We start from the raw sequence: 64940 nt of genomic DNA on the forward strand, positions 1-64940 counted from the left end.
ATCACAACTCTTTGAAAGTTCGAATAGGTTGTTAGAACTAATACAATTATCCCAAGGCTAACCAAGAGAGGGTGAATTAGTAATTTAAAAAACTCTTGGTAATTAGAAAATTGATTTAGATATTTTGCAAAAGAATTAATTTTCTAAAAATATTTTTCCAACCACTAGAATTTAAAAATGCAGAAAAATAAACATGCAATAAAAAGTAAAGACATAAGAAAATAGAATTTTACAGTGGTTCTATCCAATTAGACCTACGTCCATTCCCTAAAGGCTCCTTCAGGTATTGCACTATACCAAAGTGACCATCCTTTTAATCCCACAGTAAGACGAAGAAGCCCTTATAATAACCTCTCTTTTAATAACCCTAGTGTGGCAAAGTACTGTCATCCTTTCTCACCCTCCTAGTGATGGCAGAGTATCAGCATCCTTTCTCACCCTCTTGGTGATGGCAGAGTAATGGTGTAAAACCCTTAAAAAGCTGAGTTTTTTTTAGTGCAGTTAGTCTGTACGAATTGGATTTAGTACGGGACGAACTGAAGAAATTTGGGAAGAAATCTGTCATTTTCGTCTGTACGAAACTGGAGCGTCGGGATGATCCGTCTGGATGAAATTTGTCCAGAGAGCAAGTCGCCCGGGACGAATTTTAATTTCGTCTGTACGAAATTCTGCCCGAGGCAAATCGTCCCAGGACGAATTTTATCCTTTCACTCCCTCCTGGTGACAGCAGAGTACCAACATCTTTTTCTCACCCTACTGGTGATGGTAGAGTACCGATGTCATTTCTCACCCTCCTAGTGACGGCAGAGTACCAACATTCTTTCTTACCCTCATAGTGATGACAGAGTACCAGCATCCTTTCTCACCATCCTGGTGATGGCAATGTATCAGATTTTTTCACACCCTTCTGGTGACACCAAAGTACCAATATCCTTTCTCACCCTCTTGGTGATGGCAGAGTACTGACGTTCTTTCTCACCCTATGGTGATGGCAGGGTACCAACATTCTTTCTAACCCTATTGGTGATGGAAGAGTACTAGCATCCTTTATCACCCTTCTACTAATGGCAGAGTATTAGATCTTCTCCAAGATATTCCCTCAAGAGTTTTCAAAGAAGTAGGGAAGAGATTTGAAGAACTTACAAAGAGATCATCACTTTTTGGCAACCTTGTGAACCCTTCATAAATTCTACTTACAATATCTCTCAACCCTCACACTCAAATACTCTCCCAAAATATTCTCACTCTCAAGAGAAAATTAGTAGAAGAAGCAAATATAATCAGTTTATAGGACTCTTTTATATGAAAGGACCAAAAAACTATGCAGAAAATTAAAAATTTCATGTTGGACATACTTGGATCGTATAGTACGATCGTACTTCATACGTACAAATAGTTTAAAAAATCCTTGTATGATTCTGGATGAACTGATTTTGTACTCAGTCAGTAGTATGCACAAACTGACATCGTACAATACGAACAGTTCAAAATTGAACAGGTTCGTCTGGTATGATTTCATACAAACCCATTTCATACTCTGGTTGTCATCTGTATGAACCCAACTTCGTTAGTAAAAACTTGTTAAATCAAATCATGCTTCATATGGTATAAACATGGACAAGCCCATTTCATACTCTGGATGTCATCTATACGAAACTAATTTTATACAATATAAATAGTTCAAAAAATTTACCTATTCGTATGGGACGACCTGGTATATACTGATTTCATACTCTGGACATCATCTATAGTAAACTAAATTCGTACAGTATGTTAAGTTTAGAAAATGGTGAGTTCGTTTGGGATGAACTGGTATATATTCATTTCATACTCTAGATGTAGTCTGTAAAACCAATGATTATACAATACGAATAGTTCAAAAGAAATTTCCAATGCATGATTCGATTAACTTCTTTCTGAAGGAACACTCAAGTTAAATCATCTAGTATGATTCCATAATTGAATAATATGATTAGTTTTAAAAATAACATTTTTGACTCACTCCACTATTGTGTGTGCATAGTTACCCAATTATAATCATACTCTCTCAGACTCAAGAAAAATAGAAATAGTATAAACTTCAATTACAAAAAACTTAATCTAATATGTATTGAAGTATTTGACAGTCTAAAGTATGATTTTCCTAAAATGTTAGTACACACAAACATTACAAACAAGATTTTTCCAATACATGTTAGAAGAAACAATAATCAACACAATAATATTTTGGTATCATAAAAAAAACTCACATGATATAAAAACATAGTTGAGAACTAAGATGCAACAATATCCCCCTTGTTAAAGATAACAAAATAATTATCGTTTGAGTTAACACTTAAGACAATTTTTCTCATAAGCTCCCCATGAATGAATGACAAATTTAAAATAAGAGATTTGAATAAAAAAAAAACATAACTTTAAAAAAACTAAAACAAAAATAACACGAACATATACACAAAATACACAACAAAAATAACATGAAAACACGAATGAACAAAATGTACACACATACATACATCAAACAACATACATCAAATAACCAATGCATCAAACAATCAAAATATCAAACAATAACTAATGAATCCCCTTTTTGACAATAATAAAAAGGGAAGTACATCTTGAAATGAAAAGTTTCTATGGATAAATCAAAGTTATTGATGAAGAAGAAAATTTTAAACTAATTACAAATACACCATTAACTTCCTAATGCTAAAAAGAAAATTTTAAATTTTAAATCAAAGAACAAGTAAGATAAGAAAAGTCAACCAAGTTCACTGTTCATTCTAGACAAATTAAATAAAAATTAATTATTACAAAAATGATGAAATAAAGATTAATTAATTTCTAATTCAATAGTGAAGAATACTGTCGATTATATGAATTTGTATAAGATATAGAATGATAACAGAAAGAATAATATGAATTTTTCAATTCGCAACATTGCACATCTTTTTTATTTTTGTGGCATACTTTGTGCATCTTTTTAGTTTGGACTAATTTTTTTACCTTTTTTCACTTTGGTGAACATTGTGCATCTTTTTAAACTACTGACACAATTTGTGTATCTTTTTAAGTTTGGTATGTTTTGTGTATCTTTTTATACTTTCAATCTTTCCAATGTTAATAAATCTTAACATAAATTCTAATAATTAATAAAAATAAACACATTGAAAAAGAAATAAAATAAAAGTAAGATATCTATCTTGCAATAATTATAGTAAGTAATACTTGCCTATAAAAATATGAAATTAATCTTCTAATCTACATCCAGTCATAATGTAATTTAAAATTTTGAGAGATTAAATTTTGCAAGAAAATTAATTTGTAGAGCAAATTAATTCAAAATTTCATTCTAGAGATCAACTACAATTAATTTGTCTCCAAGAAACATAAATAATTCAAGAAGAGAAATTTTAATACACACCAAAACATCATTTCATCATTTCATTTAATAGAAGAACCACATACAAATATATCTTTCCGTTTAAAACATTATCCACATAGAAATGGAAAAATAATAGCATAAAGAAAACTAACTCATGAAATCACTGAAATCACTTGAAAACATCTCAACAATAAATACAAAAACTCATTAGCAAGTAAAACACAAAAGTACAACTAAAATCTAGATGGGCATTTGTCTGGAGGTGGTTGAGGGTTGAACATTAAAAAGTAGGTATTGATCATAGCTACATTAGTGTTGACTGAGTCAAATTGCCCTCAGATCCACCCCATATCCTCATTGTACCTAGCATCCTGCTGGTTCAGGTGATTCTCAATTTGATCAAAATGTTATTTAAAATGAGTTTCCAATCTGTCAAAACTTTGATCCCAACTAAAAAGTGTCTGAAAAGAGGCATCAGTAAAGTAAATGGGAAGTTCAGGGGGTGGATCATGATGGATTAGGTTGTACTTTTTATTTAAAACATAGGCAACTAAGTATCCTAGGGCCACATTTTTTTTCCTCCTATTGTAATGAAGTCCACTATAAAAAAGCTTGTAAATATAGTCCATGATAAGTTGGACTTCATCAAAAGGAGTTTCAATCATTATCAAGTATATGATAGTGGGCAAAAGAGGAGTCAAACTTATATGATCACTAGCTTTGGAAATGACAGAGGTTCTCAAGACATGCTAGATGATCCTGACATTTTGGTTAATAGTGTACACACGAGACAAATGGTTTACTTGTTCAACACCTCTAAGAGTCTAGTTTATTTCTGACTAATCAAAATCTACTCTGGAGGTCAAGGTGTGTGCTCTAACTCCTTAGGTTCTAAGGTGAAGAAAGTTGCCTAGATCTTCCTTGGTTATTTTAACATGTTGTTTAAAGACATAAGAGGTAATCCTAGTGTGATCTTGGTTTACCTTCATGTTTGCAAAAAAAGTTTGAAAAGTTTCTCTATGGTAGGCATAATTAAGGTGAGGTTAAAACAAAATTGGGTTGAAACAAAAAGTGGCATAACAGAGAAGTTGATTTCATTTTGAATGAGGAGTCAATAGGGGGTTATTTTGGCTGCAACATACCAATATAAAGCTTCCTCATTTTCCTTAGAAATGAAGTTCTCATCTCTACCAGAGCGAGAAGATGAGCCCTTAGAAGTGCGAAGATGTTTACTACTACTAGCCATTCCTAAAGTTTGGACTTGAGATGGTTTGGAATCGAATGAGAATGTGAAGAGAAAACTCGTCCACAACCTTTCTATTTAAAGAAAAATGACCTATCATACTATGCGAAATTGTGATAGTATGATTTCATCCACATGATAAACTAATAACAGGATCGTACAGACAAAATACGATTTCATATGTACGATCTGTGATCAATAATTGATTTTTTGGAAAATCATCCCCAATTGTACAGATAAAAGAACAAATATCATACAAATGATGATGACATCGTACATTATGAAATGCAATAAAAAACTTCGTTTTGTGTGCTCATCTCAGAAAAATATCATTTACATGTTATAGAATTTGTACAGTATAAAAAAAGTTTGTATAATATGAAGAAAATAGTTGAAATAAGACATGATAAACAAAAACCTTTTCAAAAATCAATCACTTGAGATCTGATGACATATAAAAAAGAAAAACAAGACCAATAATACAATACTAATGAAAGAGAAATAATCATAACAAATGAAAGAAATGAAAATGAACAAATAAACATTTATAAAGAAATAAAGAAAACAAATAACCTAAGAAAATAAATAAATAAACAATACATTACAAATCTAATTTGTAGAAATTCAATTTTAAGCAATTAGATCAATCACACCTAATCTGGTTTTTAAGGTGCTAAACGTTTCAAAAGCCAGTGATTTTGTGAAAATACCTACAAGTTGATTCTTTATAGCAACATGATGTAATTTAATTTCTCCTTTAGTCACATGATCTCTAATGAAGTGATGTCTAATATCAATATGTTTGATTCTAGAATATTGAATATGATTCTTTGAAATGCACATGGCACTTGTATTATCACAAAAAATTGGAAGTCTCAACAAAAAATCTTAAGTCAATTAATTATTATCTTAACCAAAGAACCTATGCCACATAACTACCCAAGGCAATATATTATGTTTCAATAGTAGAAATGGCTACTGAATTATATTTTCTACTATACCAAGAAAGTAAAGAGTTTTCTATGAATTGATAAGTTCCAGAAGTACTTTTCTGATTAACCTTACATCCAACCAATTTTGAATTAGAATATATAATAATTTTAAAAGAAGAGTTATGTTTAGGACACCAAATTCCAAAGTTTTGAGTTCCTAAAAAATATCTTAGAATTCTTTTAACTGCAGTCAAATGTGATTCCTACGGATCATATTGAAATCTTGCACATAAATAAATACTAAACATGATATTTGATCTGCTATCAGTCAAGTAAAGTAATGATCTAATTATTCTTAATGGTTTGGCATTGTCTATTTCATATTTCTTGAGGATATCCTTAATATACTTTGACTGACTAACAAAAATTCTTTCCTCATGTTATTTTATGCTAAAACTAAGAAAATAACTCAAGTCTTCCATAAAACTCATTTCAAATTCACTAATTATTTTTGAAAAAAAACATCACAAAGATTTTTATTGGTAGATCCAAATAAAATATCAATAACATATATTTATACAATGAGTATGTTAACTCCTACACTTTTCAAGAAGAGAGTGATGTCTACACTTCCTTTCACAAATGACCTTTTTAATAGGAAAGTCTTTAACCTCTCATAACAAGCCCTAGAAGCCTATTTTAGTCCACACAATGCATTTTTCAATTTAAACACATGATTTGGGAATTTTGAATTTTCAAAACCTAGAGGTTGCTCAATATAATCATCCTTTTATATCACCCCATTAAGAAAAAAATACTCTTAATATCTATTTGATATAATTTAAAACTTTTAAAATAGGCAAATGTTAGAAAAAATCTTATAGCTTCAAGTCTGGCAACAGGGGCAAAAGTTTCTGCAAAATTAATTCATTCAATTTAATTATACCCATTGACCACTAATCTTACCTTATTTCTATTCACAACACCTAAATCATTTATTTTATTTTTAAACACCCACTTAGTTCCAACAACACTTTGATCCTTATGCCTTTCAATTTATTCCTAAACATTATTTCTAACAAATTGAATTAATTCTTCTTACATGACTAAAATCCAAAATTCATCCAAAAATGCTTGATTTATATTATTGGGTTCAATCATCAATATAAAGGTAGAATGATTCACTTCTTTGCTAAGTTCATGCCTAGTTCTAAAACCCTTACTAGGTTCACCTAAAATTAATTCCTTAGGGTGACTCCTAAAAATTTTCATTCTCTAGGCAAATGGTTTTTAGTTCCAATATTCTCTTCTAAATTTATCTTTTTAATTCCTTAGGAGATATTTTCAATATGATTTTCTTCCAACCTTGACTCTTCTGAAATGCCAAATTCATCAAAAATTACATGTGTGGTCTCCTCAACTATCAAAGTTTTCTAGTTAAAAATCTTATAGGATTTGCCAACACTTGAATATCCTAAAAAAATTTCTTCATCAGATTTATGATCAAATTTTTCTAAAGGAATTTTGTCATTATTATGAATGAACACCATACATCCATAAATATGCAAATGTGAAAGATTAGGTGTTCTTCCCTTAAGAAGTTTATAGGATTTCTTGTTTAATTTGAATCTAATGTTCACCCTATTCAGAATATAACAAGCCATACTAACTACTTCAACCCAAAAATATTTCATAAGTTAATATTCAACTAATATGGCTTTAGCAGCTTCTATTAATATTTTGTTCTTTCTTTTGACAACCTCATTCTGCTGAGGAATTTTAGGTGCTGAAAAATTATAATCAATTCCTTTTTCTCTATAAAAATTTTCAAATTTCACATTTTCAAACTCTCCTCCATGATCATTTTGAATTGATAAAATTTCATATCCTTGTTTTCTCTAAATCTAAATAGAAAAATTTATAGATTCTTTAAATGATTCACTCTTATGAAATAAGAATTTGACCCAAATGAATCTTAAAAAATCATCAACTATTATAAATCCAAAAACTTTACCTCCTAGACTTATAGTACTAACCGGTCCAAAAAGATCCGTGTGAAGGACTTCCAACGATTTACTAGTTCTAAGATCCTTAATTAAATGAAAGGAGGACTTCACCTATTTTTTTAATTGACATACATCACACATGTGATCCTTAATGAAGTCTAGTTTCGGTATTCCTCTAACCAAATCTTTCTAAGTAATCTTCCTAAGAATTTTTATGCTTGCATGACAAAGTCTTCTATGTCATAACTATGATTCATCAATAATTATTTTAAGATAAAATTATTAAAATATTTAAAAAAATTTAAATCAAGTATGTATACATTATTTATCCTATTTTCATGTAGCTTATCAATTCTATTTTGGCTTATAATAAAGCTTATGAAAAAAAATTTAACACTATAATCTTTATCACACAGCTGACTAATACTCAATAACTTATACTTTAAGCCTTCTACCAACAATACATTTTTAATAAAAAATTATTATTGTTGCTAATCATATATGCACCTACCACTTTCCTAGTGATACTATCTCCCAATGTAATCTTCCCTCCATTCCTGACTTCCAACAATATGAATTGTGTTGTGTATCCAATCATATGCTTCAAACATCCACTATCTAGGTACCAAATGCTCTCACAAGAACTTGTATGAGAGCATTTCTACAAAATGATCAAATGTTAGACTTAGAAATCCAAACAAGTTTGGATTCTCCTCTTAAAAATTATAATCTAGATGCAAGTTTGATATGCTGGGCTTTATGCATCTTAGGTCTCCACACTAGATGTGTTTTACTATAAATTATACAAATGTTTGAGATATGACCAATCATTTTATAAGAAAAATATTTAACTCCTTAAAAAGGATTTATCAATCAATGTGAGTTATATTATCTTTTCCTAGGTTTTAAAATTTTAAGCTTTTTATCAGGATTAAAAAATTGTTCAAGTGTAGGGGGTATTCTATTTTCCTCAAGAGCTTTAGTTTTTTTTTTTAAATATAAGTTTGTACTTTCTAAAATAGCATTATTAACTCTCAACTCATGTTCTCTTTGATTTATTTCATATATATACACCTTACATTCATTTTCAAGATCAGTATAAGATATTTTTAATAATTTATATTTTTTGTTCAAATCATCAAATTCATCCAATAATTTCATGTTGTTACGATCAATTGATGCATGATTGTTCCTAAGGATTTCATACTAATTTTGTAAATTTGAATATTTTATGTTCAACTTAGCATGCATCTTTTTAAGTTTCCTATAAATAGTATGAATTTTCTAAAAAATTTCAAATAACTCATTATAGGATAAATCATATACCTCCTCTTGATCTGAGTGATCAAGATTGTCTACCATTAACCACAAATTCATGATTTTCTCATCTTCTTCTATTTCTAAAGAATCAGATGTTGAGTCTTGTTGGGATTCATGACCCCTAATTTGAGCTTTTGATGATGACAAATAATATCATCTAAATATCTATTCATTAAATATCATTTGATTTCTGCTATTGCCTGTGAGTTCTAACATTTCAAGAAGATCATAAATTACTCGGGATAATAGGAAGACTCAAGACTGGGTAGAGTAGGAGTGTGAGTCTGAAACAATATAATTTTCTATTTATTTTATTTTTCTTTTCTTGAGTCTGGCCATAAACTGCAGGTAAGTCTGAGCAACCATGCATACACACAGGGGGAGAGGGTTTTAAAAGTAAAAATATAAATTTTCTTTCTCTGTTGATCGTACTATACGATTTTATCTCGTACTGTACGATCCTATATTATAAAATGATTCTTGTGAGCAGATCATACTGTACGAACCTTATCGTACTGGACGATGTGTTACTAATCCAAAATCCTAGCCGTCAAAATAAACTAAATAAGTTTCCTCAGCCGTTCGTACTGTACTATTTATTTTAAATACTTACTTAAAATTAACCCGTGATTACTAGAATAAATCAAGGCTTAATCGCTGATTGGTAATCGTACGGTACGAACACGTTCGTAATAGACGATGAACAGAGACGATTTTTTATCGTCCCGAACATCGTCCTGGACGATCTCTTATTTTTTACTCATCGTATTGTACGATGTATATCGTACCATATGATGAATATAGGATGATTTTGGATCGTCCCGAATATCATCCTGACTGATCCCTTGATTTGTTCTAATCGTACGGTACGACATTGATCGTACTATACGATATACAAAGATGATTTAGTATCATCCTGATTGTTGTCCTGTACGAATAGAAGTGTTTGGACTCATACCGTACGATGTGGTATCGTACTGTATGATTATATTTGAACTGTTCGTAAACCTTCGTACCAGGACGAAGCCTGTTTATATATATCGTACTGTACGATGTGAAATCGTATTATACGATTGTAACAGCTACTTTGAATAATTCAGGGATTTTGGAGCCTTTTTTATGTAACAAATTAGTAATCTTTTTGAGAGAGACAAAGAGGGGAACGTGATTAGAGAGGGAATCCTTGGGAGAGAGATCTTGAGAGGTTTTTAGGGTTTGAGAGAGGAAGGAGAAGGTGATCTTGATGAGGGAGAAGAGGTGTGAGGGAGATCACACGGTTGCTCCGTTCTTGCTGTATCTTGCTCCTCCCGTGGCCCAGGAAGAACTTATGGGAGGCTCTATGAGGTGGAGACTCTTCTATATCCGTGACATCGATGGTACTCTGCCTTCTCCAGGAGTGAGAAAAACGAGAAGGTACTCTGCCTTCACCAGGAGGATGAAAACAGTGCTTGGCACTCCACCACGCCGGGTTGGTGAAAGTGAGTCTTGTAAGGGCTTCTCCGCCTTGCCGAGGGGGGCAAAAGGAGAGCTATAGTTTGTAGTGAAATTCCCGGAGCGGAGGACTTCGGGGAGTGGACGTAGGTCATGGTTTGACCAAACAACTATAAAATTCCGGTGTGCTTTTTTCTTATCGCTTTTTATTTTTTTTTCTTGCACTTTATTTTCATAATATTTGCTTGATGAAAATTGTGAAAGAAACAAGAAAGGGATTTCATTATTGCACGTTTGTGTTCAATTATTTGCATTCGTAGTAGTTAAAGTTTTCATGTTAAAAATTGAAAAACACAAAAAAAAAAACTAGAACTCTTGCTTAGATTTTTAATTATTGCTACAAAGTTTTCATAATTCACCCCCCTCTTGTCAATCTAGTAATTTCAAGTCTGTCCAAAATGCTCTCTATAGTTTTTTCTTGCCCTTCATAACATTGGTTTTCTCCTCAACTTTCTCATTTCTAGGATTAGCTTTGAGATTTGGGCAATCATATTTGATGTGTTCAGTCTTCCTATATTCATAACAAATTACTTCATTAGACATTTTTACATTTCTGTGGAGCTTACCTTTATTCCACTACTAATGTCACCTTTTCTTTCTTCTCAGTAAATTTTTGAATTGCCTCATGATGAGTGCAATATCATCTTCATCCTCAAGCTATAACTGATCACTTTTTGAGTCATACACTTTTAATGCAATATTTTCTCCTTCCACTTATCACCTTCATCAATCCGTCTTTGAGTCATTTCTTGCTCGTAAGAAATCAATGATCCAAGAAGATTTTCAATAGAATAATAATTAGGTTTTTAGATTCAGTTATGGTTGTACGTAATCTTTACATCATAAACTATAGGTAAACAACAAAGTATTTTATTGAATTTCTTAGAATTTGTTAGTTTCCTTCCTAAAATATGCAATGAAGTGATTATTTATATAAAATGAGTATACATGTTTGTGATTAATTCATTCAGTTTCATGCAAAAAAGTTCATAGTCGTGTAATAGAATGTTTAATATAGATTGTTTCACTTTATTAGTTCATTCATAAGTTATACAAAGTCTATCCCAAATTTATTTTCCAATTCTACAGGTTGAAACACACATAGTTCTCAGATTTAAGTGCATAGAAAAAGTTATTTAAGCATTTAACATTTAATTAAGCATTTAACATTTAATTAAGCTAATTCTTTTTCCTCTAATATACAATTAGTAAATGATATTTCAGTCCTAATTTCATCAACAAGTCTAGTGGGTCTAGTGTAACCTTCATGTACTAAAATCTACATGCGATATTCAAGCGATTGAAAAAAAGCAGACATGAGTTTTCTAAAAGTCAAATGGGAAGTTATCAAATAATAGTTTTCTAGTGATCTAATATTCTTCAAGAGTGTTATAGTTTTTAAAAGTAGTCATGATATATCATTTTTAAAAAGTTTTCTAAACCTTAATTTTTGAATATAGGCTCTGATACCACTTAAAAGTTCGAATAGGTTATTAGACCTAATACAATTGTGCTAATGTTAACTAAGAAGGGGATGAATTAGTAATTTAGAAAATTGATTTAGATATTTTACACAATAATTAATTTTCTCAAAATATTTTTCCAACCACTAAAATTTAAACGTGCAAAAAAATAAAAATGTAATAAAAAGTAAAGACAGAAAAACATAGAATTTTATAGTGGTTCAATCCAACTAGACCTACGTCCACTCCCTGAAGACTCCTTCAGGTATTGCACTATACCAAAGTGACTCTCCTTTTGCTCCCACAGTAAGGCGGAGAAGCCCTTATAATAACGTCTCTTCCATCAACTCCGGTGCAGCAGAGTACTGTCATCCTTTCTCACCCTCCTAGTGATGGCAGAGTATCAACGTACGTCCTTTCTCACCCTCCCAGTGATGGAAGAGTACCAATATCCTTCCACACCCTTCTAGTGATGGCATAGTACCAACATTTTTTCTTACCCTCTTAGTGATGGTAAAGCACTGATGTCCTTTCTCACCCTCCTAGTGACGGTAGAGTACCAATGTCCTTTCACATCCTCATAGTGATGGCAGACTACTGACATCCTTTCTCACCCTCCTAGTGACGATAAATCACCGGATCCTTTCACACTCTCCTGGTGATGACAAAGTATCAATGTCTTTTCTCACTCTCTTAATAATAACAGAGTACTAGTGTCCTTTCTTACCCTCCTATTGATGGTATATTATCAACATTATTTCTCACACTCCTAATAATGGCAGAGTATCAACATCCTTTAATTCTCATCCTCCTAGTTATGGCAAAATACCAAATTTTCTCCAAAGATCTTCTCTTAAAAGTCTTAAAAAAAGTAGGGAAGAGATTTGAAGAACTTACAAAGATATCTTCACTTTTGGGCAACCTTATGAATCCTTCATAAATTTCACTAGCAAAATCTCAAAATCATTACTCCCAAACACTCTCCCAAAACACTTTCACTCTCACTCTCAAGAGAAAATTCATAGAAGAAGCATAAACAGTCAATTTATAGGACTCGTTTATATGAAAGACCAGAAAAATCATCCAGAAAACTAAAAATTTCAAGTTGGACGTACCTGGATCATATAGTATGATTATACTTTGTACGTGTGAACAGTTCAAAAATATCCTTATACGATCCTAAATGAACTTATTTTGTACTCAGTCAGTCGTATGTATGAACTAACATCATAAAGTACGAATAATTCAAAATTGAACAGGTTTGTCCGGTATAATTTCATACGAACCCATTTTGTACATTGGTCATCATTTATATGAACCCAACTTCATAAAGTACCAACTTGTTAAATCAAATTATGCTTTGCATGGTATGAACATGGATGAGCCCATTTCATACTCTAGACGTCATTAGTATGAAACTAATTTTATATAGTATGAACAGTTGTAAAAATTTACATGTTCGTATGGGACAAACTGGTACGTACCCATTGTATACTCTGGACATCGTCTGTATGAAACTAATTTTGTACAGTACGATGAGTTCATAAAATGGTGAGTTCGTTCGGGATGAACTAGTACATATCTATTTCGTACTATAGACATCATTTGTACGAACCAATGTTCATACATTACGAACAGTTCAAAAGAAATTTCCAATGCATGATTCGATTAGCTTCTTTCTAGAGAAACTCTTAGGTCAAATCGTCCACTATGATTCCACAATCGTACAATACAATTAGTTTTAAAAATAATAGTTTTGACTCACTACCCCAATGTGTGTGTGCACGATTATCCAATTACAATCACATTCTCTCATACTCAAGAAAAATAAAAAAAGTACAGACTTCAATTACAAGAAATCGTAATCTAATTTGTCATGAAGTCTTCGACAGTCTAGAGCATGATTTCTCTGAAATGTTAGTACACACAAATAATAGAAACAAGATTTTTCAATATGTGTTAGGAGAAACAGTAATCAACACAATAATATTTTTGTATCATAAAAAAAACTCACATGATATAAAAATATAGTTTTGAAAACTAAGTTGCAACACTCTTTAAATGATTCTCAAGAGGCAATATCATTTAAAACCTATGTTGTACTCAAAAGAGAAAGTTTACATACAAGTAATTGCCAATAGTAAGAGAAGAAAAAGAAAATAAAGTGCTAATATTTTATTGTGTGAATAGAATCAATAATAATGGTACAACAATAAGCAGAAAAATTAGAAACAAATGGAAAAGAAGCTAGAAGCATCACTTGCATAAGCAAAACTATTCAAATTCAATATAAATACAAATAAAATTGATCTGTTAAAAAAACCTAAAATTATCGAATGAAATTTTATTAAAGTATAAATGACAAGGTATTAGGGTTTGTAGCATCAACAAAAAAATGGCTTGAATCACAATATAGCAACAAGAAATAAATATCATCATATAACCAGGTTTAAAATAGTATTGCATGAGTGAAAGAGTGCCATATTTTTTAGGTAATCTATATTGTTATTATGCCCATGTTAATTTATATAATAAACTATAATCGATTCAATTCAATTCTATGATATTTATATGCGATAAGATCAGGTATAATCATGCATACATACATACATGCAAATATATATATACCATAAAATCAAAAAGATAAAAGAATTATGGAATCCCACAAAATTCCAATAAATTCATCACTTTTTGATCCCATCAATTTGGCTAGCCAATATCCAAAAAATTTTCAATAAGTATTATATAGTCAATATGATAATTGTTATTTTATTAATAAAATATAATTTATAGATATAAAATTCATCACATTGAATAGAAATAACCTATATAAAAATAGATCTTCTATTATTGGAATCCATTTAATATACATGAATTTATATAGCAATAGATTAAGGTAAACTTATCCATGCAACTTATTATTTCATTACAAGCACAAAATGATATGTACAAGTATATGTATAATAACTAACTAACTAACTAACAAGAATGGCTTTTAACTTGAAAATATTTATGAATCAATTACAAATATCTCTTAATTAATAATAATTAATGACCTCAAAGTGAGTGGTGTGAAACTTCAAGCTTATTTAAGATTTTACTAACAATGCTGAATAGCATTTAATTCAAAGATCCTATAAAATACCATGCTCAAGTAATTGATGGTTTGCAATTAAAGGCTTCAAAAATTTTCTTGTTACTAAAGTAGGTGCAATCTAGTCAATCTAGTTTACCCCACAACTTGGTCAGATTAACTAATATTAATATGAAATAAAACATGCTAATAACCTAATCAAATATATAGTTTGTCCTAAAATTAATTAAATGTGAACTCAATTTTAAGAATGAAAGGAAAGAGGAGAAGAAGAAGAGGTTACATATAAGCTCTCCGACATTCAATAACAATGAACCTAATGAGCTCTTATTGACGGGGGAGGCACTTGCTTCAATAAGGATGCAATTAAAAATAAAGTTATAGAAGTAGTGGATATGGGATAGGAAGAGACAAATAAATGAGCGAAGGTAGGCTTGCGGTGTTTTATAGTAGATTGAAGATAAAGAAGACGAAAAAAGGCTTGACAAGCAAGGAAGGAAGCCATAGTCTTAACATTGGTTAAAGGAGGATGAGTAATTAAGTGACGAGGGAGGGATGATTGGTTGACTTGAAGAAGCTTGTTCACTGTAGAGATAGGGTAAGGTGATGAGAAGTGTGATGCTTTAAAATCACCTTAAATGATAAATAAATGTAGTCATAAGCATGGAGCATAGTGTATTTGTGTGCTGCTTAGAGAGTGGGGGTTCCCAAGAGGCATGAAAGGTGAGGGATCACGGTTGAGGGTTTGTGAGATGGTGGTTTCAAGCCAATTCGATTCAGCTAATCTCATTTTGTTTGATAATCATTTTGCTCTCATCTTAAAACATGCAAAAGATCAACATTTAGCATTGTTCTTTACCTTTTTTTTTCCCCAAGTTTTGTATGTTATATTCTTTAGGCTTTTTGGAGAAGACTTAGAGGTGGTGTTATTCTTCATTATGAAGAAAAGGATATGATTCCCCTTCAATAAAGTGTTTTAAGGATTTCTTCAACTAGTAGAGCAAATTATTAGAGGAATCTTAGATTGCCTTGGGCACTTAAACATGAATGTAGACTCCATAAAGTCAAACCAGATAAAAAAATTAAGTATTTCCTAGAATTAGTTTTCTAAGAATTATTTTTTGCTTATTGCTCTTACATGACTTTTTTATATCATGATTTCAAAATTATTATTACATAAATTATTTATATTATAAAAATACTATTTATGTAAAATAAAATTTGAAAATTATCCAATTCATTCTCCTACTAGGCCACATGCATGAAAGCTATTACAATGTCCATATTTTGCCTGGTTAATGAAAAAAGTTCTCTTCGTTGGTGCTTTTTCTATTTGGAAGCCTCACTTGCATTGGTCATTCATTATAGTTTACCATTACACTCTATCAATGATCAATAAGATTTAACAACCTATTTTGAGTGTTATTATCTTTAATATCTTAATGGAGTGTGTAACCACTCTTTACTCGACCTTAACACTCATCATTGTATATAAACTCTAAAGTTATATATTAGTTTTTTTATATTAAATATGAATTATATTATTTGCAAAGTATGATTTTAAACTTATTTTTTATTTGAATATTTGATATATATGATAGGATGAATTTATGTTTAAGCTTAAAATTAGACCGTCTTATTATTATATTAATTTTTAATAATATTTTTATTCGGTACAGTTCGATTTTCAAATTATTTCGAAAAAAAAAAACTAAAGTCGGCTCTTTTTTTGTCCAAAACGACAAATCATGTCCCGTCGTTAGGACAAATTGGTAATTTCACCCAATTCTAAAGCCCACCCGGCAGCGACTCGGCAATGCAGGACCGACAGGTTATGGAGGGCCATTAACACTCACCCCCAGGGGTATAATGTCCCACGCGTCGGCTTTAGATCTCGCAACAAATCTTGCACCCTCTACAGCCGAACCGAGCAGCGGTTCGATTCGTGCTACTATTATTCCGTTCAGCGCTTCCCCGCAGGTGAGCATACCGCATTGCATTTATGCCCATAACTTCCCTTCTCTGAAATCCGACACCACGCTCCCTCACTCCTCTGTGCTCTTCATTTCTCAGTGGCTGAAGTGTAAATATCGATTCCGGAGATCCTGCACTTCCACTAGCGCTCGAGCCGAGCTTGTCTCGTCCTCTCTACTTGTAAGCATTAATGTAGTAAGGGAGAGCGACCTTCAATCCCCTGTCGCACCTGCATCCATTCATTTATCTAAGCGTTCGATCTGGCTCGATTTGCATTAAAGGCATCGGCGATCTTACCCTGTGCTTTTGAAGGTGAGAGTGCGAACTTAGTGCTTTCGGTTACTCGAGATCTGGGTAGATTCTTATTTTTGAAGGGAATAGCCTAGATCGCGTGCTTTTTTGTGATTATTTTCTTGCTTGTGTTCTTCTGATTGGAGTAGTGAGAGGTTGTTTTGATGATTGATGGATGTAGGACTTACCATTCGTAGGGAAATTTCTTTCTTTTTTTTTTTGTTTGTTTTTGTGATGGCTATTTGGATGAATAGTTCGGAGTTAACTCTTGCGATCACTGTGGCGTTCTACTTCTTCTTTTATTATTAAAATATTTATTGAAGCTTCTTTATTCTGTTAGTGATGGGATGCTCCTTTTGCTTTTGAGTTTTTTTTTCCTGGAATCATGAATGGAAAGCAGCGATTCAATTGAAATTTTGATCATGTCTCGTGTGGAGGAAGGGTTTGCAATTTGGCTCCACTTTCACTTTTTTCTTCATTTCGTACATTCTTCATAGGGTATAGTTTAAAAAAAAATTAATGAAGTACAAATCGACTAATAAGCAATTACGGAACTTTCCGTAGAGCTGTTTTATTTATTTTTTACATTTTAAACCAAGTTCGTGACATTTGTTTTTTGGATAAAATATTATTTAACTGACTTTTTGAATCCCAGCCTGTGGCTCAGTGGTTGGGGAGCTTTGACTCCCATACCACGACCTGGGTCCATGTGTCGGCAGTGAGTTGTGCTTGAGTATTGCTTTAAAGTTTGCTCAAAATTCCAAAATAGGTTTTATAAAGTTTCATTTTTTATTGCTAGGAATATGTATCTGATTAGCCAACTTGAATGAAAATTTAAATTCAGTTTTTTCTTGAATTATATGGTTTTTAGATTTTTTTTATTAACTTAATTTATTTTTGTTGAACCTTCATTGGATCTTTTTCCAAATATTGCTAACTTAGGCGTTCTAAATTCAATAGGAATTTTCATGTGATCATCCAGCTTGAATGAAAAATTAAATTCAATAGTTGCTTGAATTTTATAAATTTAGATTTTTTTTGTTCTTTATTTTTGCTGATCCTACAATAGGTCTTTCCAAATATTTTGGCCTTCTAAACAGGTTTCTTTATGTAGTAAGGCCTTGTATTTTAATTTCTTTATGGCACCTAAGATAAAATTGACTTCTTGTAGCTAGTTCTGGTATTTCAAGTTCTATGCGACAAAGTAAATCTCATCATAAGAAGATTTAAACTTGCACATTAATTTTTTTAAACCTACTATTAGAACAATGATCAAGAACAATTTATTGCATCAAGAACCTAATACAATTATATATCTAAATATAAGTCCAAAATATATAACCTCCAATAATGAATAATCAAGAATTAAAGCAATCATGCAGTTAAGATTATACACTTTTTGATTTGACTCTTAACAAGACACAATGGAGAAAAATGATTTATGAAGCCGACCCCATGTAGTGGGATAAAAGCATGATGATATTGTTGTTGTTGTACCTTTTGAGGTACTTAATTATACTATTATCAGTCAACACATTTAGCTTTGCAAGTACTCTATTCACAAATTGTTTCACCTGTTAAACATAATCACCAATTTGAAACAATAATCAGTAAATGAAAAGGCCACGGGGTTTAAAACCAAAAAATGAAATAAGAAAACGTGATCACTAAGGATTTATGGGGTTTTTCTAGGGGTGCCTTCATTCATGGGATAGAGTGGGACAATAGTCTTTATTAATATGTGAATACTCGGCCTTTAGATCAAAGATTCATGCATATTTTCCATAAATCTTTCTGACCAAAAATAGATTTGATTTAATCCACTAATTAATAAAAATTAGCTTGTAATCACTTATATACTTTTTGACAATGATGTGGCAGCTACTACTGACAAAAGAAAGAAGGGAATAAGAAAAATCACATAAAAGAGAAAAAATATTAGGGAAGATGGTCTAGGATATTTCACTAATTAACAAAAGTTAACTTATGACTACTTATATACTTTTTCCAAAGGTAAATATTCAACTATAACACCCCACCGTACCCCTTAACAGTACATGGAGTATTACTAACATAAATGTAGCATTTTCATAAATAAATCAATCAAATATTAGATACTTTTGAAAGATTTTAAACTATTTATTATGGGATTGTTTGGTATGCAGAATTAGGATGGTAAAGTAATTTAATTATATGCATTTCTTAAATTAGTTTGTTTGGTTGATTTTGAGCGGAACATAAGAAAATCATCTGAAGCATCAGCGGCGTATTACAGAAGGTTATTCGTGCAACATCAAAATCCGCTCAAATTGAGCGGGTTAGAAATTCTCTCGCGCAAAGAAGGAGAATTTCTTGCGGGCTTCGATGGGGTCGGCCTCATCGAACTGGTCAGCGTTGAACGATGAGATGCAGGGCTTGATGCCACCGGTGCCCGAGTGCGATAAGCGCCATAGCGACTAGCAAGAAGTCGTTCTGCGGGCCGGTGGCGGATTCACAACTTTCGCGGCCCAAAACGAAGCGCGGATACGTTATGCCAGCCGTACACAGCCCCTTCCCATCCATCGTCGACTGCGATCTTGCCGGCCGCGATGCTCACGCCGTCGCCGCCGACCTTGACGGCACGCTCCTCGTCTCGCGCAGCTCCTTTCCTTCTTCCTCCTCGCAGCAAAGGCCGGAAGCCTCTTCCACGTTGCTGTCCTCCTTCTCTTATCCCCGGTCATTTTCTTCGTCTACAAACTGGCCTCCGAAGCCGCTGATATCTAGATCATGATCTACATCGCCTTTGCGGGAATCCGATTGTGATTTTATGACAATCTGCAAGGTTTGTATGTTCACTTTCCCTCTCTGTTTTGCCCTTCTATCAGGCTTGATTCCGCACTGTCTCAGCCAGGTTCATAAAAGGGCTTAATTTCTATGATCTTCAAATTTAAATATATTGGGATGAAGCAAAGCTTCATTCATCTCCTTCGTCAACGCCGTTGCTTACTAGCGTTGATGGGGACTTGTCTAGAGAAGCGTCGACGTCGTGATCGCCGGAGATGGAAGCTTCAACATTCATATTTTGTTATGTTTTTTTATTCTTTTCTTTTAGTTGATTCCACGAAAGGACATTATGAGAGCTATTTAATGACATATTTCCACTACCAAATTATGTTTGAGCTGCCAATGTTTTGACAGATGCACGAAGTATATTCAATTATGTGATTAATTGAACTTTAATATTTTTAAGAAAAAATAGTTATTTTTATAAGGAATTACATCAAAATCACAAATTTTTTATGCCTTTACATGTTTAATGTTTAATTTTATACTTTTGTATAACGGTTTAATCTCTCAACATAATATATATATATATATGATGAAATGTATTGTATTTTAAAACAATTAATAGTGATTGTAATTTTAATATTAATTAAAATTTTGGGTGTTATATAAATAGTATAAGGAGTTATTTATCAATTATGTAAATATAAAAAAGTTATACGTAAATATTTTTTTTTAAAAATTAATATTAATATAACTTGCAGGTATTTGCTTGTTAAAACTTTAACAAAGAGAAGTTGGAAATATAACAATTAATATATCAAGGATTCTGTCAGATATCATATGATGATATGAATGAAGAAGTTCCTAATTTTATCAGCTATTGTTTAAGCTAATACATAGACCTTGTTAAGGTTTTAATTGTTGTCGTAATTTTAGTAGGTATGATTACGTTATTGCTATTTCCTTTTTACTTGTATTTGTCAATTATTGAATGCATGAGCTGCTAAATAAATTGTTCATTCAATTTAGGAAGAAATAGCTAATGTTTTTATAAATACACTAGTTGTAATGTCAAAATAAATTATTACAAAAAAATCGCTTTTACTTTACTCTGGTTCTACCTAACCAAATAAGGGAAACAATTTTTCTTTATTTATTTTACAGACAACCAAGCAGCCTCAAAGTATTCGGAATGCACTATATTTACTTTATATTGCATTTACTTTACACTGCATTTATTTTTTAGGCAACCAAACAGTCCCTAAAAGATCCAATAGTTCTCATTTATCACATCATCTAAAGCATCTAATAATTTTAAACTTCAACAATATATAGTAATAAAGTCACTACAAAAATTCAAATTAATATTTTATTTGAATGTTCACATACCTTAAATTTAGTCTTATAAATAAATTTAAAATTAGCATATCCAATTTAAATACTTGCACTTAGTATTCTCTAACTTTTTTTTTTCTTTTCCTGTAACAATAGCCAGTAAGAAAAATACTGATGAGTTATGAGATTCAATAAATTATCCTAATTAAATAGCAATTACAAATACAATATTATAATAAATTATAACATTGGACTAATTATTAAATTAATATACTACTATTTGTAAAATACCATAAAGTTATTAAATTAATCGCTTATGGTTATTTGAGATATATATTGAATATTTTGTCTTTTAAAATATTTGGCTATATTTAATAAATATATTCAATGGAGCCTAGATTGAATTGACATTATCTCTATTAAATTTCATAGAGGTCACTTTTGTCTTTATAGGGATCCCTTTTGTCTCACATATTATGCAGACATTAAAATTTCTGGGGTCCCTTCAGCCCCATCAACCATAAATATTTTATATTTGGGTTCCTTTTATCCACTTGATATTAAAAATATTATAAAATAGAATAACCAATCTTTACTAAATAAATATTCAATAATCTGTATATATTTATAATTCATAATTAATCAAAGTGGTTATAGACTAATCAATATGTTTATAATCATAAATTTGATTTAAAATGAATTTAATATACATTACTTTTAATATTGATCAACTTAGTACTCTTGAGAATATATTGAGGTATTCACCATTGTATATTCATGGAAATATATAATTATATGAGATTTGATAAACAATTATGTATGATTAAATCAGTCTTGTAATTGTTGATCAATGTTGAAAGTAATATATATCAAATTCATCCTAAGTCAGATTTATGATTATAAGTATGGTGGTAAGTCTATAATCACTTTGATTAATTATGAATTATGAACATGTAAGGATTATTAAATATTTATTTAATAAAGATTGACTATTCTATTTAATGATATCTACAATATCAGTTGGGCAAAAGAAACTTAAATATAAAACCTATATTGTTGATGGGGTAAAAGCTATGATGCAACGACACGTCGACACGGATACGATATGACACAGACACGAGACATGGCATTTTTTAAAAATATAGGACATAGTGTGGACACGACATAATAATTTTTTAATCTAATATATAGAAATTAAGGTGACATTATATTAAAAATGACAAGCAATAATAAATCAATTTCATGATAGCTTGTTTAGCTTATAATAAAAAGATGTTTAGTACAAAATGTCTAGTACAACCACAAAAATATAAGCAAAAAATCATTAAGTACAATATGAAGGTCCAACTACTCAATGAAGTGAATGATAGAATTAGATTCAGATGTTGACCTTTGGCCTTCAATATCATTATCATTGAATATCATTGCTTCCAACTCTGGTTCATCTAGAGAAAGATTTGCAACCTCCAATAATCCTATATCATCAAGGCACTCGAACCCATCTTCAGCAACACCCCACATTTTATTCTCACATGTCATATAAAGTGGGGTTTTTCTTGATATATGATGAAGATTTGTATGCACATAAACTAAATCTTCAGCTCGTTGTGGAGTTATTTTATTCCTCTTCAGTGATTGAATAAATGAGCATGTGCTCCAATTTCTCTCACAACAGGAAGAGGATACTTGAAGTTCTGCTTGTTTTTAAGTTCGTAAGTTATTTGTATGGAAAGATACCGAGCAGTACCGAGCATGTAGTGAGCGGTACCGAGCATGTACCTAGTAGTGTCGAGCTTGTATCTAGCGGTACCGAGCATGTACTGAGCAGTACCTAGCGATACCTAGCGGTATCGAGCATGTACCTAGCGATACCTAGCGGTACCGAGCATGTACATTAGCTTTTTTTTGTAAGTTTCAAAAAACAACAATTAATATTTCAGGCGTCGAGAGTCAGGCGTCGATGCCATTTATCAGTCACCGAGAAAGGAGATGAAATATCTTCACCGCCAAAAAGAATTGAAAATGAGAATATTCGATGATTGGGAATTAAGTGCGGACGTTGATTTGGTGTTAAGGATAGGAAATAAGAAATTTAGTTTAAATCCTGCAAAATACAAGAAATTATATTTAAAAAAATTCATAAAATATTTAAGATACGCTTGTCGGACACGCGTGTCTGATTTGCATTTAATATTTTTTAATCGGACACATTTTCGGCGTGTCTGACACGTGTCGGACGAGTGTCGTGTCGGACACGGTGTCGGACATTGCATGCCTCTTTGAGGAGAAGTGTCAGTGCATCATAGGGTAAAAGGAACCCTAGAGAGTTTAATGTCTATATAGTAGGTGGGGTAAAAGAGACCCCTAGAGTGTCAAAAGGGGTCTCTATGAAATTCAATGATGATAATATTTGGTCTATCTGGATTCCATTGAATATGTTTATAAAAATATAATCAAGTCTTTTAAAATATTAAATATTCAATATCTACCTCAAATGACCGTAAGGATGATACCAATATGACTTTATAGTGTTTTGCAAACTGTGGTAAGTTAATTTAATGACGAGTTCAATATTGTAATTCATTATAATATTGTATTTGTAATTATTATAATTTATTGAGTCTTATAGCTCATCAGTATTTTTCTTACTTGTTGTTGTTACAGGAAAAGAAAAAGAAAACGTCGGAGAAGACTAAGTGCAAGTACTTAAATTATATGTACTAGTTTTAAATCTGTTTGTAAGACTAAATTTAAAGTATGTAAACATTCCAATGAAGTATTACTTTGAACTTATGTAGTAGCTCTGTAAGTATATATTATTGAAGTTTAAAGTTATTAGATACTTGATGATATGATGAATGAGAACTATTGGATTTTTTAATAAATAGTTTTAAATATTTCAAAAGTATATTATATTTGATTGATTTATTTATGAAAATGGTATGTTTATGTTAATACTTAGTAGTACTCCTTGTACTGTTAAAGGGTACGGTGGAGCGTTACCGACAAATAGTTAACTTTGAGAAAAAGTATATAAGTGTTTATAAGCTAGTTCTTATTAATTAGTGAAATATCCTAGACCATCTTCCCCAATGTTTTTTCTCTTTTTATGTGATTTTTTTTACTCCCTCCTTTCTTTTGTCAGTATTAGCTGCCACATCATTGTGGCTTCTAAATTTTTCTTTAGATTTCCTTAGTATTCAGATGTGTCTTTTTTTATTCTCTAACCCTGCACTTTTGTCCAATTCCAATGGTGGAGGGTGTGGTACAACTTAATGAATGACCTATATGATCTAGGATAAACCATCTGAATTTGATGATCTCCTACGAGATGCGCATCTCAAATTAACTCTTCATAAGATCAAGGAAGGCTACAATTCCCTATTACCACCAACTGAACTAGCACTTTCTTCTATGGGCAATTCCATGAAGGAATTAATGGGCAAGACGCCCTTCAAACCTCTTCAAATCATCATTACACGTTACACAGGCGGTAATCCATAAACATGGATTCAAAAGATTGAGCATTATTATGGTTTTCATCTATTATCCGAAGAAGACAAGCTTGGTATGACTTCTTTTCACATGGATTTCCCAATTGGAATGGCTATGGCTGTCAAAAATTAATTAACTTAGGAGCTGGACTTTCTGAACTCATGTTGTAATTGCTTTAGTCCTTCATAGCGCCGTGATATTCGCAACGAGCTCCATAAGTTGTTTCAAATATCTACAATCATTGATTGTAAACTTTAGGTCGAGACACTGTCAAATTAAGTTATGAGTATCAATGAGCTATTTTTCTAAACTTGCTTTGGATTTGGACTTATCAATAATTTGAAAAGTGGCAAGCATTCATCAGCGAATCTTGTTAGATCAAGCTATTAAACTTGCAAAACTTATCGAGTACAAACCACAAAATGCTCGTCCCCTATTATTGCAAACCTCATCCTGATCCCACATGTGTCCCAGTTTGTTCCTATCATTTCTCCCAAATCCAAATTGTTCACCACATCCCAAACCTTACCAACCTGTCGAAAAACAATTAGCGACTGAGTTGAATGAAAACAGAGCATTAGTTTTGATGAGAAATTCCATAATATTCATGTTTGTAAGAGTAAGATGTTCTCTTTATTAATTAATACTTATTGAAAACCGTCCATTGACCAGACTAGCAACCTCGTTGACTTTAGTGAAGCACCACAAGATAATGATCCACTAGATGTACACTCAACACTTGAAATTAGGTTCCACACATTAGATGACCAACATGCTCCACAAATGTTCTGCCTCACAAGCCTCATTTCTCAATCCAAAGTCCAAGTTTTCAAAGAAAATGGTTTGACCCATAATTTCATCCAACTTCGTTTAGTCAAAATATCTCCAATCAATCTATTAAGTGTATAAAGATAATAAACAGATAAATAATTATCTCTTGCTTAGGTGGTGTTAGCTTATTGGTTCTTATAGTTTCTACTGGCTATATAATAACTTGTAATCCTCAGATATAGAGATTCAGAATAATGATATACAACTTCTTCTTCTTCCTCTTATTTCCGCTCTCTTCTTGATCTGAGATCACTGTTCTTGTTTTCACATGGTATCAAGAGCTAGGCAAGAAGAGACGGTTCAGAAATGAGCTCCGCTACATCAGATCCCGGAGAAAAATCGGAGATGGAGGAAATGGAAGACTCAACGATTCCATCCGCACTGAAGTTCGTCGTATCGAACTTGAAGACGATCGTCTCCATCCAGCTAGATGCCGACAACTATCCCGTATGGAAAGCACAAATTGCAAAATTTTTTCGTGCAAACGGGTTTGATCGGTTTCTTTCTTCTTCTTTCTCGTCTCCGGTCACGATTCCCTCTCAATCTGAAGGAACTTCCACTCAAACTCGCCAGCACAATCAATGGCTCCTAACGGACCAAAATCTTGCCGCTGCCCTCTGTTCTACGATCTCTTCTAACATTTTACCATATGTAGTTCATCTCGACTCTACGACTGCAATATGGTCTATGCTTGGAACAAGATTTCAATCTACAAATAGATCAAAAGTTATCCAGCGCAAGAATTCTCTTCACAATATGTCGCTCAAGAATCAATCCATAAGCCAATATCTATTTGAGATCAAGAAAATTGTTGATCAAATTTCGGCATCAGGCGCCACGGTGGATCATGAAGACATTATCCTATACATTCTCAACGGTCTACCACCGGCATACCAGTCGTTCAAGACATCGATCCGTACGATGTTAACGCCTATCTCTCTGGATCAGCTCTATCCCCTGCTTCTTAGCGAAGAAGTGAACATTGCCTCTGACACTGCTCGTGCTGCCTCATTTCCGGATCCTCATTCGGCGCTATTCATTACTCGCGGCAGAGGCAGGAGGTCTCTGGGCAGAGCATCGACGAACAATACAACGACGTCTCGCTCCTCATCAAACTCTCAGGTGATATGTCAAATATGTGAAAAGAGGGGTCATCTGGCATCCAGTTGCTGGCATCGAGCGAACCTTGACTATGTTCCTAAACAACAACAATCGCAACCCAGAGCCTTGGCGGCAAACTCAGAAAACTCCTACTCGGAATGGTTTCTTGACTCGGGTGCTACCAATCATCTCACCAACTCACTGGACAACTTGTCCATTGCCACACCGTATCAAGGCTCCGATACAATGACTGTAGGTGATGGGAGATCGGTGAACTTTGCTAACACCGGCAATGGACTCTTACCGACTCCCAACCGTAAGCTACTTTTATCTCACATTTTTCACACACCATTTTTACAGTTCAATTTACTTTCTATCTCTCAACTTACTCAAGAAAACAACATTTCAATTACCTTTAATCCAAATGGTTTTTTGATTAAGGATATGAAGACAAACTAGGTAATGCTTCAAGGCCCCTGTGAAAACGGGTATATATCCAATAAGGCGTCGGACTCCATCTACTACAGGAGTTGGACTCACGGCTGTCTCCAAGAATTCACTCAAATGGCACCATAGATTGGGTCATCCCAATGAGAGGGTGATGAAAAACATTTCTCAGTGTAATCCGCTACTAAAAATAAACACTGAAAATATTGCTTGCTTTCCGTGTAAACAATCCAAATGTCATAAAATAGTTTTTAAAAATTCTAATAACCGTAGCAATGCTCCGTTATCGCTTATTCACTCTGATGTTTGGGGACTTGCTCAATCATGGTTATCGATATTATGTGCTATTCGTGGATGATTTTTCAAGATTTTCTTGGATATTTCCTATGAAAGAAAAATCTGAAGTATTTGTGATCTTTGTTAATTTTAGAACAAAACTTGAAAAGAATACCATGCATACCATTAAAACCTTCAGGTCTGATGGTGGGACTGAGTTCGTCAATCACAAGTTCAATCAGTTCTTGGACAAGCACGGTATAGCTCGGCAACTCTCGTGCCCTTACACCCCAGAACAGAATGGGGTGGCAGAACGCAAGCACCGACATTTGATTGAAACAACAAGAACTCTCCTGCAAACTACTTCGGTCCCGTTCCAATACTGGCCAGATGCTGTTCTCACGGCAACTTACTTAATAAATCGGTTACCTTCTTTTACTACCTCTCAAGTAACTCCGTTTGAATTATTTTTTAATTTCAAACCTACTTACAGTCACCTAAGAGTTTTTGGCTGTGCATGTTTTTCATTATCTCCGAAACATAGCGTTCATAAACTCCAACCAAAGGCTCCTGTATGTGTGCTTCTTGGTTACTCTGATGTTTATAAAGGCTATAAATGTTTGGATATTTCAAACAACAAAATTACATTATCTAGGCATATTTCTTTTGATGAAACTTTATTTCCGTTTCATAAACCATTGGTGGCTAGCAATGAACACAGCTCTGCTACTTCACCCATAAATCCGAATTTGTTGCTTCCGCTCTCGGCATCTCAAGTAAGTCAGATTAATCATCCAACTCATACCTCCTGTAAGGATTCGTGTTACAGGGCCTGTCCATCTCCTACACGGGCGACATCTCCTGCTCCACCACCCGTGCCTGAAGTAGTAAAACAGCCTACTCATCATATGGTAACAAGGAAGCAGACTTGTCATCTAAAACCCCCAGATCGTTTAAACCTGCTCCATTCTGTTACTTCCCCTCCAGAACTGGACACACCAACTTCATTTGCTCAAGCCTGCAAATCACCATAATGGAAAAATGCGATGGCTCAAGAGTTTCTAGCTCTCCAACGTCAGGGCACGTGGAGTCTTGTAGAACCAAAACCTGATTACTCCATTGTTGGCTGCAAGTGGACGTATCGCACAAAAGTTCGTGCAGATGGCTCCATCGAGAAATACGAAGCAAGGCTGGTAGCACTCGGAATCCATCAAGAGTTTGGACTGGACTATAACGAGACGTTTAGTCCCGTAGCCAAACTACCAACCATACGCATTCTCCTGGCTGTAGCTCTTTACAACAACTGGACGGTAGATCAATTGGATGTCGCCAATGCGTTCCTTCACGGTACCTTAACCGAAGAAGTTTTCATGAGGCAGCCCCGCGGGTTTGAAGACTCCATGGCTCCTAATCATGTATGTAAACTATGTAAACTTCACAAGGCCATCTATGGTCTCAAACAAGCGCCTCGCCAATGGTATAACACATTTACTTCGTTCTTAACTTCAATTGGATTCTCCCATAGTAAATCGGATCCCTCCCTTCTTACTCTTAGAAATCAGCAAACAACTATATTTTTACTTGTTTATGTTGACGATATATTGATTACAGGGAACAACAAAATTGCAATCAATTCGGTCATTAATCAACTCAGCATCCGATTCTCTATGAAGCATCTCGGTCCAGTTCATGATTTCCTTGGCATCCAAATAATTAAAAACAAGGACACCTACTTCTTATCTCAGCGGCAGTATGCCACATCAATACTTCAGCAAATGAACCTTGTTGACTGCAAACCGCTAGCCAACCCCACCTGCACCAAATTCCCGCCCTCATATCCTTCGGATACATCACTGGATTCTCAGCTATACAGACGATCCACAGGATCGTTACAATATTTAACACTCACGCGACCGGACATTGCGTATAGCGTAAATCAACTATCTTAACACATGCATGACCCTCAACCACAACACTTCTTTATGCTCAAACGTCTACTACGTTACATCAAAGGTACGCTTGCTTTTGGAATTCCCATTACAAAAACTAATCTCCATCTTAAATCATTTTCAGATGCTGATTGGGCCGGAGATCCGGATACAAGAAGATCGACGTCTGGATATTGTTCATTTCTTGGAGACACCATCATCTCCTGGACAGTCAAGAAACAGCACACGGTTGCTCTGTCCTCCACAGAATCAGAATATCGAGCGCTTGTTGCACTTACAACGGACATTATTTGGCTCCGAAGACTCCTATCTGAATTCGGGATTGATCAAACGGAACCCACGGAAATATTATGTGATAACACATCAGCAATCGCTCTAGCAAACAATCCCGTTTTTCATGCAAGAACAAAACACATAGAAATTGATCAGAAATACATTAGGGAACATCTTCAGCAAAACAACATTCGGCTTATTCCTATCAGCACTGTTGATCAAACGGCGGACATCTTTACTAAAGCTCTATCAACACCAAGATTTATTACACTAAGGAACAAGCTTACTGTCTCTACCGACCCTTTAGCTTGCGGGGAAATATTAAGTGTATAAAGATAATAAACAGATAAATAATTATCTCTTGCTTAGGTGGCGTTAGCTTATTGGTTCTTTTACTTTCTACTGGCTATATAATAACTTGTAATCCTCAGATATAGAGATTCAGAATAATGATATACAACTTCTTCTTCTTCCTCTTATTTCTGCTCTCTTCTTTATCTGAGATCACTGTTCTTGTTTCCACACAATCACTCTGACACAGCATTCCACATTTTGGTCGATAATGGTGATAACTTGGTTTGTAATACCAAATGCTAAAATTTATAATCCTCTTTACAATCTCAACAATTATGTCTTGTGTTCTCTTGTTGATTCAAGGTGTCGATGTGGTTCTTGGCATTCAATGGTATCACTAGGTAATATTATCACGAATTATTCCTATCTTATGGTGTTTTTTTAATGCATTTAGGTGAATCAATCACCCTTTAGGAGGCCAGTTGGCGTAGTTCAAACAACTACACTACAATCAATTGCTTAAACTAACCAGCCAAGGATCCACAGCATTCTTTTATCACCTCTCTGGCAAACAATAAAATTGTTAGGTTCAACCCTTCCCCCCACAAAAAAGGAGCCCCTGCCTTCTCCCTTCTTTATTGTTATAATATCTTATTTTTTGAACATTTTGGACAGCCTCCTTGCTAGCCATATGCGCATAAAATCAACTTGAAACCCAATGCTCCTCTAGTCCACCTTCACCCATATCGATATAATCATTTAAAAAAAAATGCCATGGAGCTCATGGTTCAAGAGTTGCTACAAGCTGGTATCATATGACATAACACGAGCTCTTTCTCATCTCTAGTTATTCTAGTAAATAATAAAGACGGTACATGATGATTTTGCGTCGAATATGGTACCTTAACTAAGTCTAACATTCCACACAAATTTTCAATCCCAACTACTAACAAGATGCTCGATGACTTTCAAGGTGCTTATACTTCAGACTAGATTTATATGTTGTATATCATCAAGTCAGCATGGCCAATGAGGATATACACAAATAGCTTTTTGAACTCATGATGGCTATTATGAGTTCACCTTCATGCCCTTTAACCTGACTAACTGAACTTCTAGCTTTCAAAATATTATAAATTTGAACACTAAACTCAAATTATTACTTAGAAAATTATCATAATTTTTATTTTTTAATGATGAATTGCGTGCTTATAGATACTTCAGGTGCTGTTTTGGAATTATTTTAAGTGTGAGGGTTTGAGGAAATGCTGGAAGATGATGCTTTGGAGAAGGGAGAATATATTATGAGAGATTGTGAGATAGATCAAAGAGTAAAATAGGGATTTTTAATTCTTCTGCCAACAACATAAAGAGCAGGGGGTCAACCACTAAACTCTCAACCCAATAAATTTCATTCTCCATTTTTTTTTAAAAACATCAACACCTTTTTTTTTTCATTCTGACAATAATTAAGCTATTATATCAAGTTCTAAAACTCAAAATTCAAAAAACTAATGGGAAAAAAATTAGATCTAGGGAAGCAAAGAAGGTAGTGGAGTGAAACCACTAAAATTCCACATGGGGTGGTTAAACCAAATACTTTAATCAAGCCTAAACTTGCTTATAAATGAAAAATAATTTCAAGTGCTTAAACCAAATACTTTAATCAAGCCTAAACTTGCTTACAACAACAACAACAACATCAAGCCTTTATCCCACTACGTGGGGTCGGCTACATGAATCCTTTTTCTCCATTGTGTCCTATTAAAAGCCTAAACTTGCTTATAAATAAAAAATAATTTCAAGTGCTTAACGTGGAAATTGTAAATTAAACATTGAAAATTTATTTATTTTTAACAATTTTTTTAGTTCAATCATAACCCTTGTTCGTATGTTAAGCACTTGATTTTGATCTTGTAGTGGGAGCTTCAAATTAGTTAGATATTCTATATTGATCTACACTCAATTTCATGATGGACTTATTCATAGTAGTTTCGACTTCCTTATTGAAGCAAGAACTTCAACTATACCACTGGTGTTGTGGGTGGACTTGGCGGTCTACTCAAAAACTATGAATAGACTTCGATAGCATTTCCATTGGCCTCGCTTAGCTATTGATGCCTCTATTTATTTCGATTTGCTCAATTTGTCATGACACCAAATGTCTGCTACTCGTACCAATTGTTCTCTTTCAACCATTGCATATTTCGCTCTTTGCTTGGAAAGAGTTAATAATGGACTTTATCATGGACTATAGGAAGGCTAACTTTTTCGTTGTTGTTGATCACTTAATGCACTTAACGAAATGCACGCACCTCTCTCTCATTGTTTGTTTCAATGAAAGCACCATAGCAACAACCTTCATTGCCGAAATATGTTGCCTTCATGGAACGTAAAACCTATTATATCAGATCACAATAGTAGTTTCATGAGTCGCATATGGAAGGCCTTGTTCGAAGAGATGTGGACCGGAGTTCTTTTCAGTATGAATGGCTGTAAACTAGGTTTTATTAATCAATGATCCTTGACCTTCTTCCCCACCTTTTTCTTCTCTTCTTTGTAGTTTCTCTCATCTCCTCTAATTTGCCCACAGAAGCTGCTACAGCATTGTTGCTTCTCTCCCTTTTTTTTCTTTAGATTCGTTTGGTATTCAGCTAACAGAAATACAAAGTAATTATCCCTCTTTCATTAGCTTAAGCTTTTGGATTGAATATAAGTTCAATCAGTATTGCAAGTTTGATGTCCTTTGGATCACACTCCCCAACACTTTTTTCTCCAGAGTGTTGTCACAGAGCCATCCAACCAGGAGAGTTACGCTTTCTTTGTCACTAGAACTCATAATGGTATTCTGTCCTATAATTTTGTTTATTAAATGATTGTTCTGTTTCTGACTGAACCTTTGCATGCGTCTTTTAGTTTAAGGCTTGAAGTTTTGGAGTTTTCTACTTAACCAATTTAAGTTGAGATTTGGGATTGTCGAGTAGGTGGATTGTCATTAGGAAATTATTTTTGCTGACTATACTCCAAGAAGCTCACTTTTTTTATCCATTCAAAATATTGTAAATTTTTTGTTTCTGAATTATTAATTGAATTTAATTTTTTGGATCTTTCATAAGCATACAAAATCTTTTGTGGATGCTCCCTTCTATGTGGCATGTAAAATGTATCTAAAATATATTAAACTTTAAGCTGTGGCTTGACTTTGCTGAAAAACTTTTATCCTATGCTCTCTTATTTTTTTGTCTTTTACTGATCATTTGGGAAACTTAATGAAGCCGAAACTTTAAACTACAGATCTTTCATTTGAAGATTTCAAATATTTGGCTATTTGAAACTTTCCAATTTACCATTGAATTTTTGTCATGGTCGTGCATCTTATGCATTTACAGCAGGGACATTTCATTGGCGTTGATAAATGCTGAACAAGATGGATCTCTGTCTCTTCGTTTTTCTGCTTCTACCATTTGTCAGTTTTGGAAGTGGAGATGTTTATCTTATAACTATGGAAGGAGAACCCGTTGTCAGTTACATGGGCGGAATTGATGGATTTTCTGCAACAGCGGAGGATTCAATGGAAGAGATGGATATAACCAGGTCCCTCCTTCCCTCTCTCCCTCTTATGCACGCAGCTTGGAATATTACATTAAAAAGTTTAACAGGCATTTACAATGTGTAAGCTGATCTGAAAGGACTAGGAAGGAAAAGGGCTTAGGCCTAATTATGCATGGATATAAGTTGTTTGGGAAGGGTGAGCTATCCAAACGGAGGATACAGCTTAGAATGCGATTCATGCCATGACTAATTTCCACAGATGAAGGCCTAATACTCAAAACTGATTTCTGCTCTTGACAAACGTTTTATTTTGATCTCATATTTCCTTGAAATTCATGTTGGCTCCATTTGTCTTCTTTTTTTTTTAATGCTATCATATTTTTGACAGATCTAAAAAGACTTGATTAGAAAATAGTAGGAAAGACCTTTCTTTATAGATTTAAACGAAAAATGACTTTTAATAGGACACAATGGAGAAAAAGGATTCATGTAGCTGACCCCACATAGTGGGATAAAAGCTTGATTTTGTTCCTGTATTAAATTTTTTACAGTTTAATAATTCTTGGAATGTGAAGACCTTTAAGAATTTTGTTCTAGCACGTCACTTGTTCCTGCCATCACTTGAATTTAGAATACTTGTAATAGTTATTACATAGTTGTATAGTCTGAGTTGGTTCTTTCTGTGAATTTTGTTTTATACATTCATCCAACTCTTATTTTTCACTACACTCTACTAGTTGACCAAGTTCTTGTCATTTTGTTCTATGATCTGCAGTGAATCTGTCACATCATACTCTCTTTACCTGAAGAGAAAGCATGATGAACTTCTTGACTTACTTTTTGAAGCTAAGTCATATAAGAAAATCTACAGCTATTGCCATCTTTTAAATGGTTTCTCCGTTCATTTGACTCCTGAACAGGTAGCCCGTTATGTACAACCTTTTTTTTATCTTCTGTGCATGCACTTACGTTTGAACTTCCATTTGTTTGTGTTGTTTAACATTCATGCGTCGTGATTTGATTTTTAGGCTACGGCTCTGAGCAAAGCCCCTGGAGTGAAGTATGTGGAGAAAGATGGGAAGGTAAGGAAATTAACAACGCATACACCACAGTTCTTGGGACTTCCAACAGGAGTATGGCCAACAGGAGGAGGCTTTGACAAAGCAGGGGAAGATGTTGTTATTGGCCTCATAGACTCAGGAGTTTTTCCAAAGCACCCAAGCTTTGCTACCTACAATACTGATCCATATGGTCCTCTTCCTCGATATAGAGGGAAATGTGAAATTGATCCAGAGACTAAGAGAAGCTTTTGCAATGGAAAAATAATTGGAGCTCAACATTTCGCAAAAGCTGCCATAGCAGCTGGGGCGTTTAATCCAGCAGTAGATTTTCCATCTCCTCTAGATGGTGATGGGCATGGAACGTAAGCCTCTTAATGCTCATGTTTCAATCTACTGCATACCAAATAACAACTAATGTAATCTTAGTCAGCAATATGTCATTCAAAGACATAGATGTAGCTTGTAACATTTCTGAAGTAACATCTTGAATTCTTAATTTGTTGAACCATGTTTGCTATTAAGTTAGCATTAATGGATTATCTATATGAATTTTTCCTTGTGGATAAACTTGCTAATAGTATACATTTGCAAGAGGATGTACTTTGGTGTATACTTTTTGCTGATAATATTCTTCTTGTTGATAAGTCTAGAGAGGGAGTTGGAGGTCAACTTTAGAGTTTAAAGGTTTTCGCTTGAGTAGATCTAAAATTGAATATATGGAGTCTAATTTTAGTAGCAATAGACCTAGTGATGAGATTGTGACTTTGGACGATCAAGTCATTAATAAGAGTACACGTTTTAAATATCTTGGATATATTGTTCAAAGTGATGGTGAAATTGATGGGGATATTATCAGCAGAATTCAAGTTGGATGGTTGAAGTGGAGGAATGCATCGGGCTTATTGTGCGATAGAAAAGTTCCCCTCAAACTTAAGGGAAAATTCTATAAGATGGTGGTGAGATCTGCAATGCTTTATAGTGCCGAATGTTGGCCATTAAAAGAGAAGCATAATACTAAGTTAAGTGTTTCAGAGATGAGGATGCTTAGGTGGATGAGTGGCTTGACCCTTAGAGATAGGATATGAAATGAGCATATACGTGAAAAGGTTGGAGTAGCTCCAGTGGAAGATAAGATTAGAGATAGTCGTCTTAGATGGTTTGGTCACATTAAACGGAGGCCTTCCGATGACCCGGTTAGAAAAGTTGAGGTGTTAGATTTGACTTATGTTAAGAAAGGTAGAGGTAGACCTAAAAAGACTTGGTTAGAAAATATTAGAAATGATATTTCTTTATTAGATTTAAATGAGAATTTGACTTTTAACCGGGGACACAACGATGAAAAAGGATTCATGTAGCCGACCCCACGTAGTGGGACAAAGGCTTGATGTTGTTGTTGTTGGATAAACTTGCTAATAGTGAATAATGCACCAGAGCGCAAAGGTCCTATGGAGCCATAGCATAGAGCATTACCTGATGTACACGTTTTTGAAATACAGTAAAATTGAAAAAATCATGATAATTGAAATAATATGAGAGAATTATCCTAATAAAAAAGATACTATTAATGTCATATAAATTGAACATGATATTGCTTTAACATACATGAAACTTAATGAATGACATAATATTTTAATATTGAATCTTGTAAGTAGTTTAACTTGATTTGACATTTTGTTTATTTCTTCTCGTCAAGCTTATAAGATTATATATATATATGCAAATTGAACAATATAAACAATAATAATCAAACTCAAAGCTACAATATAGCAACACAATATTGGCAGCAATCAACCAACAAAAAATTGAATGAAAATAGTAAGAAAAGAGGACAAGTAATTACTTGATGGATAGAGGAGAGAGTGGATAAGCGTAGCTGATAAAATAACACACTTTTGTGTTATATGCACTATTGCGCTCACCTAGCACATAAAAGTGCATTATCTTGCTTTCTTGCTCCTTGTTATGTGATTAGCGCTGAAATTGAGTCACGCTGGCAGCATATATGCATGTGGAATTGGTCTTTATGTTTAGTAGAATGATTTTTTTACTAGTTGTTTACTGCTAAAGATGCTAGTTAGCAAAATGAACTGCATGATAATTTCTACTTGAAATTACCTACTTTTGTGTAGAAGTTGTCGCTGGCTCATTGATAGACTTTTTTATGCATTTTGAAGTTGTGCATGTGATTTGTCTGTAAAGATTATTGAATCAATCATGTTCAAAATGTGTTAAGGTGTCCGGGTTTATGACTATTGCTTCTGTTTGCTAGTTTACAGCCCATTTCAGGATGGCCATGTAATCCATAGAAGTTAGTTGCTATTGCTATTGAAGCAAGCATTTCTTGTAGATAGTGTTACATAGAAGAGTTTATCATATCATGTTCATTGTTGAACAAACTTAACCTATTTTTGATACAGTTTATAGCATCTATTTGTCAGTAGTAAAGTTCACCTTTAGTATCCATTGCAATTTCTGTTGAAATGCAACTATTTTAGATTTGTTTCCTTGCAGTTTGTTTTAGATTTAATAATCCTTGTTAATTGACATGAAAATATTATAATTAATGTTCCTCATTTTAATTTTGTTCAATCCTATGTTTTGTCAGTCATACAGCAGCTATAGCGGCAGGAAATAATGGAATTCCAGTGAGAATGCATGGGCATGAGTTTGGCAAGGCCAGCGGCATGGCTCCACGGGCCAGGTTATGCGCCATATTTATTATATGAAGATAACTTTAAATTTTGGATCTTATAAGCAGTGTGGTAGCTTTATTTATTTATTTTTTTTCAGGATTGCTATATACAAAGTTCTCTATAGGCTTTTTGGTGGTTATGTATCTGATGTGGTAGCTGCTATTGATCAGGTACTATCTAGTGTGTGCATACCTATGATTGCTGAGGATTACTAGAATTTCTTATGGCATACTGTTATAGATGTCATCCGGTGTCTCCTCCTTCAATGAATGTCTGCAAAATTATCATCTAATGATTGTACATCTATGTTTGAAAGCTATTTAAAAAAAAAAAAACTTGAAAGCTATTTTAATTTGAAAAATGCTGGGTTTTAATAACTTTTTATAATTCAATCCATCTTGATGTCATTAATGATACCAAGCAAATGAGGTAATGCACATTCTGCTATAACAATTACTCTATTTGAGATGATTCTGTCATTTTTTTTTCTTGATTTATTTTCTTGTTAAATTGCTTCCAACCGTTATTTCCTGCTGAGCTGGCCAGCGTGCAAAAAATATCTGATATTGCTATGAAATATCTTTGGAGAGGCTTTTATGTGGAATGCAATGTGAACAGGCTGTGCAGGATGGAGTGGACGTCATTAATCTTTCAGTTGGGCCAAACAGCCCTCCATCAACTACAAAAACCACATTCTTGAATCCTTTTGATGCAGCCCTTCTTTCTGCTGTGAAAGCTGGGGTCTTTGTTGCACAGGCAGCTGGAAATGGAGGCCCATTCCCAAAAACCTTAGTATCTTTTAGTCCTTGGATAACAACTGTAGCTGCTGCTGTTGATGATCGCAGATATAAGAACCATATTACACTTGGAAATGGAAGAACACTGCCTGGACTTGGGCTGTCTCGTAAGTTTATATTTTTATTTTAATTTCCTTGAGAAAGTTGTAAATCCCCTCTATAAAGTTTTCTTGATGTTATTTTATGAGTTTATCCAGTTAGTTTTGCACCGGGCAAACATGATAGAGCAACCTTCCTGAGTATGAAATAATGTTTTTGTATAGCTTTGGATGAAAAAAAAAACTTCTCTTTGGTCATGCATTTCTACATTGACCTTTTGAAACTGGACCAAGGTACCTTGGAAGCACCAGCTACTCTTAGAGAAATGATAAATTGAATATTTTCTTAAGGTTCTTCCTATTAGAATATGATTGTTTAACAATGTGGTAAACCAATGGCGGGGATTTTATTTGAGAGCGGTTTCCGTACAATTTAAGTTGAGGAAGTCATGATATCTGGATTAGATGATATATGATTAGTGTACGTGAAACATGCAAATTTATGAAATAATTTGCTCAGCAATATGTTCTTTGGGTAAATTTCTTGTGGGATAGATAAGCATCATTTGTTGGGAGAGTTGAAGTGGCGCGTTTATGCTTGAATTCAAGTCTTGCAGACATTCTATTAAACAGGCTTGAGCTTTCCATGTGGGCATTTTGTTTTTGGGAAGTCTCAAACACCCAATTCATCTTTATGATTTTGACAAGGCTTTGCATACTTGAATCAATATAGAATCTTTCTAAGAGGCTATTTGGTTAGTTCACATCTTTTATATAGTATCATGTTATTAGCAAACACCAGTTGTTTAATTTGATTACATATTTAAATAGCAATTTAATACCTGACATTCATGGTTCATGTTTTATTTTGTTATTCTAGATATTGGTCAAATTTGCCAACAACTAAAAGCTAGGCTTTCGAATGACTTAAATAAATGATGCCGCAAAAATGAAAGATCAAAGTAATAATTGATATTTCCATATAAAATTTCTTTGTTAGAATGATAAGATTGAACTAAATGTACTGCATTTGATAGTTATGATTTCTATATGATAATAAACTATTATCTAGATAACATTATTATCTAAATTATATTGAACCAAACAGCCCGTTAATACCTGCTTGGTTTTTGTGTGAACTCCAATGAATTAAAAAAGCATGTAATAGCTTAGGTGATGCAATTGGTGGATATTTTGATTTAATGATAAGGGATGTGCTGGTTGGCTTTGATCGCTGTGTTGGAGTTGCAGTTGATCCATGTGGCATCTAAGCTTTCTTGGATAACTTGTAGTTCCGCTTGAGATGTAAAACCTGAAATCGATGATTGTAAGTGCTGCACGCATCTTGATGCGTCGCGACAAAATTTAGGTGAAATTTCATAGTCTTTGGATTTCGACGAAATTAATTTTATAAAATTCTATGCAAAATTTCAAGCAAATTGATATAAAGAATATATGGCAATTTTCGCTTAATGCCTAAACTACCCTTAGTAAATATTAAAGTGGAGATATTTGAGAACAATTAAGACTTTATGCAATTAATATTAACCATCATCTCTCTTAAGGGGACACAATTTCATTAGATCCCCATTATTTCTTTCGGCCGAACCGTGTGAAGGAGAGAAGCGGATGGGAGAGGCGAACGCAAGGGCGACGGGCGGCATTTCTGACGGCTTTTCCGGCAAAGGGACTTGGGGAAAAATGTAGAGGAGACTAAGGGGAGACCTATGTTGCACCGATACGGATATGGCGACACAGATACGACACGATACAGATACGGGAAACGCCAATTCTTAAAAAAACAGGATACGGGTACGGCGCGGACACGACATTATAATTTATAAATCATACATAACAATTAAGAAAGCAATAAAAGCATAATATTTGAAATTACAAAAAAAAAAAAGAAGAAGAAGACAACATCATTTGAAGCCTGTAGCTTATAATATCAAAATATAAGTAAGCATTAAATGTCTAGTACAACAACAAAAGCATAAACATAAATTGTCTAGCACATGAAGTTTTAACTAAATAGAAGGAATTATATCATTAGCTTCTTCGGTGGTTTGTCTTTGAACTACTATATCATCTTCAATAAATATCATAGCTTCTAATTCTGGCTCATCAAGTGAAAGATCAGCAACTTCTAATATTATTATATCATCAAGAGACTCAAATCCATCTCGGAAATGAGAGAACCTTGCTTGCAGCAGCGGAAGTAAATACCAATGTTTAAAATTGTGTATTCGGGTACTGAGGCGTTTTTCATTCGTGAGGCGAGGCGTAAGCCTCAAGGTGTTTTGAGGTATAAGTCAAAAGATTGTGTAAACATAAAATGATAAATTTTTTATATACTAATGAGTGAATAATATAAAACATAAAAAAATATAAGATATAAAGTGAAATCAAAATATCCCAATAATAAGACAACATGAAATATAGTTCAACTCAAAATCCTATCTTTCCCAAATCCCAGTATTCTTTTCATTAACATATAATTCAAATTTTCAAAAATAAATAGCAATGACATATCACATAAGAACTCATAAAGTCATCAGCACTGTCATCACTAAGGGTATCTTTATTTGATCATCATTATGATGAACTGCTCTCTCCCATTTCTCCTCTCCTATAGAGTTCAATGTCGGACATTTACTTCAAAATTTATATAAATTTTAATATATATAGCATGAGGCGTAAGCTTCATGCCAATGAGGCGAGGCGGGCCTCAACCAAGTTGAGGCGCAAGCCTCATAAAAAAACTAGAGGCGTAAGCATCGAGGCATTTTTTACTGGAATTGCGCAAGGGCGGGCCTCAAGGCGAGCCTCATATTGCGCAATTTTAAACCATGGTAAATAGAACGCATTTTTTTCGGATTTCTTTTTGTTTTTCAATGGACACGCGTATCCGATACGCGTGCCCTTTTGAAATTAAATAGTATTTTAATTGGATACGGCTTTGGCGTATCCGACATGTATTAGTGGCATATCGGAGGCGTATCCGTGTATCGGTGTATCGGATATAGCACGCCTTCATAAATTGGTGTATCGGTGTAACATACGGGTAGACTAAGGTATGCATAGAATTTACATTTCTCCTTTGTTCTCAAAGATTTTTGGAAGAGAAATTTTTTTAGAGTAATGTTTATGAATTTTCACATATTAATGTTTATGAATTTTTCTATTTGCTTCATTTTCATATGTTATGTTTATATTCATGTCATTATGTTTATTTTTAAAAGAATGTTAAACTTGTAAAACAAAATCTAAGGCATAACTGATATCTAAATAAATATGAGGACTTTCGGAGAACATATGATTTTTTGAATAACTTTATCTCTATGATATATTTATATATTATGATTTACATGTACATGATGATCCGGAGTATCAAATGGTAAAAGAGTTTTTCGGAGCCAATGGTAAAGAGGTTCTACGAAGCCAATGGCTAAGGGGTTCTTCGGAGCCAAATGTCAAAGGAATAGCCAAAAACTTGACTATGTACCTGATCAGTACAAAATTATGGTACTTTCGAGACGAGTGTTTTATATATTATGATTAAGTATTTTATACATTAATTAAAGACTATAAAAAAGGAAAGTTTATGAAAAAGAATGAAAATTGTTTAAGAAAAAATGTTCAAGAAAACTGATTATGAAAAATGTTCTACATCATGTATCTATCAAATATCTAATATGGTCTTTTATTTGTTTTAATTTCATGCTTAATGGCATGTTTTTAATTATTTCATGAATTTATGATAAATATCTATTACCTGCTGAGCGTTTGCTCATCCGTATTTTGGGAATATTTTTTAAGAAAACTTGCTAGAGAGTGATGGAAGAACGACAGTTTACATTCCGTCGTAGAGGACATCAGGATGTCAGATTTTTATGATTGTGTTATGTAATGTGTCAGTTTGATGTATTGTGGACTTTTGTGATATTTTTAGTTTATGTTTTGAGTGATAGTTTGTTTTGATGAATTTGGAATATTTCAATTTGGATGTTTAGTAGCTCTTTCTTTCATTGAATCATGAGCAGAATGTCATTGATGACATTAGGAATGAATAAAGGATAGAGCTACTAACGATGCACCCTAAGTCTACTACCACTGAGGGCAATGTAGGTGAAGCTGGGAGGACTCTACCTACAGTAGCAGATCCTCCAGTAGGTGGTAGGAACATCACAATAGAGTTATTTGCTCAGATGATGACAACAATGACTTGGATGATCAAGAACTCCCAGACTCAGGATAGTGACAGTGGGAATACTTCTATGGATAAAAATTTAATATTGTTTCAAGATATAAAGTTTTCGTTGTTTTCAAGTGGTAGGCCCATAGAAGTTGAGGATTGTTTGATGAGAGTAGAAAAGATTGTGGAGGGTTTGTCTTGCCCTGAGGATAGGAAGGTTACGCTCGCTGCTTATGCCTTTGATGGTCAGGCAGAAAGGTTGTGGTGGAGTCGGTTATAAGAGACTTTTGGAGGGCGAGCTACTAGTCAAGTCTTCTAGGAAGATTTTATGAAGGTATTCAGAGATTGATTTGTGCTCATGTTAGCTAGGATACAAATACAAGACAAGTTTAACAGACTGATTCAGGGGGATCTTTCTATTTCACAATATGAGGCAAAATTCACTATGCTGTTTAGATATGTCCCTCACCTGATACCTAATGCTTAAGAAAAGTATCACCGCTTCTTGTCTGGACTAAAGGATATAATAAGGCAGCCTCTCATACCTTTTGGAATTAAAGACTATTCCACTTTGGTGGAAAGAGCCAGAAGGATCGAGATGGATTTACAGACTACTCAGAGGAGGGACTTTCAGAAAAGAAATATTGAAGGCAGGCCAAAGCACATTCAGTCTGCTCAGTCTTCTCAGTCTGGAGTGTCTACTTGGAAGAAGACCAAACCCAACAATTATGACAGCAGTGCTTCAGTTGCTACAGTGTGTAGCAAGTGTGGAAGGATGCATATAGGAGAGTGCATCTCTGACACTAATACTAGTTACTGGTGCCATCAACCAGGACAAATGTCAAAGTTTTGCCCTTTTTTGGGACAAAAATTAGTTATAGAGGCCAGGACAAGCAGTAACACCGAAAGGATAGCTGGTAAACCAAGAGCTGTGGAGTTTAAAGCATCTGTTCTTTCTCAAGATCAGACTCGTCAGAATGTTCAGCCTCGAGTCTATGGATTATCCCAACAAAAAGTTAAAGAGTCTCCTGATGTTGTTAGATGTATATGATTTAATTAATTCTCAGTGAAAATTTTATATAATATGAATGAAAAGTGAATGTCATATTTTTTAATAAATATTATGACTTTTATGTGATTAGGAACAATCTTAATGTGTAACAAATCTGTAAAAATATTATTTGATACTGGAGTGTCACATTCCTGTATTTTAGAAGGGTTTGTTAGATCCGTCAATCTGTTTTTTATAATTATATTGAAATCGTTATCAGTTCTAATGCTAAATGAAAATCAAATGAAAACTAATAGGAGATGTTATGTGGATTTGAGGATAGGTGATGATAACTTAGCAGCATATTTGACTATTTTGTCATTGTCTGAATTTGATATAATTTAGATATGGATTGGTTATCTTGTCATTTTGTGACTATATATTGCAATAAGGAGGAGGTTAGATTTCAAATGTCAGGAGTGAAGGAATTTAAATTTAAAGGAAATAAATGGATAACTGCTATTATGGTTTCATCTTTAAAGGCTTATCAATTGTTGAGGAAATGATATGAATGCTTCTTGGCCTATGTTAAGAAGGAGAAGAAGGAAGAAAGAGAGCTGAAAGATATTTCAGTTGTTCAGGAATATCTAAAAGTGTTTGCAGATGATTTACTTGTCTTACCTGTAACTAGAGAAATAGATATTTCTCTATTGAATTGGTAACAGGAGTTGAACATGTTGCTAAAGCCCCTTACAGAATATTAATAAAAGAACTGAAGGAATTGAAGGATCAATTGTAAGAGTTGTTAGATAAGGGATTCATCAGGCCTAATATTTCCCCTTAGGGTGCTCTTATACTCTTCGTGAAGAAGAAGGATGGAAGCTTAAGGCTCTGTATAGATTATAGAGAATTGAACAAGCTGACAGTGAAGAATAAATATTCTCTCCTTGGGATAGATTATATGTTTGATAAGTTGAAAGATGCTTCAGTATTTTCAAAGATTGACTTTAGGTCAGGGTATCATCAACTCAGTATTTGAGAAGAAGATATAACAAATGCAGTCTTCAGTAACAGATATGGGTATTATGAATTTTTGGATATGCCTTTTGGTCATACAAATGCCCCTGCCATATTTATGGACCTCATGAATAGAATCTTTGAGTCATTTTTTTATCTATTTGTGATTGTATTCATAGATGATATTCTGGTTTACTCCCTAGATGAAGAGATGCATGCAATTCACTTAAGGGCTGTGTTATAGGTATTGAGAGTAAATGAATTGTATGCTAAGTTCTCCAAGTGCGAATTTTTGCTGAAGAGTGAATTTTCTGAGGTATGTGATCAATAATGGAATGATTTCTATATATTAGTATGAGATGCAAGCTATAGCAGATTGGCCTCGACTAGCTACAGTGATTGATGTTAGGAGTTGTTTGAGTTTAGCTGGATATTACAAAAGGTTTGCTGAGGGGTTTTCGTAGATTGCTATGCTACTATGCAGATTAACTCAGAAAACAGTGAAGTTTGAATGGACAACTCAATGTGAAGATGCTTTTTAGAGGTTAAAATAGTGTTTGATGACTGTTCCAGTGCTTTGCAGAAGATGAATCTAACAAACCCTTGTTCTTGGGAGAGGATATTTATTCTTCGTTATTAGCTTGTTCAATTCTCTGTAATCTATACAGAGCCTTAAGCTTCCATCCTTCTTCTTCACTAACAGTACAGGAGCATCCCAAGTGGAGGTACTAGGCCTGATGAATCCCTTATTCAACAACTCTTTGCAATTGATCTTTTAGTTCTTTTATTGTCATTATGTCAGGGATTTTAGCAACAGGTTCAACTTCTATCTCCAATTCAATAGAGAAATCTATTTCTTCACTTGGAGGTAAGGTATATAAATCATCTGCAAACACTTCTAGATATTTCTGAACAATTGGAATATTTTTCAGCCCTCTTTCTGCCTTCTTTTCATTAAAATAGGTCAATAAGCCTTCATATCATTTTCTCAACAATTGATAAGTTTTTAAAAATGAAATTATAATAACAGTTATTTCTTTATCTCCTTAAAATTTAAATTCCTTCACTATTGGCATTTGAAATCTAACATCTTTTTTATTACAATCTATTATTACTAGGGCTGCAAGCGAACCAAACGTTCGACGAGCTACTCATTGTTTGCTTCGATTAAAGCTCGTTTGAGATCGTTTAATTAACTAAACAAACATACTTGAACAATATTTTAATTACTCGATTCTTAAATAAACAAACTTGAACACTAATGCGTTCGGCTCATTTCGCGAACAACATCATTTGAAGTTCGTGAACAAGATCGACATTAAGCTCGATAAGAAGCTCGTCAAAAGCTTGATTCGTGTTCGATTTTGAACTCGTGAATAAGCTCGTTGAAAATAATTAATATTTGACTATATAATTAATAAATATAAATAATAATTACCTTTGTTATATACACAATTGCTTTCATAGATATGTTTATGAACGTGTTTGTTTGATAGTTAAAAAATTAGTTAAATATGTTCGCGAACAAGCTCGATAAACACTAAACGAACGAACATGAACTAAACATGAACCGAACATGAACACTCCTTAATTTAAATGAACCAAACATGAACACAAATGCTAAAGCTCGAACAAACATAAACCAAACATGAAGAAGCTGATATTAAATGAACACAAACATGAACACTCACATACTCGGCTCGGCTCGGTTCGTTTGCAGCCCTAATTGTTACGAAATGGTAAGATAACTAATCCTCCATACCTATGATTGTATCAAATTCAAACAATAACAAAATAATCAAATCTATTTTAAATTTCTCATCACTTATCCTCAAATTCACATGACATCTCCTATTGATTTCTATTATATTTGAAATATTTGGTATTAGAACTGACAACGATTTCAACATAATTGTAGGAAATATACTGGAGGATCTAACAAACTCTTCTAAAATAAAGGAGTGTGACGCTTTAGTATCCAATAATACTTTTACAGGTTTGTTATACATTAAGATTGTCCTAATCATATAAAAGTCATAACATTCATTATAAAACATAACATTCAGTTTTCATCTGTATCATATAAAATTTTCATTGACAATTAATTAAATCACATACCTGTACCAACATTAGGAGACTCTTTAACTTCTTATTGGGACAATCCATAGACTCGATGCTGAACATTTTGTGAAGTCCGGCCCTAAGAAGGAATATATATTGTAGACTCCACAGCTCTTGTTCTGCCAGCTGTTCTTTAGGTATTATTGTTTGTCCTGACCTCTGTAACTGATTTCTGTCTCAGAAGAGGGCAAGACTTTTCCATATGCCCTAGCTAATGACACCAGTAACAAGTGTTAGTGCTAGAGAGACTATCATTTATGCATCCTTCCATACTTATTGGACACTGTAGCAGCTGAAGCACTGTTGTTAGAATTGCTGGGTCTGGGCCTCTTTCAAGTAGACACTCCAGACTGAGTGGGTTTTGGCCTGCCCTCAATCTTTATTTTTTGGAAATCCCTCGTCTTCTGAGTCGACTGTAAATCCATTTCGATCTTTCTAGCTCTTTTCCACCAAAGTAAAATAGTCTTCAATCTAAAAAAGTATGAGAGACTGACTTATTATATCCTTCAGTCCAGACAGGAAGCAGTGAAACTTCTCTTTAGTATTATTAGGTATCAGGTGAGGGGCATATCTGGACAGCATAGTGAATTTTGCCTTATACTGTGAAATAGAACGATCCCTGAACCAGACTGTTAAACTTGTATTGTATTTTTCTCCTAGCTGATATGACACAAACCAATCTTTGAATACCTTCATAAAATCTCCTCAGGAGACTTGACGGCTAGCTCGACCTCTAAAAGTCACTTATATCTGGCTCCGTCACCACCTTTCTGCCTCATCATCAAAGGCATAAGCAGCGAGAGTAACCTTCCTATCCTCAGGACAAGATATACCCTCCAAAATCTTCTCTACTCTCATCAATCAATTCTCAGCCTCTATGGGTCCACCACTTGAAAACAGCGGAGGCTTCATATTTTGAAACTAACTTTAAGTTCTTATCCATAGAAGTACTCCCACTGCCACTAGTCTGAGTCTGGGATTTCTTGATCATCTGAGTCATCGCTGTCATCATATGAATAAATGATTCCATTGTGGCGTTGCTGTCATCTCATGGAGGATATGTTATTGTAGGTAGCGCCCACCCAGCTTCACCTATATTGCCCGTAATGGTAGTAGGCTCAGGGTACACCGTTGGTAGCTCTATCTCTTTTTCATTCCCAATATTATCAGTGGTATTCTAATCAGCATCCATATTCCTGAGACAAAACACAAAATCATAAGTAAAAAATTCATATAATTCACACATCCTATATATTTTAAGACTCATATAATTAGCTTATAGACTCTTTCATATTGATCAGTATTCTTAAACATTTGTCTATGATACCAATGTTGTCACGACCCGGCCCGGCTAGCCCGAATTAACAAGACAGGAATAGACGGTCATATGGAGAACACTTATTTTATATCATAAAAAATTTTCATTTCACAATTGACATAAACATAAATATTATCCAATAACCATGTAAGAAAGAGCCACTAAACATTCAAACTGAAACATCTCAATTACATCAAAACATAAAATCACTCAAAACATAAACTAAAACATCACAATAATCCACAATACATCAAACTGACACATTACATAACACAATCATAAAAATTTGACATCTTGAGGTCCTCTAAGACGGTAGTTAAAATGTCGTTCTGTCATCACTCTCTAGCAGGATCTCTTGAAAAACATTCCCAAAAATAGGGTGAGCGAATGCTCAGTAGATAATAGACATTTATCATAAATTCATAAAATAATTAAAGCATAACATTAAACATAAAATAAAAAAAGAAAGATCATATTAGACATTTGATAGGTAGATGCTGTAGAATATTTTCATAATTAGTTTTCTTGAACCTTTTTTCTTAAATTTTTTTATTTCTTTTTCATAAACTTCTCTTTCTTTATATCATTTCATTAAATGCATAAAATACATAATCATAATATTTAAAACATCCGCCCGAAAGTACCAGAGTTTTATATTGATAAGGTACACAGTCAAGTTTTTGATCATTCTTTTACCATTTGGCTCTGAAAAACTTCTTTATCATTGGTTCCGTAGAATCCATTTACCATTGGCTCCAAAAAACTCATTTACTATTTGGTACTTTGGATCATCTTGCACATGCAAATCTTAATATATAAATATATCACAGAGACTAAGTTATTCAGAAAATCATATGTTCTTCGAAAGTCCTCATGTTTATCTTTTTTTTTTATAAACTGCCAATAGCATTAATAAGAAAAAAAAAGGAAAGAACAACCAACTAAGTGATAGTAAATCTATCACTTTTCTCTTTTAACAAAGAAAAGAAACTAGGAGGAACCTTATTCACTTCTAACAAGTCCCAAAAAAAATCACCTTTCAAGGCATGATTAGCACACCAATGAGCTAACTTATTACAACCTCTATTAACAAATTGGAATAGAATTACCTCAAACTCCTTTAGAAACTCCAAGTCTTCTCATTTAGAATTATCCACCTCTCGTCTATGAAGACCAGCCGATTTTTGCAAGTAATGACATTGTAGTTGTCTCCCTCTACAATTAATCCTTTAGCATTGAGCATCTAGTTCTGTAAAACCTTCTTCAAAGAACGAACAACAAAAAGCTCCAGAAATCCAACATCCCAATGCATTAATGAGAAACCAAATGCAAGAAGCATCCTTCATCTATGGTCTCTAAAGATACCTCAAATGCCAGCCTCATTAGAGAGAAGAAGTGCAGCATCTATGTTCACCTTGATCCATCCGGGTGGAGGGGGGTGCCAATAAGAAGAAATCAGCTTATTATGCTGTTTAGTGTCCCAGTGGTCCGAAAGAATCAAACAAGATGAACTAGAAGCCTGGATGATGACATTTGTCACAATGATACCAATTCCAAGTTCTTTGCCTTCATGAATCAATATGTTCCTACTCTTCCAAGAATTGAAAACCAGAGTACAATAAAGATTGGCCATAAAAGCGTTCTCCTCCCCTTGTTTTCTTAAGAAATACAAACATTCTAGGCTGTTTAAATCGGGAATAAAGAATCCCTAGATTTCGGCCTTCTTAAAAATCTGCTTTAAAATCAAGCACTTCACCGCTACATGTTCTCCATTTTCAATCATATTACATCCTCTAGGACAAAGGTTCATATCAGCCAACCTTCTATGCACCAAGAAATCCATTGTGGGGATTGCATTCTTCAATAATTTCCACCAGAAAAAAAAACTATAGGATTAAGTTTACTTTTCCTGATACAATTCCAGTCTTTGATCCACCATGGTTCAAAATATTCATTCACAGCTCTTTTAACTTTTACCATCCTAGATAATGTTTTTCCTGAATGCAATTTCAACAACTCCAAATTATCTCCTTGACTATCAGAATCAATCTTTATATTACAAATAATTTTCACCATTTTATCTCCAAAGTATTCTTAAAGTTTCTCTGTCACCCAATCAACTTCCGCTATGAAGCATGAAAGATTATTTAAACGATCAATTTCAATTGATATGAATGTAGGTCAGCTATCCAATCTTCTATCAAGGATCCATATATCCTCCAAAATGTTAACAGATACACCATCTTTAATGCTCCACCTAACAATTTGTTTTAAAGCTTTAGCACCACTTTTTAACAACTTCCAAGCTGACGAAGAGTTCGATTTAACCTCTTCCTCCCATACATTCCTCCCATATTTAGTAGATATTGATTTACTGAAAATTGAATTTGGTTTCTTCAAGAAATTCGAAACCAATTTGGCTCTAAGGGGTTATATAGAACAACAGCAGATTGAATACCGAGACCACCTTTGTTCTTTCAGTTTACATAACTCCCTCCATGATACAAAATGCAATCCACTATCTCCATTGCTTTTATTCCAGATAAATTCCCTGCACATTCTGACAATTTTTTTTAACACTAATAACGGTACCAAAGACATAGCAGTGTAGAAAACTGGGATGGATTGTAATGCCGAATTGATAAGGGTAATCCTGCTAGCTGTAAATATGAACTTCTTTCCCCAAATATCTAATTTAAGAGCTGCTTTTTCCAGAATGCCTGAGAAGTCTGAAGCCATACGCCTTTTTAAGGTGATTTTGTTGCCCAAATAGTTGAGTTCATTAGTCTTCTTGAACCCCAAGAGTTTCAAGATAATCTTCCTCCTCCTTTCCATATTCTTACTATAAACAAAAGTAGATTTTGATACATTTACTAGCTGACCCGTCCAATTGCAATAACTCTTAGTGATTTTTGATAATCTTCTTAACATTCTCTACTTCAGCACTAGAGAAGATCAATATATCATCTGCAAACAACAAATGTGAGATCCTTGGAATCAAAGGAGCAATTCTCAAGCCCAAACGATCACCATTGGCTAAAAAAGCATTAGTAAGTAATTGGGAGCAAAGTATGAATAAGTAAGGAGAGAGAGGGCATCCCTGCCTAAAACCGCTTCTCCCTTGAATTTTATCTAGTTCCACTTTGTTGATCTAGTTCCACTCCGTTGATATGCACTAAGAAAACTGGATCATTAACACAATCCATAATGAGCTTAGAGAAATTCCCTGGAAAACCAAAATAATCCAAGACTTGTCTAAGGGTATCCCAAGCCATACTATCGTATGCTTGTTCCATATTAAGTTTGATTGCCACCAATCCCCTTTTAGACTTGGATACTCTAAACTTATGAAAAATCTCTTGAGCAAGAAGCACATGCTCAGATAAGGCCCTCCCCTCAATAAAAGCTACTTGCTCTTCAGAAATAAGGCCATTAATAACTTTCTTTAATCTGTTTAAAAGAACTTTGGCCACAATTTTGTATATAGACATACAAAGGCTTATAGGCCTAAAGTTTGAAGGGGAACGAGGATTACTTACTTTGGGTAAAAGTACCACTAGAGTCTCCTTCCATCTAGCAGACATTTTCCCCGAAGTAAAACAGAGTTGGATTGCTTTCCACACATCCATCCCAATGATCTTCCAATAAGCTTTAAGAAAGGAATATGTAATTCCATCCAAACCCGGAGAAATGTTATTACCAAGTTCTTCAATTACTTTCTCCACTTCTTCCATAGTAAAAATAGATTTCAGCATTTTATATTCTTCAGTTTTTAGGACATTCACATTAAAAGGCCAATTGTTCAAATCACAATCTCTATACTCCCATTTTTTACAAAAAAACTGATAGAAACTCCCTGCACGCTGGATCCTCAGTTAACTCCCCCTCCGCATTCATCAATTGCTTAATAGAGTTGCCATTCCTTCTCCCATTAGCAAATGCATGAAAGAAAGAAGAGTTTACATCACCTTCCTTCACCCACTTAGCTTTTGCTCTTTGCTTCCACCAAGTACTCAATCTAGCAAGAGTGCAATTGAATTCCTTGACTTTGGATCTAAGAAGTAAAGATTTGCTGTCCGAAAACAGCAATTCAGACGCTTCCTCCTGCTGCAATTCTTCAATCTCCTTTCTCAAAGTCTCTTTTAATTCCTCCAGTTTTTGATGTTTTGCCTTCCTCCAAAAAAATAAGGCTTTAAGAACTCTAGACATCTTTTTATTATCAGCTTCCATATCATCTCCTCTTATTGGTTTAGCCCAAGACTTCCTGACCACTGAAGTAGCCGCTGAATAAGACAGTCAAACATCCTCAAACTTCCGAATTCTGGATTTTTGAAATTGTTGATGAAACAATTTCAACACAATGGTACAATGGTCTGAAGCAATTCTTTCCAGATGCCTTACAGATGGTAGATTAATCAACTCCAAAGCTTTAGAATTCAGCAAACATCTGTCCAGTCTTTCTAGAATTCGTGCACTACCACTCTTGTTATTACACCAAGTAAATTTAACACCAATAATACCCACATCATGTAGATCATTATTGTCATAAAAGCCTTCATTTCCAAAGGCCCATGGGAGAGAGAAAATTTCTTCCCACCTTTCTTCTCATCTTGTGAAAGTATGCAATTGATGTCGCCTCCAATTACAGTAGGGGTATCCTGTTCAACAATACCATCCATAGACCTCCAAAGTTCGCTTCTGCCTTGAAATTCTCTGCTGTCGTAAATAGTAGCAACCATCCACTTGCTTTTATTGAAGATTTCCAATTCTCCCAGCACACACTGGTCCGAAGACTTCATCAAAGAAAATGAAGCCACATTTGTGTTCCAAATCACCATGATTCCACCAGAGTTCCCCCTAGATGGCTGCAGGAAAAAATTCCATTCTTCACCCATGATTTTCACAAAATCATCCTTGGTAAGAGAAGCAGTCTTAGTTTCAATGATACCTACAAAAAACACATCCCATTTTTTAATATACTCCTTCAAATAAAGGGAGGCCTCTCTCTTGTTGGCATCCCTACAATTCCAAAAACTAATGGAATTCATTTGGAAACAAATGGGGGTAATCCCCCACCCGTTCTTCTGTTCAAATTATTTCTGTCTTGTCTTGAAGATAAATTCAGCGGGCCCAAATGCCTTAGTTCCTTAGAGAGTTTAATTTTTTGTGAAGAGTTTTTCTCAACACTTTGAGAACTAATTTCTTCAGCCAAATTAGCAGATTCCTTCAAAGCTTCATTCTGGGCAGATGCCCCAATGTTATAGTTATGACATTCCTCCGTTTCTTTCATCATTTCCCCTTCTTCCAATTCCTCTTCTAAGGATTCAACTTGAACATCCACATCAATGTCATCTTCACATACAGAGTTTAGTAACTCAAATTTGTTACCTTGGCAGCATAACAGTTTTTATGGAAGAATCAACATCCAAATTTCCATCAGGTTCTCTTTGATCTACCAAGCATTTTGCTTGTAAAATAAAAACCTTTTCAGCTTCAAAAGAATTCAGAGCAGCTTCAGAAGATCCACGAATTTCCACCTGACCTTTTAAACCTTCCAGCTTGTTTGTTGATATTCCATCTGTTGTATTTGCATTATTATTCATTTCAGCATTTACAATAGAAGCATCCTTCAACCCGATACTCTGCCTATCAGTTCCCTCATGAATTTCCCTATCCTCCAGTAGATGGTTAGCAGTCACAGTATCTACTATCTTCTCTTTATTGACATGAGTCTTTGTTGAATCCACAACAGCTTTCTCTCCATGAGCTCCAACTGTTCTTTTCCACTATTTTCTAACATTTTCTGGATCACCTTGTAGCTTCCCTGTTCTTCTATTGTTCCTCTTCTTGACCATGATCCATGGACCATAAGAGGATACAGCTTCCCTGCTAATAGTTTTCCTTGTTTCAATAACCGGCTCTGGATTTCCATTGTCAATAATCTTCTCCATGGTAATAATCTTCTTATTTTTGCACTCTGATTTCACATGCCCAATCAATCCACATTCATCTTTAATAACCAAAGATTTACTCAGCCTATTTGCATTCAACCTTTCAGCACTTTCATTCATCTTCACTGTTTTACCATCTCCAGCAAATACCATATCTTCTTCCTTGAAATCCAACATGATATACGGCTTCTTCTTCCAAGGGTTAACTTCTGCAGCAGTTATACCCTTAACAGGCATTCCTTCAATCAGATTGTTGACATTAACCAATTCATTTGCAGTCACGTTATCCTTAAAATGAAGATTTATGTTAACATTGATATTAGAATTCGCATTTATCTCATGGATAGGTCCAGAGATTGCATTTGAATATCCGAACCTGTTAACATAAATTTTCATCTCCGATGACGATGCCGCAGGATCTACCAATAAATTCTCCGAATAATTTCTAGAAACCCGAGGTGTTTTCATGTCATTCTCAACGACAATTGCCTTACCTTTGCCCTCAACATACAAAATCTTTTTATGGACTTCACCGCAATTTTCCTTGATCAACAAAGGACCATTAGAAGCTCTGCATCCAAGAACTGTAAGCGATCCTACAGATCCTACCTTCATCCGATCGTCTCCAGCCAAATCTTGCAAAGAACCACTAGTAACCACATTCACATTTGACGCCGCCGCCAACGATGGCCACTGGCCATCCACCACCATTCCCCCAGTCCACTCCTACTCGGACGGAATGAAAACCTAGAATGAAAATTCCAATTTTTTGAACTTTCTCATGTTTATCTAAATATCAGTTATTGCTTAAGTTTTGTTTTACAAGTTTAACATTCTTTTAAAAATAAATACAATGACATAAATATAAACATAATGTATGAAAGGAAGCAAATAGAGAAATTCATAAACATTAATATGTGAAAACTCATTAATAATCATAACATTTAAATGTGTGACATGAATTTAATTTAATTACTAATACATGAACTTAATTTAATTGTCAATACCTATCTCGCAAGTATTGCAAAGCAACCTCTACGACGTACGACCTCGCTTGGACACGTGTCGTCCCTTTATGTTCAAAAACTAAGATTATATATAAGGAAATGTCAACAATAATTTTCCTTAAAGCTTTATACATTTTAAATTATCGAAACTCTTCATAAATTTATTTATTTCAATTAAATGATTTTTAATTTTCATATTAGCCACGCTAATATTTTATAATAATTAATATTAATTTTCGGATTTATTAAAAACTCAAATTTTTGGAAACCTAAATTTCTCTAATTCTGCTTCAAATATATTTTAAAACTTTCCCATTATTAATTTAATAATTAGGGCTTAATATTTTCGGATTAATTTAATAAGAAAAATGCAAATTCTTAAAAAAACTCAAAATTTTATTTTAGAAACATTCCTAGGACCCATAGAAAATATTTTGTGAAAGCTCTTTAAGAAATTTAACTTTTTAGGAAAAACCCTAATTTTCAATTCTCAAAAATATTTGGGAAAAATATGGTTTTTGTTGTTAAATTTCTTTCCCTAACATTCCCAAACAATCCTCCTTTAATTTCCTGAAGAAATTTGCAGTTTTTCTTAAACCCTAAAAAATTTTCTCGTCTAAAAATCTTTGAGAACAAAGAAGAAATGTAAATTCTATGCATAGCTTAGTCTCCCCTTAGTTTTCTCTACGTTTTTCTCCAAGTCCCTTCGCTGGAAAAGCCGCCGCCCGTCGCCCTTGCGTTCGCCTCTCCCGTCCGCTTCTCCCCTTCGCACGGTTTGGCTGAAAGAAATAATGGGGACCGAATCCTTAAGAGGGATGAGGGTTAATATTAATTACATAAAGTCTTAATTGCCTCACTTTAAATATCTCCGCTTTAATATTTACTAAGGGTAGTATAGGCATTATGAAACTTCCATGATTTTTAATTTCAAATTTAAGCGAAATTTGCCACACGTTCTTTATATCAATTTGCTCGAAATTTTGGTAAAATTTATAAAAATAATTTCGTCATGACGCATCGAGATGCGAGCAACGCTTACAATCGTGGATTTCAGGTTTCACATGAGGTGTTAGCTGTATGAAGAACTGTGTTGGCTTTAATGGGTCTGCTAGTGTTCTTAATCATCGATTTATTCTTACCACTCAGCTTCCAGATTCTTGCAATTTCAATTTGTTGACTGGTGTATATCTTGTAGAGGTAGAAGAACTATTGTATTTGTAATGGCTGAAAACTTGAGGAAAAAGGGTGGAAAACCTGGATAAATAATTACAACGACGTGCAGAACATGAACAGCCTTGAACGCTCCACACCAAGCACAATGATTAAAAACCATGAGAACCATTAGTAGAGGAGGGTTCAACACTAACAGATCATAATCACAAATAATTAAAACATAAATGTTTATAGAGTTCTTTAATTGAATTAACTATAAAATAAACAAGCTAAACATGAGAATAGGCATCCAAGCGAGGGTGGTCAAGCTTGTCATAGCCTGTTTGGTTAGTCTTAAAAATCTATGATAGTTTTGCATCAATTATCTGTTGCACTAAAAAATCTTTTTTGAAGATTTTGGGTAGCAACATGCTAGAGGGGTGACCAAACCGGTTCATGCAAGCGTGGCAAAGAATTAGAAATCTTTTTAGAACATCCATTCAAACATCTTGGAACTTAAGATGGGTTGTCTCCACTTGCCTTGTACCTGGTGATCATAACCTTGCTCAATGATTGGAGGAAGTTTTAGTGGTGGCGGTAGTATTAGAACTAGATTATCAAACATCGTCTAAATTGTTAGCCAGGGAAAATTAGCATTATTTACAGGAACACCTACAATCCCAAATGCAGGCTTGTAAGATTCTCTACTAAGGAACAAACTATTAACCTTCAAAAACATTTAAAGATCAAGCGCATTATAGATATGCCCTATCTTTAAGTACTGATATGTGATATGAACGTAAGGATTTGCCAAGGTTGTGGTTGCAATAGTTATTTTGGTAGGTAATCAAATAAGGTCAACACATGGGAGGTGTTGGTAAGAAATGAACCATTAAAAAAAACTTATCATGAACAGTAACATTAGATTTGAGAATATCAAAATGGTCCCTCAATTCTTTGTGAGAGACCAAAATGATCCCCAACTCTTTTGAGAGAGTAATTTGGTCTCTCAACTTTTTAAAACGAGACATTTTTTGTCCTAGCATTCAATGTTGGAGTTAATGATATTAAATGTAAGATTATTTTTTATCATTTTTTAATTAAACATTTATTAAGGGTAATTTTCAAGTAATAATTTTTCTTAAAAATTTTATTAAATGTTTCTTTAATAAAATAATTAATAATAATTTTAGTTTTAATTTAAAAAATTTAATCATATTTTATAATACCCCTAGCACTCCTACATCTCACAACTTGCCATATGAAAGTGCCTTCTTATTTATTCAATATTCTCCAATCATATCTCTTCCATTATCTAATTGCAGCCGCCACTCATGCAAATAAATCATTTGACCTTGTATCTGTAAGTGATGTGCTGCTGGATTCGTCTGTCATGAAGTACAATCCATTGGACTGCCAGAGACCAGAGCTACTAAATAAGAACCTAGTGGAGGGCAAGATCCTTCTTTGTGGATATTCTTTCAATTTTGTTTCAGGCACAGCATCAATCAGGAAAGTCTGTGAAACTGCCAAAAGTCTTGGAGCAGCTGGTTTCGTTGTAGCTGTGGAGAGCAGCTATCCAGGAACTAAATATGATCCTGTACCTGTTGCTCTTCCTGGAATTCTGATTACTGATGTCAGCCAGACAAAGGTACCTATATAAATTGTATTGTTTGTAATGCTATGGTTTTAATTTTGCAAGTGAACATCTGTATCAGACTTTGCTCTTTGATCTTGAAATTGTAATTAACTAATTACCTTTTCTCCACTCTCTTATTACAGGAGCTTATAGACTACTACAACTCTTCGACAAAGAGAGATTGGGCTGGGCGACCAACGGGTTTTCAAGCTACAGCTAGCATTGCGGATGGATTGGCCCCTATACTTCATAATTCTGCTCCCCAGGTGGCACTATTCTCTTCTCGAGGACCAGATGTAAAAGATTTCAGCTTTCAAGATGCAGATGTTCTCAAACCTGATATTTTAGCTCCAGGTTCTCTTATCTGGGCTGCCTGGGCACCAAACGGAACAGATGAGGCTAACTATGAAGGTAGGAAGCTCATCAATCAAAGTTTATCAGTGTTGATTGTGGAAAAATAACTTATTAGCTTATTTTGTCCTTGTTTTGATCCTTGGTATAAATGATTTAGGAGTCAAAATCTGAAAAAATTGAAACATTGATCTTTAGGAATGCAAGTATTGAAACAACAACACTTTCTAGGCTAAAAAAAAAAAACAACACTTTCTAGGCTAATTCCCGTTTTGAAATTTATACCACAGACTAGCTGTATTTGCAGAGTGAATCTAATTTTCCGTTTTTCACCATATGATTTGATGTTATGAGTATCAGTTCGAACAATTTTCCATTTAAGTGGTTTTTCTATGTATTCTTAACTGCCAATAGTCTCCAGACATAAAATATATTATGAGATTTTCTTGGTTCTCTTTTACATTATATTTCTTGAATTTGCACATATTAAAGTTGGAAGTTTACCTTTGTGAATGCATTATCCACTCGGTACATATACCTATTTATTGGTAAATGCTTTTTCATATTTCTGGATATAGTTCATTCCTTCTTTTAGATTGACCAAGTCAGTTGCTTCATTAGTTCCTACTTTTAAAATAAATTTATATTTCTTTGTTTGAAAAACTTTGATTTAGGCTTTCAGTCTATAGTTGCCATTTGAAGGGATGGATGAACAACTCTTGGTTTTTGACGCTCTCTTACCCTCATATTAAAATTATTCATCCATAAATAATCTCTCATTGACCTCAACAGGGGAAGGGTTTGCCATGGTTTCTGGTACAAGCATGGCCACCCCACATATTGCTGGAATTGCAGCACTCATGAAGCAGAAATACCCTCATTGGAGCCCTGCAGCAATCAAGTCAGCCCTGATGACAACAGCTAATACGATGGATCGCGCTGGTAGGCCTCTTCAAGCACAGCAGTACTCAGATACACAAATGATGACACTCTCTCCAGCAACACCTTTTGATTATGGAAGTGGTGAAGTTGATCCAAAAGCTGCCCTTGACCCTGGCCTCATCTTAGATGCATGTAAGCCTTGAAATTCTATCAAGACATAAATACTATATGGAATTATATTCTGAACCACTGGTTTTTGGTCTACAATGCCAGTTCTCATTGTTAGTTTCACGGAATCTTTAATGTCAAATTCTAATCATGTTGATTAGTTCTTCATATCCTTCTCTGATATAATTTAAAGCATTGGTGAGACCTGCAATGCTTTATGATGCCAAATGTTGGCCATTAAAAGAGAAGCATAAGACTAAGTTAAGTGTTGTAGGGATAAAAAAAAGTGTTGCAGGGATGAGTGGCTTTATCCTTAGAGATAGGATACAAAATGAGCATATGCATGAAAAGGTTGGAGTAGCTCTAGTGGAAGATAAGATTAGAGAGTCGCCTTAGATGGTTTGGTCACATAAAACAGCAGCCTTCCGATGACCCGGTTAGGAAAGAAGAAGTATTAGATTTGACTTATGTTAAGAAGGTTGAGTTATACCCAAAAAGACTTGGTTAGAAAATATTAGAAATGATCTTTCTTTATTAGATTTAAATGAGAATTTAACTTTCAACATGATACAATGGAGAAAAATAATTCATATAGCTGACCCCACGTAGTGGGACAAAGGCTTGATGTTGTTGTTGTCGTCGTCGTATAAAACATGTTTTAGAGAATAATGATTTTATTTTCATTCTTTTTTTAATAAAAATTCCATCATTTTATAACATTTCAGTGTCTTGCTGAATTTAAAATCCATGTTTATTTTTAATTACACGCGACCAGGCGATAAAAGTTTAGCAAGTTTATGATTTTCTGGAACATATTTTCCATGAATATCTTCTTGATCCTGTAACATCATTTCTCTTTGTCTCAGCATACGTGGACTACATAAACTTCTTGTGCTCAATACCTGGTGTGGATCCTCATGAGGTCTCCAACATCACAAGCTCACAGTGCAATGCCACCCATGGCAAACCATCTGATCTTAACAGCCCATCTATAACAATTTCGCACCTAGTCGGAACCCAGACCGTCAAGCGCACGGTTACAAATGTTGCTGAGACAGAGACCTATGTTTTGTCCACCAGAATGTCGCCGGAGATTGCCCTCGAGGCCAATCCTCCGGCCATGACAATTCTTGCTGGTTCCTCCAAGGAGATTTCAGTGAGCCTGACTGTGCGTTCTGTGACTGGAACGTACAGCTTTGGTGAGATCCTGATGAAGGGCAATAGAGGGCACCTGGTAAGGATACCAGTCGTTGCCATGGGCTACAGCAGCTGAATGGAAGGTGTGCTTTCTATGTCTTATCGTCTTAAAGAATCGTATTATTCTTTGTAGTTTTGTAAAATAAGGCGTCCGTTTAGAAAAAGCTTTTGTTCTGTATATTAGTTTTTATGGGGTATTTAAGTACCTGCCCTATAAGAATGCTTGCTCTCTGAAGTTCTTTATATGATAATGACTCCAGTTTGGGGTTTTGTTATGAGGCAAAATAAAATTTCTGAAAGTGAAGCAATGACCTGAAAAAACTTATCAGGATATCTGGATGCAAAATATATGGCCTTCAATGTCGTATAATTTGCATTGAGGTTAGTGCTTTATATAATATTTGCATTAATTTTGAAGTAAATTAGATAATTTTGAAGCATATTCCAATGTGTTTTGCATTAGAATATTATGACAATTTTTTTCTGTCCAACCAATGAGGGCAGATGTTACCAAGTTGTTACATCTTGTTCTCTTATTGCTTGTGTTTTTGGAGTTTGTTGGGATAAACTTCTTGTGGGAGAGTTGTGTGGTATTTTGCAAGGGTGTTAAAATGGGTCAACAAGTTGAGTTTGGGTCCGACCCAGAGGTGGGTTTGGGTTCAACCGAAAATTGACTTGATCCAAATCTGACCTGTTTCGGGTTAAAAATTTGAACTCGAACTCAACTCGCAGCAACTCAAACCCAACCTAACAAGTTGTTTTAATTTAAAAAGATTTATTTTTTTGTTAATTTATTAATCACATATCTCATATTAATCAATAAATAATAAGAAGAATATATTGAAAATAGAAAAGTTCTAAAAAAAATGTTAAATTGGGATGGTGGGTCATCTTGATCAAGTTGAAAGCATGGCTTGAATTCAACCCATATGAATGGGTTAACTTCAGTTCAAAATTTTCAGGTTGTTAGGTCGGATTATTTGTTATTTTGTAGAGTTGAACCTTTTACACTGCTTATGAAAATCTAAATAAAATAAATGTAATTAAGGCAATAATAAAATAGATTGGGTTTAAATGCCAATTGTCTTCATTAGCCAATAGTGTTTTGGTATTCCAAATCTGTCTTTGTTTTAAAAGCAGTAATTGGTGTCGTTGATTGAGTGGTTGATTCATATTTATTTGTTTATTTAAATAATCATTTTGTATTTTAGCGATAGTATTTTTTCAATTATTTATATGATATAGATTTAATTTTTTTATATATTTTAATAATCTTCCTGTAAGATAAACATTCTTTGTACTGACTATCTCAGCTCAATTGAAATTTTATTTACTTTTTATAACTTAATCATTCATTAAGAAAAGCCCTTCCCCGACGACTAGTTCCCTCGGCATCACTTGTTTATTAGTGGCATCTCTAAGTTTGTGTACAATCCTCTTCCGCTAAGCCGAGTGACATCAAGAGTGTATGTGAGGGACTCTGAAGTGAATGATCTAGATCTTAAATAGTGGCTTTTGTTAAGAGCCATTTGCTTTATTATTTATTTGTGGAAGTGCTTTTGTTAGTCTCATGTTGCTTTTAATTGTAATCAATTGACATTACTTAGTTCTTCAGCGGAGATTTTCTTACGATCTATCTTGGAACGCATTTGTTTTTAATTAGCTACGCAAAGTTCACAAGTTATTAATTTCCTACAAACAATTCTTGCATCGTTTCACATCAAAAGTTTTTTTTTTTTAATTAAAAATTTCATCAAATTTTTTTCTTAAAACTAATATTCTAATTTATAGAAAATTTATGTAATTAAAGCTAACAAATTACATTAAAGGAATATTATAATATTTAAATTTAAATCAAGTAGCTTAAAATATGCTTATTTTAAATTTGTATATATTTTTGATATATTTTTATAATAATAAGATATAATTTTTTTATATATTTATTGCTCGTAAATTATCTTTTAGTTATATTTATATTTAAATTAGATATGAAAAACTATAGTAGAAGAGTGGTTGAAATAGATTAATACGATAATATATAATTTAAATAATTTTTTGTTGAAATTAATTTAGATGAGTATGACAATACGTTTCTTTTCATTATTATAGAATTTATCTTCTTATAATTAAAAAATAATAATAATAAATTTAAAACCATAATATCGATTTCAAGCTAAAACGAAAATGCTTGAGGATATTTTTAAAGTTAAAAATTTTTTCCCCCGCCAATAAAAAATCCTGAAGACTCCACTGATTTTAGGGGTTCAATTGCACAAATTATGAGTAGATCACTTTGGAAAAGCCTATTAAAATCAAACTGAGTTGCATTCAAGCATTCTCAATTGCACATATTATGATTAGTTCAGTTGCATTGTAACTTATGCCATTTTTTAGATTCAATGGTCATAACCGCTATTTCTTTACAAACAGACACTATATATCTCAAATAAATAAACTTCTGGTTGAGAAAGAATTCAAAAGCATTGATCTAAGTAAGTTATTAAGCAATGGTTAAGTAAACTTCAACCCTACCAAAAACCAAAACATCAAGCCTTCTTCCATTACATGGGTCGGCTGCATGAATCATTTTTCTTCATTGTGTCTTGTTAAGAGTCAAATTTGCATTTAAAATCTAATAAAGTAAGGTCATTTTTAATATTTCTAACTAAGTCTGTTTAGGCCTACCCTTACCTTTCTTAACATAAATCAAATTTAATACATCTATCCTCCTAACCGGGTCACCAGAAGGTCGTCGTTTTATATGATCATACCATCTAAGGCGACTCTCTCTAACTTTATCTTGCATTGGAGATACTCCAATATTTTCACGTATATGCTTGTTTCGTATCTTGTTTCTAAGAGTAAAGCCACTCATCGGCCACCTAGGCATCCTCATCTCTACAACACTTAATATTATGCTTCTCTTTTAATGGCCAACATTCTGCGTCATAAAGCATTGTAGGTCTCACCACCATCTTATAGAATTTTCCCTTAAGTTTGAGGGAGACTTTTCTATCACACAAGCCCAATGCATTCCTTCACTTCAATCATACAACTTGAATTCTACTAATAAAATCCCCATCTTTATACCATCACTTATGAAAAAAAAAAAAGACCTAAGATATCTAAAATGTGATGGCTCAAAGTCACAATCCCCCTACTAGATATATTACTACTAAAATCACATTCCATATATTCGGTTTTAGATCTACTCAAATGAAAACTTTTAGACTCTAAGGTTGACCTCCATAATTCAAATTTACCTTCAACTCCCTCCCTAGTCTTATTAACAAGAAGAATATCATCAGCAAAAAACGTACACCAAGATATAACCTCTTGCAAATATCTAGTGAGAACATTCATGACTAAAGCAAAAAGATATGAGCTTACAGATGACCATAAATTTGGAAAATACTTTCTTAAAAATAGTAAATGGCTGTGGATTTATAATCAATTGACACATTCTTTGGATTTTATTCTATTTCCTAATTTTCTATCAATTCAAGCAAATCATGAAATCAATATTACAAAATTTTGAGAAATTTACGTAAAGATAGTTTAAGGTCTATGATAAGGACTCTATCCATTTTAAGCTGTCAGCTTAGTTTTGGAAATTACTCAAATCTAGGTAGGTGACATTTTGAATATCTCAGTTTTAACAAAAATGAAGTTTTCACAAATTTTTTTATTAAATTTATAATTTCATAACCAAAAAATAAGTTTAACCTTTTACTCATTAAACTTTCATAGTGTAATTTTATGTATGTTGTAGAGATATCAATTCTGAACATTTCATATAATGTATGAATTTTCTAAAAAAATTTATATAAGGTATTTTGGATTATGCTCCTTTCTAATAATCTAAAATATAATTTGAAATATGAAAAATAATATTGTAGGGCAATTAAAGTCTTGAAATAGTATTCTACATAATTCCTAAAAAATTGATTATATTCTAGAACAATGAATTTTATACAATAGTATATTATGTTGCCTACTATTATAACAATTTTTGAAATTCTGAAATGAGTTTATTTATGCTTTAATTATTGTAATATAAAGAATTATGTGCTTAATTGATTGAATGGATGATTATGATATGATTGATTGTGGATGGAGGAGGAAGTTTTGTTATGGTGTTGAATGCAGGAGATATAACCCAGCATGTCATGAACCAAGCAGCCATCCGCGTGCATGTATACATTTCCTAGATGGATCATTTCGCTATTTTAAGTGGATAATTGTGTGAGGGAGTTAAAAAGAATAACTCCTCATGGGAGATATATTGTTTCCCTCACTCATGTAGGATCAAATCACGTGAGAAAGTTTCAATTGAGAGAAATCGACTAAGAGAAAGAAGGAGAAGAAATGTATGTTATCTTTCAATTTAGATTACTTTGTGTGCAATTCTTTTGTGATTTAAACTTAGGAAAGGATATGTATCTCTTTTAAAGGTGAAGGAAGAGAACTTGAGAGAGAAAGAAGAGAAAAGTTTTCTTTGTAAGTGATTTCAATCATATTTATTTTCTATGCAAATTTTGAAGAAGAGAAATTATAAAATTAATTTTAATGGAAATAGCAGTATATGATTTCAGAAAAGAAGAAAAACTGAAGGAGAAAGAAGAAGTATTTGGATTTGAAACATTCCTTCCTAAGAAAGTGTAAGTAAATTCCCTTTCTTATTATATTTTTCTACTCAAATTGAGAGAAGGAAAATTTTATGTTATTTTGAATTATTTTATTTAATGCAATTGTTGTAAGATTATGACATTATATTAACCGAATTATTGATGAATATATATATATATATATATATATATATATATATATATATATATATATAT

The 64940-nt window shown here is 33.6% G+C and overlaps 1 protein-coding gene across 2 annotated transcripts; it reads left to right on the forward strand.

Moving 5' to 3' along the window:
* The first annotated feature begins 16960 nt into the window (after positions 1-16960).
* LOC110106871 (subtilisin-like protease SBT2.5) lies at positions 16961-60536 on the forward strand. Of its 2 annotated transcripts, none has more exons than XM_020836933.2 (11): positions 16961-17220; positions 33356-33560; positions 34294-34438; positions 34547-34941; positions 37185-37280; positions 37370-37442; positions 37891-38176; positions 57185-57510; positions 57642-57909; positions 58642-58923; positions 59766-60536. In XM_020836933.2, the coding sequence occupies exons 2-11, from the start codon at positions 33382-33384 to the stop codon at positions 60170-60172; spliced, it is 2457 nt and encodes an 818-aa protein (XP_020692592.1). In that variant the 5' UTR covers positions 16961-17220; positions 33356-33381; the 3' UTR covers positions 60173-60536. The 2 variants fall into 2 exon arrangements, with proteins under 2 accessions (XP_020692592.1, XP_020692593.1); XM_020836934.2 differs by having other exon boundaries at positions 33359-33560.
* The last annotated feature ends 4404 nt before the right edge of the window (positions 60537-64940 follow it).

The sequence above is a fragment of the Dendrobium catenatum genome, unplaced genomic scaffold, assembly GCF_001605985.2.
Source record: "Dendrobium catenatum unplaced genomic scaffold, ASM160598v2 fragScaff_scaffold_1680, whole genome shotgun sequence".
NCBI classification, from domain to species: Eukaryota; Viridiplantae; Streptophyta; class Magnoliopsida; order Asparagales; family Orchidaceae; genus Dendrobium; species Dendrobium catenatum.

What these genes read in the sequence shown, in the direction of transcription:
- LOC110106871 (XM_020836933.2), top strand. Translation starts at nt 33,382, where the DNA reads ATGCTGAACAAGATGGATCTCTGTCTCTTCGTTTTTCTGCTTCTACCA. An exon ending in GCCTGGACTTGGGCTGTCTC is followed by an intron (nt 38,177 to 57,184) that starts GTAAGTTTATAT and finishes ATCTAATTGCAG; the next exon opens with CCGCCACTCATGCAAATAAA. An exon ending in TGGCCTCATCTTAGATGCAT is followed by an intron (nt 58,924 to 59,765) that starts GTAAGCCTTGAA and finishes TCTTTGTCTCAG; the next exon opens with CATACGTGGACTACATAAAC.